Source organism: Triticum aestivum, chromosome 2D (genome assembly GCF_018294505.1).
Source record: "Triticum aestivum cultivar Chinese Spring chromosome 2D, IWGSC CS RefSeq v2.1, whole genome shotgun sequence".
NCBI classification, from domain to species: domain Eukaryota; kingdom Viridiplantae; phylum Streptophyta; class Magnoliopsida; order Poales; family Poaceae; genus Triticum; species Triticum aestivum.
Window position 1 is genome coordinate 297,750,701 of NC_057799.1, and position 72,089 is coordinate 297,822,789.

Here is a 72,089-nt window from a genome sequence, read left to right on the forward strand (position 1 = left end):
CTCCCCAAGTTCTCTCTCTCTCTCAGGCGACCTGAAACTGCTCCCGAGGCCGCCTCCGGCTCTCCGAATCCGTGTCGTCTTCTCCATTTCCGACCGGTGGGATCGATCCCCGCCTTCTCCTCTTGCCATGGATACCGCCGGTATTGCCCTTGTTTTCTTCTTCTTTGGTTCTATTTTTTGGATCTTGGCTTTAGGGAAATGCATGTGGTATTCATAGATTTTTGGCTAAATCTAGGCATGAGTAGGATACGGGATGACTGCTAGATAGGACTATAGTAGTCTTTGCCAAGTTTTTGCAAATCTACGTCACCAGTTCTACCGGATCCACTCCGCGGAAGCTTTCCCGTCAGATGGGCAGTACTACAGCTTGGACGCGACGGTACTACCGCAGCTGGGCATGGTACTACCGCTATGACCTAGAATTTAAAAAAAATGCACTTACTTCTATCCTCATTATATCCTTTGGCTTATGCAATGACTTCACATCTGCTTTTCCCTCGCTCTATGTTTTTGGGTTCTAGGTGATGGTAGCTCTCGTCCTCATCAGGCTCGTCACAAGAACCCCGATCGTCCCGGTTCAAAGCGCTATCGTACTGCTAAAGACACTCCTGCTAGTTCTAGTGGTCCTCCTAGGCGAAATGTGAAGACAACAGCCAACAAGCCAAAGGAAAAGGAGAAGTACACTCCTCATGATGAGATGTCAGCAAAGGAGTTTCAGGAGTTCCACATTCGCAACCCATATCGTCATCCTTAGGATGCGACTCTTGTGGGTCGTCCCATCTGGACCAAGGAGCAGTCATTGATATATCTGGACATTATGAAGGCTAAGAAGAACTTGTTTGTCAACATCAAGTCCATTGATGTTGCTCGCATGGAGAGGGATCCGGCATACTTTGGAGAGGCTCTTGCTTTGTGTCAACAGTGGGGGCTCATTCCCTTCATCCAGTACAACAAGGACTATGATCCAGAGATTGTGGCTCAATTTTATGCCACGGTTCACTTTCATGCCGATGAGGAGAGATCTATGTCATGGATGACCAATGGGAGAAGATTTAGGGTTGATTGGAAAGATTTCATGAATTTCTTGGGCGTCGCTGATGAGGGGGAAGACAACCCAGTGGGTCTCCGGCCTCACAAGGAACCTCCTCCCACTCACAAGTCCAAGCTTATCCGGTACTCCAAGATTGTGAAGACACTCAAGGGGGCCAATCGTACGGAGCTCATTCCCTTCTGAGCATCATGCACGGTATCTTCCGCAACACTCCCTTCCCTTGTATTGGGAACTTGGATATGGTGCACTCTTACCTGGTGGATCTCCTGTTGATGTGCATCAAGGAGAAGGGTAGGACTTCTACGTTGGATATTTCTCACATCATGTGGCACGAGCTTCGCTCTGCTGTATTGACCGCAAGGTTCCCATCTATGGTCCCTATTTGTTCAAGATGATTGAGGAGAAGTGGGCTGCTGACTGTCCAGGAGAGGCTCTTCCTACTGAGCACATTGTTTCTCATCCAGTTATGAATCTACGCCAGAAGGAGAATTGGGGGACTGTGCTTGCTGGCACCGGAGAGGAGATCTCCTCCCACTGACTTAGATGAGGAGGAGGATCCTAACTACGAGTTTGTTCCCTCCCCGGAGAAGGTGCCATCTTGGGAATCTAAGCTCAAGTCTAAGATGAAGAAGATTTTCTACATGGAAGCTCAAGGTCAGTACAGGGCTCATGTGGCTGAGAAGGCCACTCGCACTCGCCATAAGAACATGATGCGGGCTCTTGGTCAGGAGATCTGGAGTGGATCTGAGGAGCGGGTTACTGATAAGGAGGACTGGATCTCACAACATTGCAAGTGGTCAGATTTCGAGACGAGAGCATCAGTATATAACTGCAGAGTCTGCGGGGCATGAGGAGTCTGAGGGGCATGAGGACTTAGATGAGCACGAGGAGTATTGATGATCTGGAGCGTTACTATCACTTGGGTCGTGTCTAGCACTCTTTGCCCTCTTGGTGTCTCGATGCCAAAGGGGGGAGCTTAGGGATTTGCCAAGTCACGAGTGTGTCTTCCTTGTTGCTGTTTTCGTTCTCTCTTGAACACTTTATCGTTGTTTGGTTTGCTTTTCGTTCGTGTGTGGAACCTATCATATGGTGTAAGACATATGCTACCTTATATTTATATTTATGTCAAGTACCTTATTAGCACCATATTAGCTTGTGAGATGTTACTTATCGTATGCTCTATCTTTATGCTCACATGTTATTTACTTGCATCCTTGAATTACTTTCTCATATTACTGTTCCAAGTATTGCATGTCTATAAAATAAAGGGGGATGTTTATCCTAATGTGTGGGCTTTGCATTCCAAAGTCATATCCATATAGTGCACCATCTAGGGGGAGCCCATCTATATTTTGTAGATGTTGGGTTCACATGTTATCTTATCACATATTTGTGCAAATCCCGTATTGTCATCAATCCACCAAAAGGGGGGAGATTGTTAGGGCATATTTCTCCCTTAGTGGTTTTGGTGATTGATGACAATGCATTTGCGGACTAATCGTGTGCTTTCAGCACAAGACGTTTTGAACTCCTCTGGATATTGATAAAGACGGTGTTTTCTTGCATTTCTTTTTCGGTGAACTTGAGTCGTAGGAACACCATACTATTAAGAGGGGGTCCGCTTCGGAAAGGTTTGGGTGGAATCAACATGTACACTATCTCTGCACCCTTGTTTGTTCTCGACAATCGAGCTTTTCCTTACTTGTGTTTGAACCTTGCCAAAACAGACTAAGCGGTAGTACCGCTCCAGCGGTACTGCCGCTGTGCAGTACGGCTCCTACTGCCGCCTAATTTGTTGGTTCTGTAAACGGGAGGTAGTGGAGCGGCAGTTCGCCATGGTAGTACCGCTCCTGCGGTACTACAGGGCTAACTGGCTCTCAACTACCGCGGGTTTATGAGGCACCTACAAGTTAAGCGGAAGTACCGCCGCTAGCCACGATAGTACCGCTCCAGCGAAACTACCGCTGGCTAGTACCGCGGCGTGTACCGCTTATTTTTTTGTTCTGGAAAGGTTCTGTTCCACGAGCGGTAGTAGGGCGTCAGTTCCCAACGGTAGTACCGCCTGGGGTGGCACTACCGCCTTGCCCTCCTCTACTACCGCGGGTATCGGTTGTTGTTCATCTCCACGCGGTAGTACCGTTGGAGCGCGCGGTAGTACCGCTCAGGCGGCACTACCGTTCCCCTGATCTGCTCAGGTTGAACTAGGTCAACGGCACTTCCGTGCCAGCGGTACGGTTGGATCTTTCCTCCCTCTATAAAAAAGAGTCATCTTTCTTCTAGTTGACTACCTCTTCCTCCCCAAGCTCCATTGTTGATCCAAAGCTCATTCTTGCCCGATCTCTCTCCCTAGCCAATCAAACTTGTTGATTCCTTGGGGATTGCTTGAGAAGGCCTAGTTCTACACTTCCACCAAGAGAAATTTGATCCCCCCCACTAATCCCTCGCGGATCTTATTACTCTTGGGAGTTTGAGCACCCTAGACGGCTGAGGTCACCTCGGAGCCACATTCCATTGTGGTGAAGCTTCGTGGTGTTGTTGGGAGCCTCCAATTCGGTTGTGGAGAGTGCCCCAACCTTGTTTGTAAAGGTCCGGTTGCCGCCTTCACGGGCACCACTAGTGGAATCATGACATCTCGCATTGTGTGAGGCCGTCAGGAGAATACGGTGGCCCTAGTGGCTTCTTGGGGAGTATTGTGTGTCCACACCGCTCCAACGGAGACGTACTTCCTTTCAAAGGGAAGGAACTTCGGTAACACATCCTCGTCTCCACCGTCTCCACTTGTGGTTATCTCTCACCTTTACTTTGTGCTTGTCTTACTTGTGTTGTCTCCTTAGCTTACTTGTGTTGCTAGCATCATATAGGTTGCTCACCTAGTTGGATATCTAGACAACCTATTTGTTGCTAAGCATAATTTGTTAAGAAAGGTTAAAAATTGGTAGTTGCCTATTCAGCCTCCCCCCTCTAGTCAACTATATCGATCCTTTCAAAGAGTGTGAGGAAGAAAGCCCCTTTATGTTGGCAAGTACATGATACAGGATACATGCGGGCCAACTCCACCCTTACAATCTCAAAGCTACTCTCTCGCGCTCGCCCACATAGCTAACGCCCCAAAGACGGCTTCTACATCTCCCTTGAATAGTCCCGCTGTCCTCCACGTCCGCCCTTTCTGCTCAATGGTTTGCATCCAAAACTCTCACGGAAGTAGAGGCACCCTCAAACACGATGGCATTGTGGCGCTTCCACATCTCCCGCATGACTAACAGTAAAACTGCTCGGACGTCCTTCATATGCATGTGGGAGGTGGACTTGCTAACACACCAATCCACTAGCGTTTCATCCCCTCCTAGTGCACAATCCTGTCTGTCCATTGCTCCATAAATGATAGACCAAACTTCCCTAGCAAACACACAACTCAGGAGGATGTGGTCAATCGTCTCCTATTCCTGAGCACAAAATGGGCAGGTATCCTAATGATCCAGACCCCGTCGTTCAAGCCTGTCGGAGGTCCAACACCGCTTCTAAAGGGCTAGCCATGCGAAAACCTACACCGTAGCGGTGTCGTGGATGACCATGTAAACTTGGTTGTGGGTGAAATTTGTCGGCCCCAGAACTTGGCCTCATAGGCAGATTTGCATGAGAATTTCCCACTTGTCTCCCAATTCCGAGTGATGGAGTCCATACCCTCCTGGTTGAGTTCCACCCGAGCCACCTGCTCCCACGGGTCCATGTAATCATTGAGAATTTGGGCCGAAATCTCTAGTCCAACATCCAGAGCCCAAGGTCCCAATGATAGCGCCTGAAATACTGTCCTTTCTGCCCGGACACTCTGGCGAACTGATGCATACACACTGGGTGCTAGCTCCTGCACCCTGAAACCGTGGAGCCACCTGTCTTCCCAGAAAAGGGTGTTGATGCCATTCCTAAGTGTGGTGTGGGATGCCGCTGCACATAGAAGCCTCGGTTCAGCAGGCACCTCAATCTGAAACTCCGCCCATGGTCTAGAATTGTCAGTCTGTTGTAGCCATGGCCATCTTGTGTGCATAGCAATATTCAACCACTTAAGGTTGGGGAGCCCCAAGCCTCTTGCCCACTTTGGTGCACACACGGCCTCCCAAGCCACTGCACATTGGCCACCGTTTGCTCTATCACTCGCACTCCAGAGGAAACCTCTACATATCCGCGTCATTGTTGTGATTACCTTCTATGGTATGTATCGGAATTGCGCAAAGGACCGACTTCACCAGCAGTAGCCGGACACTCTTTGGCATCGTACCACCTCTCCACTTTGGCAGGCATCTTGCCAGGTAACCCACGAGTCCCATAAGTTGTGTCGCGGTCTGTCTCCTGATTGTTAGGGGGGTCCAAGGTACTTGCAGGGGTAAGTGCCTACTGAGCACCCCAACACCTCCTCCACCCGCTGCATAGTTTGCTCATCGCATCTGATTAGCAGTGCTTCACTCTTGGCAAAATTGACTTTCAATCCCGAGGCTTCTCCAAACATGTGCAGGATCAATGCACAAGCTTGAAAATCCAAAATCTGTGGCTTAATGAAAAGCGTGACATCATCCGCAAACATTGATAGTCTTTGTTTCATGCCCGTGTTTGCTAGTGGTGCAAAGATTCCACGTGCCGTGGCTAGGTCCACTAGTGCAGCGACTCCATGGCTAAGATGAAAAGCACGGGGGATAGCAGAGCCCCTTGCCGCAAACCACAACAGTTGTAGATGGGCCGGCCTGACATCCCATTGACCATAATCCGAGTTGAAGAGTTACCTAATAGCCCACATATCCAAGCAATCCACCTTGGCCCAAAGCCCGATGCTTGCAAGACCTCAAGAAGAAAGGCCCACTGGACCGTGTCAAAAGCCTTGGTGATGTCGAGCTTGAGCATCGCAGTTGCCTCCCAGAGAGCATGGAGTCTACGGGTCGTGCATTGCACCAATATGAAGTTATCATGTATGGATCTCCCTTTTACAAAGGCGCTTTGATGATTGCCCACGAGTTTTGGAAGTTCTACAACCACTCTATTGGCCAACACTTTGTCAAAAATCTTGATTGCTTCGTGGACAAGGCTCACAGGCCTATAGTCCTTAATATTCATCGCTCCATCAATCTTAGGAAGAAGCGTGACGATCGCTTTGTTGATCGCGGGCAAGCCTCACATATCACCTCCATAGAATAACTCAAAAGCTTGCATGTCTTCCTTTATACTATGTCGGCATACCGCATAGTTTGATGCTCATGTAGTTAATGTTGAGTATATGTGTTATGTGCATATTGTGTATTGGGCTCGTTTTCTGGTTCCTTGTATAGTTAAGGTTCGTGGCCCATCTTTGTACATCATATATACGTGCCTATGCATGAAGAGCAATACGTCGTGCAATCATACATGGTATCAGATTTTTAGGTTTTTCCGCTTCCGCCGTCGCCGTCCGCGCGCCTCCCTGCGCCGGCCGCTGCCGCCGCCACCTTCCACCGCTACTCGCGCGACCTCCGCGCCGGCCGCCGCCCCCTGCCGCCGCCGCTCGCGCGACCTCCACCGCCGCCGCCGCCACCTGCCGCCGCCGCTCCCGCGACCTCCGCGCCGGCCACCGCCCCCTGCCGTCGCCGCTCGCGCGACCTTCGTGCCGGCCGCCGCCCGCTCGATCTCGCCCGATCCCATGTCGCCTTCCCGCCCGCATCGCCACCCGCCAGCGTCGCCCGCTCGCCACGCGGTTGCCCGACCCGCTAAGCCAACCCGCCCGACCCGCACCACATCGCCTACGGCCCGCCGCGTCGCCAGCCGCCGCCGTCGAACCAGCGATGGCGTCAACGGCCCATCCGCTGCCGTCCCGCCGCCGGCGCCCTCTGGCGCGGCTCCGCCGCCGGCGTCCTACGGTGTGGCCCCATCGCCGTACGGGGTGGCCGCCACCTACGGTGCGTCCGGCGTCGCCCCGACTTGCCGCACGGCTCGGCCCTGCTGCCCCCGCTGGCGTATGTTGACGCCCCACCGCCGGCGCCCTCTGGCCAGTCCGTCGTCGCCCCGCCGCTGGCGCGGCCTCCCACGCGCCCGTTCCCACGTACGGGGCTCCGCCCGCGTACGGGTCTCCCGGGTACTGGTGGGGGTCGTCAGCGGGCCAGCACTCGCTCGCTGGGCAGCAGCCAGACGGCGCCCAACACCTGCAGCATTTGTCAGTGGGACAACAGGTTTTTCCGGCGGACCATCCGGCCTACCCGGCACCGCAGTTGCAGCCGGGGCTGCTATCCATACTGTACGGGCCTCCCGCCCCTCCCGCGCATCATGCGTACTACGCGGCTCCACAGCCGTATGGAGAGTACCCACCACCGCAGCTGAGCGGCGGTTACGGCTTCCCCATGGCGTCTCCGTCCCCCCCCCTCGCCGGCCCTGCCGCCGGCGCCCTGGGACCCGGTGCTCCTCACCGGGGTGCATGCCGCTCCTACGCCGAACAACTACACTGGAGGTGGTGATTGGTACATGGACACCGGTGCCACGGCTCACATGTTTGCTCATCTTGGTAACCTTGCCTCCTTCACTCCTGTCTCCACCGACCGCCGCATCATTATCGGCGACGGTTCCACACTTCCTATCACACATATTGGGCACACTTCTTTTCCTTCTACTTCTACACCTTTATCTTTGTCTAACATACTTGTGTCTCCTCATTTTATTAAGAATCTTATCTCCGTTCGTTGTTTCACTCATGAAAATCCTGTCACTGTTGAATTTGATGAGCTTGGTTTTTGTGTCAAGGACGCTCGAACCAGGATGGTACTTCACCGATGTGACAGCCCCGAGCTCTATCTGGTGCATTCACCCTCATCCACCACCACCGCACCGGTCGCTCTCTCCGCTGGAGTTGATCTCTGGCACGCTCGCTTGGGTCACCCCAACCCCGTCACACTTCGTCATATTCTTAGGAGTTTCAGTTTCAGTTGTCATAAGATTGAGGATCACACCTGTCATGCCTGTCATGTTGGCAAACATGTTCGCCTCCCATTCAATAACTCCACCACCATAGCTTCTTTTCCTTTTCAGTTAATTCATAGCAATGTGTGGACCTCTCCGGTTCCTAGTAATTCGGGCTATTTATATTATCTGGTTATCCTTGATGATTATTCTCATTATGTGTGGACTTTTCCTTTGTGCAAAAAGTCGGATGCACTCTCCACTTTGACGGCTTTTTACTCCTATGTCAGCACGCAGTTTGGGCATCCCATCCTTGCTCTTCAGACTGACAATGGAAAAGAGTTCGACAACCTTGCTTTCCGCACTTTTCTGTCGAACCACGGCACAGTCTTTCGTCTCACATGCCCGTATACTTCACAGCAGAACAGTCGAGCCGAACGCGTCCTTCGCACTCTGAACAACTGCGTTCGCACGCTCTTGTTCTATGCTAATGTGCCGCCTCGTTTCTGGCCGGACGCACTCGCTACTGCTTCTCTTCTCCTTAACCTTCGCCCTTGCCGCCCACGATGGAACTATGCACCTCACCATCTTCTCTACAGTACACCCCCATCTTATGATGGCTTGCGTACTTTCAGGTGCCTTTGCTATCCTAGCACTGCCGAATCCGCTCCTCACAAACTCGCACCTCGTTCTGTCGCTTGCATCTTCATTGGCTACCCTCCAACTCCAAGGGATATCGGTGCTACGATCCCGTCTCCCACCGTGTGTTCACTTCCCGACACGTTTACTTTGATGAGCATGTGTTTCCATTTCACCAGGTACCCCCGGCTGTTCCTCCCGCCACCGGTGACGCGGGCTCCTCAACGCCTCTCCCAGGGCGCTCGCGCGCCTCTCTTGGCCCGCCCCCTAGCTTTGAGGCGCGCCCCTGCATGCGGCGCCTCCTATAGGCGCGGCGCTGGCGCCCCCGGCACCGCCGACGTTGGCGTCCGTGGCCCCCGCGGACCCCTCGGCGCCCGCGGCCCCCCGGCACCCGCCCCCCCCCCTCGGCGCCCCCGGCGCCTGTGGCCGATCCGGTCACCCGCGCCCGTATGGGCATTTTTCGCCCGAGCTCGCGCTACGCCTCGGATGACTACGTCCATGCAGCGTCCACCTCTGAGTCGTCGCCATTGCCGTCCTCCGTTCGAGCCGCTCTTCGTGACCCGCTCTGGATGGCTGTGATGCAAGAGGAGTTTGACGCCTGTTGCGCAACCGGACGTGGCAGCTTGTTCCCCGTCCCCGGCACGCCAACGTGATTATCGGAAAGTGGGTCTTTAAATACAAGCTCCGTCCTGATGGTACCCTTGATCGCTACAAAGCGCGCTAGGTCGTTCGTGGCTTCCGACGGTGTGCTGGCATCGACTTCATCAACACCTTCGCTCCGGTCGTCAAGCCCGGCACGATACGCACGGTTCTCCACCTTGTGGTCTCCCGTGCTTGGCCAGTGCACCAGATGGACGTCTCCAACGCCTTCCTCCCTAGTCACCTCGAGGAGCAGGTCTTCTGCCAGCGGCCCACCGGGTTTGTTGACCCGACGCTTCCCGACCACGTGTGCCTGCTTTCGCGGTCCTTGTACGGACTCAAGCAGGCTCCGCGCGCTTGGTACCAGCGCATCGCAGCGTTTCTCCACCAGCTTGGGTTCCGCTCTACCTGCTCGGACGCCTCGCTTTTCGTCTATCATCAGGGCTCTGACACGGCCTACTTGCTGCTCTATGTCGACGACATCATCCTGACGGCATGTACGGCTGGTCTCCTCAGTCAGCTCACGGCTCATCTTCGCGCTGAGTTTGCCATCAAGGACTTGGGTCCTTTGCACTACTTCCTCGGTGTCGAGGTGGTGCGGCGTCCGGATGGCTTCTTCCTTCATCAGCGGAAGTACGCTCACGAGCTCCTCGAGCGTGCCGGCATGCTTAACTGCAAGCCCGCCGCTACGCTTGTTGATACAAAGGCCAAGCTTTCTGCCACGAATGGTTCTCCTGCTTCGGATGCTGCTTTCTATCGGTCTATCGTTGGTGCTCTCTAGTACCTCACTCTGACTCGACCGGTGATCTAGTATGCCGTGCAGCAGGTGTGTCTTCATATGCATGCTCCTCGAGACGTTCAATGGGTTGTCGTCAAGCGGATTCTCCGCTATATCTGTGGCGCTAGGAATCTTGGCGTCACGCTTCACGCCTCCGATGACACCACCCTCACCGCCTACTCCGATGTAGACTGGGCGGGCTTCCCTGACACTCGTCGCTCCACTTCGGGCTATTGTGTCTACCTTGGACCCTCACTTATCTCGTGGTCGTCCAAGCGGCAACCTACGGTCTCTCGTTCCAGTGCTGAGGCTGAGTATCGTGCGGTGGCCAACACCGTCGCCGAGTGTTCGTGGCTTCGCCAGCTGCTTCAGGAGCTCTCTTGCCCTGTTGACCGTGCCACGGTGGTCTACTGCGACAACGTCTCGGCGGTCTACCTCTCCGCTAACCCGGTGCATCATCGACGAACCAAGCATATTGAGTTGGATATTCATTTTGTTCGGGAACAGGTGGCCCTTGGCCATATTCGTGTTTTACACGTCCCTACTTCCCAACAATTTGCCGATATCATGACCAAGGGCTTGCCTACGACGTCATTTGAGGAGTTCCGGTCCAGTCTTTGCGTCAGCCGCGGTGCCGCTTCGACTGCCGGGGGGGGGGGGGGGGGGGTGTTGAGTATATGTGTTATGTGCATATTGTGTATTAGGCCCGTCTCGTAGTTCCTTGTATAGTTGAGGTCCATGGCCCACCTTTGTACATCATATATACGTGCCTATGCACGAAGAGCAATCATCGTGCAATCATACAGTTAACATTCATTCACATGTTAATGTAGTAAAATTTTGCGTGTTTTCAGACAAATAGATGAGTCTCGAGCATAAAAGCACAGATCAAGTTGGTACGTACCATGAACTAAGTGCAATACATGTTTTGAATCTGCTTATATTGAGATGTTACTCCCTCTCATATTGTTTAAATATAGGCATGTGAAGGTATCCGCAGACTTGTGCAACTACCAGCAAATTGAGCGACCGGGAAAAAGAAACCAAACGAGCGGTAGAGAGATGCTTACACAACGAACTTGCAACAGAGACATGCTTGGTGCATGGCAAGAATGCATCTCCCAATCCCCAATGTTGAATAGGAGGCATTGTGTAAATATAGGTCAAAGAAGTGGCAAATGAGAATGCTGTGATCATTGAACTTGTTTGACGTGGTTTGGTTGAAATGTTGTGAAGCTTGCTGCAAATCAGACTTGGTGTGAGTTTGTATTTGGAAACTGAATTTTGAGATGATTGGTCGGAAGGAAATGTTATGTCCTGAAGGCTCAGTAGGAATTATACAGTTTTTTTTAATTGAATATTATGCAGTTTTGCTAGGAAAGAGATAGCGACATCCTGCATCGGACGGTTACAGAGCGATCTGCGACAAAGGGCATCGGCACCGTTTCACTGCACGTATAAGATGTTTTAAATATTTTATTAATCTGGACTAAATACAAACTGAAATGAGTGAACAAACATTCGATCTAGAGAAAAGATAGAACACCTTATATTTGTGAACAGAGATTAGTACTTTGCAGCGGGCAGATCACCGGTGTCACTATCAGGTTTTGCAAGAGTTTCCAACAAAGCACCATAATATCGAGCTTTGCACACGTAAATACAGATTTGAAGAAAAAAGATCTGAAATGATAGGTACTCACGCCAGAGAAGATGGAGTATTATGCGACGTGATGGTTGCAAAATCGCAACCCATGCCAGAGAAGCTGGTGGTTTTTCAGACATGCACTTTTTTTTAAACCAAAATGACAATTTTCTTTTGACGTTAGTTTCAAAGTACATGCAGTGAGATAGTCCAGATCATAGGTCGTTGCCGTGTCCATAATGTGTCGTTGCGGTTGCCCTCCAAAGTCCCTAGATATATCAGCTAGGCCCTCGCAAACCAAAAAAAAAGGAGATAGCAGCTAGACACATAGGAATTGAGATGTTTGAGCAGAAATTAATGTATTTGTTATAAAATGTGCCTTGGATGGAGGCCTGCTGAATAATTACGTGCATGTGTGATTATACAAATTGAGAAATCTTCTCCAGTATCAATCATTAGCGTTAACACTCAAACAAAAATGTAGAGCATGCAAAAGAAAAAAAGAACCTTTAAAGCCAAAATGTGTTGTACATCAAGGTGTCAAATGGATTTCTTAAGCCAAAATGTAATGTGCCTCTTTTCAATGTAGTCCATTTATGTTCTGATCTGCTGTGCTACTCTGAGGTGACCATTTCTCTCGAGATTTGCTTTACTGACAATCAAAATTGGCATTCTGAGGGCCACGCTGACTACTATGTTTATGTGGAAACTGTTGACTGCAGAAAAGTAAGCCGGTTCTTAGTAAGGGAGATCTTCTCCTCTGCCTCGGATGCCTTCTCACGAACTCCACGAACAATGTTTTCCGGGGCCTTCTCTACAAACTGCACCACAAATGAAACGCGTGACCAACAGGATGCAGGAACCCTCTTCCGAAAACTTGCCCACATAAAGGAGAAGAAATATTCCACGTACGCTCGGGGAACTGAGGCGGGCCAACAAAGTGTCATACTCTGTCTGTAACTTAGAGAGGCGCTTAGAGAGCCGCTCAACTTCCGCTGACACATCAACCATGTCCGCCAAAGGTAGGTATGCCTCCAGACCCTCATCAGCAACAATGTGGACACACTGATTTGCATCACCTGGCGAGCATCAAAGAGATTTGCTTATTGGCAAACTGCATCAACCAAGATAACGAGTTTACAAGGCACTCACCCGGTAGTGATTCAGTCAAATTTATGTTCTGCGCGTCAAGCTTTGACAGCAAAGCAAGCACCTGCTTCTCTTTCTGCGGCATAGAAATACAAGTCAGATGAGGGGGGAAAAACACCATAGTATACAGGAAAGTTGTAGCAATCATAGATACCATCGCACCAATCACATATAGGTAACTCTACTTCTAATCTTTCTAGGAGCCGTGCCTCTCAAGTTCTAACAGTGAAGCTTTCCCAGTTAAATACACTATTCCTTGGCAACTTTGATTTCAATAATTTGAGTACAAAACATGATAGGCTTCTCAAATTGCTGGATCAAAAGACTCATAATATACGTACGATGAAATGTCACAAACAGAATGGACTTGCTGTGAGAAGACACCTACCGATATGTACTCCAGGACATCCACAGTGGCAACAACAGAAGCTGATATCCGTTTAGCTGGCTCGACAGAATACTCTGCTCGGACATTTCTGATTCCTCTTATCTGTTATTATACTGGTGATCAAACAAAATGGTCGCCGGCAGGCCACATATAAAATGAGCACATACAGCTCAAGTGGAAATTTACCAACGATTGCAAATTTTGAAATCTTTTGATGGACAACAAGTTCTTTGGGAGGTCGGTGCTAGGCCAGGGAGCAACTATAAGTGCATCCTTTCTGTACGGCAATGCCTGAAAATAATTATATATGTACTGATGAGGCTGATGAAAGTGGGAGGTTAAACAATGCTGTATAATAGTAATGGGCGTCAAGGTTTTTGTACCTGCCATAATTCTTCAGTGACGAAGGGCATGAATGGATGCAGTAGCTTCAGTATGTTTTCAAACACATACAAGAGAACACTTTGTGCCGTAATAGTAGCTGAACCATCACCAGAGTGGTAGAGACGAGTCTTACTAGATTCAATATACCTGAATTACAATAAATTTGAGAAAATATGTAAGTCTACTACTCCCTCCGATCCAAAATAAGTGTCTCAGTTTTGAACTAAGGTTAGTTCAACCTTAGCTCACAACTGCGACACTTATTTTGGGTCTGAGGGAGTAGAAAGCATGCACCATAACGGTGCAACGGTAGAGTGCATATTGGAATATAGAATCAGGCGACAGCTTGGGGTGGGTGTGTGTGTGTGTGTGTGTGTGTGTGTGTGTGTGTGTGTGTGTGTGTGTGTGTGTGCTCCCATAAACAAGTTGTACTTTCCGTTATTTGGTTCTTCGCAAACTTACCAATCAGCAAAATGGCTCCAAAAGAAATCGTAGATTTCTCTAGCTGCATCTCCAAAGTAAAACTTTTCATAGCTTATGCTGACTTTATCGATAAGTTCATGTAGTCCTGTAACCTGAATTTTTGTTTGCTCTCTTAATTAGCATACTTCACAAAAGGCCAACAATTCAAAAGAAAAAATAATGGACTCACCACCCAGCCTTCTGGCAATGGTAGTTGCTGAAGCGCTGCTTCTGTGTCAAACTAAAAAGGAGATGCAGATGTATTAGCAACAATTATATAAAGGAGAATGAAATTTAATCAATGCATCATCTGCAATTTGGAATTCAGTGAGATACCTTGTTTGCTAATAAGAGATCCCATGCAGTAGCATCACTTCTTTCAGGCAAATTCTGCAACAAAAATTTGCCTGCATTCCAGAGTTTGTTGGTGAAAGCCTTATTTGATGTCAACCTTTCTGTAGAAAGATTAATGTCCTGAAGTAAAAAGGTGTATTAACAACGGAGAAGTGAACAAGCTTGATCAACAAAATGCAGAAGACCATGGAAAAGCAAACCTGGCCGGCAGTGCCCATGCAAAGTGTAAATCTCAATGCATCTGTCCCGTACTCGTTCATGGTATCTAGCGGGTCAATAACATTCCCCAGTGACTTTGACATTTTCCGCCCCTGAAGATCTTGCTGATTAGTCTGTGGAACTGAGAGCTAATCTAGCAACATAAACAACTCAGACGGACGAAGGAATGACACATGTCTAATAGACTTCATAGTGGACTAGTGGCCCACCCACCCATCCATCGGTTTAACTGCAGTATGTGGACTTACAAGTTTATCAGGGTAAGGGAGGCACTGTCAGGTGCAGTTCGAGAGAGGACCTACCAGGCAGCTACTCGATCTGGTCTGAAGCGGCGCTCTCACACAGACATCGTCATGCACCCCCCTCAGCTAGGACCACCACTAGAACGGTATGGGCCACATACACAACACTCCCCCCACCCCCAAGAGGGGTGATGGATATCTTAGATATCTATCATTCCCATCTTGTCACAAGCCAAGCTGTATTTGGTTCCTAGTCCTTTAGTCAAGCAATATGCAATTTGTTGCCCTGAGCTCACATACTCTATCTTGATAATCCAGCATCCAACTTTTTCTTTGATAAAGGATCTGTCGGTCTCCACATGTTTGGTTCTCATGTTGAACCGGGTTGTTTGCTACTCCCTCTGTTCATTTTTATAAGACCTTGAAAACATTTCAGACAATGTACAAAACAGCCCATTTTGAGCTGTGAATGACTTACAAAAGTGAACGGAGGGAGCATATTAATTGCTGACTTCTTGTCACACAACACATTCATGCAAATGGTCTTAAATATCTTCTGCTCTTCTAATAGACTCCTTGTCCATAACAAATCACTCAGTCCCTGACATGGCTCTGTATTTGTTTTGGATTGTTTCTTGCTTCTCCAAGACACTAGATTTCCTCCTACAAAAACACAATGGCCTGAAATTGATCTTTTGTCATCACAATAACCATCTATGGCAGGATGTCCATGACTCTTGTACAACAGTCCTTTCCCACGAGAACCTTTCGAGTATCTCAAGATTCTACGTACTGCCTCAAGATGTTCACTTCTAGGCTCATGCATATATCTATTCACAACACTTACTGCAAATGCAATGTTTGGTCGTGCATGACACAAGTACGACAACCTTGCCACCAATCAATGATATGCTTCTTTATCCACCAGGTCACCTTATTGGCAGTCACTTTATTAGTTTTGATCAATTGGGGTTGAAGCAGATCGACAACCCAACATGCCAACATCATAGAGAAGGTCCAGGGTATATTTTCTTTGAGAAAGAGTTATTCCTTTTTCAGACCTGGCTACTTCTATACCAAGGAAGTACTTGGGTCGACCAAGATCTTTAACTTCGAAGACCTTACTCAGACATCCCTTGAACCTTGCTATCTCTACGTCATCATCACCAGCGATAACGATATCATCAACATAAACTGCAAGAATGATTACTTCCCCTTGAGAGTGTCTATAAAATAACGTATGGTCACCATTGCATTGTCCATACCCTATGTCACACACCGCCCGTCTAAACTTGTCAAACCAAGCTCTTGGAGCTTAGTCCATAAAGGGCTTTCTTTAGCCTGCATACCTTCAGCAGTCTCAGAGCATCTCCAGCCGTTGGCCCCCCCAGGACGCATAAAAATCGCCCCCCGGGGGCGAGCCGGCGATTCGTTCGGCGCTGGGGGCGGTTTTGCGCCCAGTCGTCGCCCCCAGTCGCCGATTTTGGCCCACTTTTGAAGCCCCATTTCGGCGAAAAAGGCCCATATGGGCGAGAATAGGCCCATATTCGGCGTGGTTCGCCGTGGCTCGGCGTTCAATTATCAACATAAATATATTTTTATCACATATTTCATCACAGAAAATTCAAATACTTCAACAAAATAGTTCAACAACAAATAGTTCAATACAAATTATATAGTTCAACAAATAAAAACTCATATTTCATCACACGTCGCGCCCGGTGTCGCCCTTGAGCCTCCATAGGTGCTCTATCAGATCTTGCTGCAGTTGATGATGCACCTGTGGGTCTCGGATCTCCTGACGCATACTGAGGTAGGCAGTCCAGGTTGCCGGTAGCTGGTGATCAACTTGGGCAAGAGGACCCTGCCTGTGGTATGGTTCAGTGTCAAACACTGGCTCTTCCTGCTCGTTCTCAATGATCATGTTGTGCAAGATGACACAGCAGGTCAGGATCTCCCACATTTGATCTTTCGACCAGGTCTGAGCGGGGTACCGGACAACAGCAAATCGAGATTGGAGCACACCAAATGCCCGCTCGACATCCTTCCTGCAAGCCTCCTGAATCTTCGCAAACCAGGCGTTCTTGCCTCCAGGCACAGGGTTTTTGATGGTCTTCACAAATGTCGACCATCTCGGATAGATGCCATCAGCTAGATAGTACCCCTTGTTGTAGTGCCGCCCATTGATCTCGAAGTTCACCGGAGGAGAATGACCTTCAACAAGCTTGGCAAAGACAGGAGAGCACTGCAGCACGTTGATGTCATTGTGAGTTCCTGGCATACCAAAGAAGGAGTGCCAAATCCAGAGGTCCTGTGTGGCCACCGCCTCAAGTACCACACTGCAACCGCCTTTGGCGCCTTTGTACATCCCCTGCCAAGCAAATGGGCAATTCTTCCATTTCCAATGCATGCAGTCGATGCTTCCAAGCATCCCAGGAAATCCTCTTGCTGCATTCTGTGCTAGGATCCAAGCAGTGTCTTCCGCATTGGGTGTTCTCAAGTATTGCAGTCCAAACACTACCACCACTGCCCGACAGAACTTGTAGAAACAATCTATGCTGGTAGTCGGAGTAGAGCATGCAGTAGCCTTCGAGACGATGCCGGTTCTTTGCTTTCACCCGCCCCGGCGCCGAGCCACCTCGCCGCGGCTTTTCATTGCTCGCCAGCAGCTGGGCGAGGGCGGCGAGCACCATGAGATGCTCTTCTTCCTGGACGTCGGCCTCGGCTTCCTCCTCCAGCAGCGCGGCGAGCACTTCCTCGTCATCCGAGTCCATCGCCGAGGCAGGCAAATCGCCGAACACCTTGCGCACGGTGGGCGTGCACCCGCCGCTAAACTGCCCCTCCGCGGCTGGAAACGGCGGCCGGAAACGCCCAGCTGGTGTCGGAGGGGCTGCCACGGCGAACCTCTGCTATTTTTCCGGCAGGGAATGGCTATCTACCGGTGAAGGGTGGCGGGGCGGCGCCGGGATATACCTAGTGGCGGCCGAGAGCGCGGGGGGTGGGAGGCGAGTCGGGGAAGAAAATCTTGACTTTTCACCTGACGGCGTGGGCCAGCCGCGCTTTTCCCTTGCGCCGGAGCCCCCAAGCGCCCCCCAGCGCGCCGGGTTCGGCCTGCGGCCGCCGGGCGGAAAAAAGGGCCGAACCGGCGCTTTTCGTCGTCCTGGGGGCGCGACTAGGCCGTTTTTTTGGCGCCGGCGCCGAAAAAGTCGCCTGGGGGGGCCTGTTGGGGGCGCGGCTGGAGATGCTCTCAGAAGTCGAGAACCCAGGTGGAATCTCCATGTATAAATCCTCATGCAAGAAAGCATTCTTCACATCAGGTTGATCGAAAGGCCACCCGAAATTTGCTACACAAGAGATCAGAATCCTCACAATATTCATCTTTGCTACTGGAGCAAAAGTCCATCTGTGCCAACCTGCACATCACCAGTGGAAATCGATGTCTATCAAAGGATCCACATGAGTACTATGGAGCCGCCTGTTGCTAAAGGTGACGGATGCATCTGCACTTTATGCTACTATTCTCCCCCTCCTGACCAATCTCCGGTTGGAAACATTGGTCAAGTACTTCAAACAAGACAGTTAGATCAGTTTTCTCACCATAAAAGGGTTCCGATTCACAGAACGTAGCATCCATGCTCACAAATGTCCGCCTCTCTTTGTCCTAAAGAATATCCAATAAAGATACATTTGTTCCTAAAAAAAAAGATACATTTGACTGCCTGAGGATCCAATTTGTTGACCGATGGCCTATGATCACGAACAAAACAAGTGCAACCAAACACCTTGGGAGGAACTGGGAATTTATTTTCTGTGAAAAATCAAGTCACACGGAGATTTCATACATGTCACCCTAGATGGCACGTGGTTAATCAAGAAGGGGTCATCTTGACAGCTTTACTCCACAGGAACTTGGGCACATTCATGGTGAATATCAATGCCCGAGCCACCTCCAATAGGTAACGATTTTTCCTCTCTGACGCCCCATTCTGAGGAGGTTTGTCTGGACAAGATGTTTGATGCAGGATGCCCTTGTCCGACAAAAGGGGCACCAGTGGCCTTGTTAACATACTCGGTGCCATTGTCTCATCTGAGTGCTTGAATTTTCACATTAAATTGAGTCTGAACAAGTCCATAAAAAGTTTTGAAACACTCCATCCTTATGTCAAAGATAGACCCAAGACATTCGAGAATGGCAATCGATGAACGTAACGAAGTACTTCATACCACTGACAGATAGCACTGGACATGTCCATACATCAGAATGGATTAACACAAAAAGGAGATATGCTCCTGATCCCTTACCCACATGAGTTTCTGGTATGTTTAACAAACTCACATGCATCACAGTTCAGCTTGCTCTTGTTCACACCACTCATTACATCTGGGAAATATTTGATACATTTTGTCAAAAGATACATGTCGAACCTTTATACATCTCCGTCAGACCCTGACGATTGCTTGCTCTACAGTGATGGATTAGTGCTCTAGTCTCCTTATCCTCGGCAACTGCAGCTAGCATGTGCATTCACTGCCGGTCCGTCATGTTGCAGTCCATGTACCACAACCCCCTATGCCTGACTTCAGTCCCAAGACTCCTGCTCGTCGATCTCTCTTGGATCAAGCACACAACTTTGCCATGAATTATTCAGCAATCAATTTGGTCAATCAAAGCACTCAAGGACACTTAAGTTCACGACGAAAGCCGGTACTCCCACCGTCCAGGTGCATAGGTCGTCTAAGGAGTTGCATCGCGACCAAGATGCACCGTGATAGGCAAGCGTTAGGCTGGTCATAGTGGGGAAGTAACTTAGACTAGTAACATGCATATGTTACTGGTATATGTTACTACCTCCATAATGGGTAGTAACATATGTGTGGTATCATGCAAGGCTTTATTTATTTAGATGTAGACTCATTTTGCCTCGGGGTGTGTTATGTTACAGTAACATATTATGTGCAGAAGGAGACATGGGCAACCGGCAGGGGTAGGCGATGCTTCTACGAGTTTATTCAGTGGCTGACGGCTTGCCGTGATCCATCCTCCAGGCTCCAGCCATCCTGCGGGGGCACTATTCTGATGAGGTATAGGTGCGATTCGACCCCAGGTTGAAAGGGGTTTGCCCCATTTGGACCCTCAAGGTCGTCCGGTTACCCTACGTTGGTAACAAAAGGGAGGTGCGGTCCACCGGTCCAACGGGGCGAACCGGACCCCCCCTGAATCTTGAACATATACCATCATTCTATCACCTTAACAAACAGCTTGGATCTTGTCTTCAATTTGAGACATGAGCATCAGGTTTCCCTTACCGGAATACCTCATGGACAGCATGCTCCACACAACAGACACTGCAATGGCCGAAATCAGGGAGTTCAACATCCAGGCCAATATCAGGGAGTCAGTAACACTCCACTTCTTCCATTATGGGCTCTCCTTGTCAGAAGGTTCTTCAACCGTTTCATGAACATACCCCGTCAGGCCCTCCGTCTTCAAGATCAACAAGGCCCACCTCGACCAGCTCAGGTAGCTGCTCACACCATTCAGCTTGACATCTTTTTGCATGAGTTCAAGCTTGAACCCTGATCTGCTTAAGGCACAACAATCCTGCAGGAGATGACCCCTCGGCAGCTTTCACAGTCATGAGCTGCACAAGTTTCTCCAGCACAGAGGTAACATCACTCGCCATGACAGCCTCCACCTCTTCTCCTAGCTGTGCGAGTGTGACCGCCAGTACTGCTTCTGTCACCCTCTCCAATCGCGGCAGCAGCAGCAGCAACAGCACAGCACCTCAGCCACACTTCAGTAGCACCACCCTCTCTGTTTCTCAGACGTTGCAAGTACCACCAACATCAAGCAACAGAACAGCACTTTTGTCTTGCTCCAGATCGAGGGCGAGCAGCCGCACCCCACCTTTGCCGCAGCAGGCACAGCCAGTACCACCAACAGCAGCTGCACAAGCAGCCGCCGCACCTTGCCTTCTTCCGCTGTCGTGCACCTCCTCTTTGTCCGTTGCGGCTCTGCCGCACAGCCGCAGCTCCTCCGTCAGCGTCGCGCACAGCCGCCTCTCTTCGCTGGCGATTTCGTCTCACTGTGCATCTACTGCGGCTCCTCCGGCAGCCGCCATCGCCTTCCTCCCTCGCCCTCGGCCTCCGATACCATGTAGTTCGAGAGAGGGATGTACCAGGCAGCTACTCAATCTGGTGTGAAGCGGCGCTCTCACACTGACATCGTCGTGCACCCCTCTCAACTTGGTCAACCACTGGAACGGTATGGCCTGGGCCTCATGGGCTGGTATGGGCCACATATACAATATCAGGCCATCTGCAAGGAGTCTGTGGATCTCTGCCAGAGTATCACACAGCCCATTAGCACACAAAGCAGGAAGTTCATATACAACAGTTTCTCTCCTGGGGTCGAGTTGAGGCTAAAGGTCAATCCTTCTAATTTTGTTTTTCCAGTTTTCCTCTTATTTGTCCTGACCACAAAGTTCTCTTTGCGGTGGTCCTCAAAAGTGACTTAGGTAGGAACATGTGGCAAACAGCAAAACAGGCGACGGACACATCAATTAACAGCTCTCAGTAAATAATACGTAGCAGCGTGTACAGCATGTTTCCTGAGATACAACCGTTTTCTCAAAAGAGGAAATAGAAATTTGATCATATTGATTATAAATTACAAGAAAATGATAAGCCTTTGTCCCTCAAAAGTACAAAACATAAATTAAGGTGCTCATATCTCTCACCTCAGAATCCCGGATAAGACCATGTAGATAGACATAAGAAAATGGTACTGTTCCTGTAAACTCAATTCCCATCATAACCATCCGTGCAACCCAGAAAAATAAAATGTCATGGCTGTCAAAAATAAATTAGCTATAGTATCAGACATAGTAAATGGGAAAGCAGAGTATCAGCGGGATAACAAGCACACCACCTTGTTCAAAAGAAAGGGGGGAAAAGGTGTTACTGGAGCTAACATACCCGGTCTCAAGGACTGTTGCAGGATAAAAATGCTTAAAATCTTCCCTGGACACATCTGGCCAACCAAGTGTGCTGAAAGGCCATAAAGCACTGCACGATAATTTCCAACAAGTCAAAACAGAAAACTACGAGCAATTTTTTTATATTACTTGTAACAGTTGTATGTACAAATTGATTATACTTGTGCAGTTCTCTACTACTCCCAATACTTGGAAATACGGCTCATACAGACATTGAAGTAAGAAAGAGAATGTAATATAGGAAGTAAAGGAAGAAAGCAAATGTAATATAGGAGTTTGGAAAGAATTCAAAGCATGGTGAATAGCAAGTCCAGTCAAATATATTGCCTGAATTCATAGTTTTATTGGAGCCTAGAACCCGGAGCTGTGAGAACGGCCACACAAGGACATTAACTATTAACCTGCTTATTGCAATTGCACATGGCAGGCACCACAAGCAGAGGGCTAAGAAACCATTTAGAAGCAGAGGTGAGGAACAAAGCCAAGAATTTGAGGACGAACTTGATGATTAATTCTTTAGAGGCAATCACAATGAAAGTGATACGAAATGTTTTAGTGTCGCAATATCTTGATGTTGCAACAAGAAAAACCAGAACATCAAGAAATTGCCAAGAAATGTGAATATATTTTCCTATTAATACAAAATGTGTGCTGTCAGGGCCTCCCCTACAGTCTTTCATTAACAAAATTGTATTGCGGAACTTGTGCTCAATTGCAAAATAAGAAAAGGAGCATGTATTTCCATTAGGTGAATGCTAAGTAATGTTCTGAATTAAATAAGAAGTGCTCACAAAAATTCAAGCGATCGACAAATCCATATTGCAGAAAACCAATTGGTACCACACAATTTTGAAGAGGAAGACAAACCTTGAGAACCAAGTATCGAGAACATCAGGATCCTGATATATTTCAACTGATTTTCCATATTTTTCCTGAGCTTTCGCAAGTGCCTCCTCTGCATTTCTGGCAACAACATAGTCTTCTTCACATTTCTTTCCAACGATGTACCAGACTGGTATCCGATGGCCCCACCACAATTGTCTACTTATACACCAATCTTTTATATTTGTTAACCAATTATTATATATCTGCAGCAGCAGAGCACACAAAAGAATGAGCAGGGATAAAATAGTGGGCAGGACAGGACAATTACAAAATTCATTTCTGCAGGAATAATAATTAACACAAATATGTGTAGATATGCGAGCACTTTCTTTGGCATATATATTGTTTCGCTGAGCCCCGATAGAACTTCCAGTCACAATAGCATTGTTCTTAAGGCGGCAAAGCGACCTAACGCAAGTACTCGCCGCCCTGACGACTAAGTGCCTAAGGGGGCTAAATTGTTAGGCTCTGCCCACCTCTGTTACTGCTCTTTAGGTGTGCTTACTGCTGAGCAGTAGATGACTACCATTATTTTCTTTCTTTTTTGAGAAGATGCCTAAGTATGCATAGACAGATAGGGAAAAGGTTTGGTACAATCCCAGGGCCGGACCAACACTCCAAGGTACAATGCTACGGGCCTACGAAGTAACCGCCAGGAGAAGTGCGGCAACACCCACCACCCCTTCCTTTGGCCACTACCTTTCTAGAGAATAGAATGAAAGATCCATGCATTTACCTTCTCAAATCTCTCCGGAAGAATAGTGAGTTGCCCTTTTTCAACAGCATGGAGGGCCCTTTCAGCCAATGGCTCCATTGTGACAAACCACTGCTTACTAATCAAGGGCTCTATGACCTAGGATCACACAGAAGTGGGGTCATCAAGCCGAAAAACATCACCAGCCCTTAAATACGACAAAGAATAGGAAAAAGGTTCACACTTCACCACCACGTTGAGATCTGGGAACTCTAAGTGTATAGGGTTCCTTCTTCACTGCCAAGTTAGTCTCAACAAGGTCAGACCACAGCTTCTCTCGTGCCTCAAAACGATCCATACCACTGGCGAAAAAAAGGAGGAAACGGAGTTAAGATCAACATGTTGCATACAGAAGGCCAGGCAAACTGCAACTCTGTTAGTACTGCCTTTTCATATGCAGTAGTTGAATCAACTGATTATACTAATTGTACTAACTCAATGCCGCAAATTGTGTTTCCAACCTTTTTATCTTAAAAAAAAAGTTAGAACAGTAAGCTGTGTTAAACAGCTAAAGTCCTATTATATTATACCTCGAAAGCAACTTCAAGTCACCTTACAAAGAGGAACATATAATAACATAAATGTGTTTGTAAGCAGCTGAAATTGCAAGTCATGAATAAATTAACCACAGAATAAATAACAATGTTACTTCACATGCATTGTCTTGCAAATATTATACCTGTATAATCCAGCAACATCATTTAATGTGCCATCTTTGTTCATAACATTAAGAATTGGCAGCCCAAGCTTTCGAGCAATATGATAATCATTCTGATCATGTCCAGGGCTAATCTTCAGCACCCCTGTTCCGAATTCTGGATCAACGTACTGTAAATCATAGAAACGATAGTGACTATTAACAAAAGTTTATGCAAGGAAAACTATCCTGCTGCCCTTTTAGCAGTCCCTTCAATTGCATCTGGAGAAAAGTAGACCCAATTACTACAACGAAATAAGTTTTTTAGCCAGGGAGAAACTATATGTGGTCACAGGAAAAATATTTTGAATTTGGGCATGCAAGTGTGAAAAACTTGCACAAAAGAATGCATGTACGTACATCAAGCAAAGGGAAAAGCCAGCTTGGGATGCAAAATTTTGCCTTAGCCACAAAAATAGTCATACCGGTGAAGTAGGTAACTACATGAATTGATGAATAAATGTTTTCCTTGCTTCAACTGAAACACTATAGTGTAAAGTTTGCATGTGCAAGCAACAAGATAAATTATAACTCAATAAATATGACGAGAGAACGCCCTGACTAGTGAATATGGTGCTTTTGCATTGCTTCATTTTATTAATCTCACAATATCCTATCTGAACTCCGCCTATGTCTTCTAGGCATAGCCGGTCCCAAGCCCGGGTAAAGGAGGAGGGTTGTGATAGGCTTGGCGAGCCAACGTAAAAACTAGCCAGTCCCATGGGTATGAAACCCATTTGAGCGAGAGTAGTACTAGGATGGGTGACCTCCTGGGAAGTCCTCGTGAAAGGGTTTCATATCTAAGGGTTGTGATAGGCTTGGCGAGCCAACGTAAAAACTAGCCAGTCTTTTGGGTATGAAACCCATTTGGGCGAGAATAGTACTAGGATGGGTGACCTCCTGGGAAGTCCTCGTGAAAGGGTTTCATATCTAGCCTACCCCAACTTGTTTGGGATAAAAGGCTTCGTAAGTAAGTGTAAGTGTATCCTATCTGAAATTGCTAGAAATATAGAAAATACTCCCTCCCTTCCAAAATATAGTGCTTCCTCTATTCCCGTGCTTCAACTTTGACCATAAATTTAACCAACGAGACCGACTGCGGCGGGAGCAAAAGTTATACCAGTGAATTCGTATTCAAAAGAAGTTTTCAATTATATAATTTTTTCTCCCGCCGCAGTCGGCCTCGTTGGTTAAATTTATGGTCAAAGTTGGACCTTGGGAAGCACGGGCGCACTATATTTTAGAATGGAGGGAGTACTAAAGAAAACAATAGTTTCATTCTTACCCGATCAGCAATGATAGGAACATGTCTCCCAAATGTCAAGGGTACAATAGCCAATTTTCCAGCATATTTTGCATAGCGCTCATCCTGCATTGTCAATTAAAACATTAAAATAAAGATGGTTTACCAAATCCAATTTCTTTGAGAAATAAAATAGCTCAATGTAGTTATAGCATAGGTTGCAACAGAAGACAACGAAATGTCTTACAACGTACCACTTATGTTTAGTGCAGAGCACTAAAAAGATCATACCTCTGGGTTAACAGCAATCGCAACATCACCAAATAGAGTCTCAGGTCGTGTTGTTGCAATAGTCATAAAATCATCCCTGCCCCACAAATTTCAATGTGTAAGCAATGCTAAGCATTAAACTGTGTCAATCATATTTGCTGGATTCCTCATGTTAGAATGCAAAATATAATGTATATCAGGATACTCATTCTCATGAAAATGTTCACTTACATCACAACAGAGAGCCAAAATAAAAAAGAACTGGTGGTAACACAAGCACACACTTGGCTGTAAATACAGTCAGCAATATGTGTGACGACATCATTGATTATTTAATGATAATTCACATCGAATAATTATTAGATGTTAGACAAGCACGATTAAGAATGTAAAAATATGTACCTCGATCCACCAGCAACACGATACTTCATATAGTACAAATAGCCAGGTTCTTCGGAGTATTCAACTTCCTAGTAACACAAAACATTATAGAATCAAATATTTGATTGGCTCACGTATGATCACCCATGAAGTATTGAAGTTTCAGATCTCCCATGCAGAATCACCCAATTTTCCTTTTGGTTTAAATTATATAGTTGTGCAGATATATGTACGTATGTACTAGTTAAAAAAAGAAGTAGTCTCTTCACATACTAAGTCAGATACTGCAGTCTGCAGGTTAGGAGACCAGTTGACCAAATAAGATCCTGAAAAGGAAATACAATGAATCAACCAATACATACCAAAGTTACATAAGGTAAGTCCCTAAATTTAAAATGTAAACAAGAAAAATAGAACAAATCAAAAGATTAAGAATTCCTAAATCCCTGTCCAACAAGAAAAATTACATAAGAATGGGATCACAAGCATGAGGCCATCCTCAACATGAATTCATCCAGGCATATACCCAAAAAAACCATATTTCGCATGTGCTAAAGCAAAACACATGAACTACCAGTATCAAACAGATATCATGATTTACTATGTTGGATGGTGCTTGCACCATAAGTTGCCATTTGGCAGGTATGCTGTTTTGATCAGTAAATATGATCCTCATCTGAGGATGGTTACAGCAAATATGTTGTGTAACATAAAACTGGATGCTATAAGCTGCAAAATGCAAACATATTTGTATTGTCTCACCAAAGAACATATAAATTACTTTTTGCAAAAAGTACCACGATAATTGGTGATGGAAGTAAAATAATGGTGGCTTGCTTCCCACTAAATTATGCACACGGCCCTCCTATTAGTGGTCAAGTAAAATAACTAGGACAGGTCAGTGAGCAGGCCCAGCCCACTCAATTTGCATTCCTATCCACAACTACAGCCACTCACTTGTGGCCTGATGGATTTTTTTAAATCAACCAACTGAATTTCTGACTCATAAAGTTGATGAGGAACACTAGATGAGAAGAAAGAAAACACATGCCAGATCTGTTTGGCTACTTCTAGATGCTTCCACTCTAGTGTAGTATTTCTTTCCTTTTCTTTTCTATCCTACCTACTGTTTTCTAGAGTCTTCTAGTTGTGAGTAGCTATGAGTAGAATGGTGAAACTTACATAATGTTTTCTAGAGTATTCCAGCTATAAGTAGAAGTATGTGAAGGCTTCCCAAAGCCCTATAAATAGAGGTCCTCGCCTCTACTTTGGAGGCAGACTATGTACCCCTACCTATAATAGAACTTGTTCTTATCTAAGATCTTGGAGTAGATCTTGTGCCCTAGGAGTTCTGGATTGAACTCTTGCTGCCCTATCAACCTACATTCGCCTCTAGAGCGATATCTAGCGCAGCACGTTGAAGCTGTTCCTTCAACACTTGTGCTGTACACATTGTAGCAGCAAGGTGGAGTTGCTCCTCCACAAACTTTGTGCTGCTTCAGGTGGTATCAGAGCCTCGTTGACCCATACTAGTTCTTGCTGTCCTCTTCGAGAGTAAGTTGCAGCAAGCAATGGAGCAATTGGAGAAGAGGATGGATGCTGCAGAACAACAAATCAAAGAGCTGCGTGAAGATCTTAATCGGAGATTTGGTCAGCTGGTTGAGATGATAAGAAAGGGTGTCCCCCCTGCTGCCAATGAAGGAGATTCATCTAAAGAAGAAGATGCTCAACAAGGAAGGAGAGGTAATCTTGGAGCAAGACCGCCACAACAACGTGCTGTTCAACGTGCTTCAAGAAGGCCAATTTATGTTGAAGCTTCTGAAGGTGAAGAATATGATGATGCCCTTGAAGAAGCAGATCTCTACGCATATCGGAGAGTACCCAACCCTACATATGCAAGAGATACATACAAGGTGAAAGCTGAGATCCCAACTTTTAATGGAAATGTTGACATTGAAGGGTGCCTGGATTGGTTATATGAAGTGGAGACTTTCTTTGAGGTCATGGAGGTTCCGGAAGATCGTAGAGTTCCTTTGGTCGCATACAAACTGAAAGGAGGAGCCGGTGCATGGTGGCATCGCGTTCAAGAGGAGCGCAGGCTGAGAGGAGAACCTCGTGTTAGAACTTGGCGACAAATGAAAGGCCTCTTGAAAGGGAGATTTTTGCCCGCTGATTATGACCAGATCCTATTTATCCAATTTCAAAATTGTGCTCAAGGAAATAGGACTGTTTCAGATTACGCGGAGGAGTTTCTAAGGCTACAAGTGAGGTGCAACCTTGCTGAAACTGAAGAGCAACAAGTTGCAAGGTACATCAATGGTCTCAATGATGCTATTCAAGATCGATTGATGATGCAACAAATCTGGTCCGTTGATCAAGCACAAGCTCTAGCCTTAAAGGCCGAGAGGTTTGTGAGGATGAGAAAGACAACTAAGGCTCCATATCCTCCATATCCACATACCGAAGGCTCATCTAGGAGCCAACCTAATAGAGTGGAAGAAAAGACCACTCCACCAGAGACAAAACAGCCCATCTCGAAGCAAACTAGAGGCAAGGGTAAGGCAAATGAAGGCCCAAAGTGCTATAAATGTGGTAAAGAGGGACTCATATCCAGCGGTTGCCCACTAAGGAAATTTGTTAACACGACTATCCATGATGGTGAAGGCGATGAGGAAGAATACGAATCTGAAGATGTAGACGGACAAGAGGTTTGTCAAGAAGAAGGTGAAGAGGTGGTATGTGTGATCCAGCGTCTCCTATGTTCCACACCACAACCCAATGACACACAACGGAAGAAAATATTTGAGAGCAAATGCACGGTGAATGGCAAGGTATGCAAACTAGTGATCGATAGTTGCAGCTGCGAGAATCTTATCTCCCAGAAGTTGGTGGACCATTTAAAGCTTGAAACCCATGATCATCCAAATCCCTACACTATTGCATGGGTCAAATAAAGGAGTTGTATGAGGGTGACGAAGACTTTGGCCGATGTTTGGGTAAAGCACGCAAGGGGCCAACCATTAGGTGATGACTATTTGATGGATATCTCTTCAAAAATGATCGTTTGTGCATTCCAAGAAGTTCTCTACGTGACAAGCTGGTTAGAGAGCTCCATTCAAGTGATCTTAGTGGCCATGTTGGACGGGACAAGACTATCGCTAACCTGGAAGCTCGCTACTTTTGGCCACAACTAAAGAGAGATGCTGGAAAGTTCGTTCAACGGTGCCCCGTATGTCAGACCTGCAAAGGCCAAGTCCAGAACACAGGGTTATACATGCCTTTGCCTGTTCCTGTTGCTCCATGGGAGGACATTTCTATGGACTTCGTCTTGGGCTTGCCAAGAACAAGACAAGGAAGTGATGTTGTATTTGTGGTCGTGGATAGATTCTCTAAGATGGCTCATTTCATCCCATGCCGCAAGACAACGGATGCTCATCATGTGGCAAACCTATTCTTTCGAGAAGTGGTCAGACTTCATGGAGTTCCAAGGTCCATTGTCTCAGACCGTGATAGCAAGTTTCTTGCTGCATTTTGGCTCACTGTGTGGAAGCAATTCAACACTGAATTGAAATTTTCTAGCACTGCTCATCCACAAACAGATGGACAAACGGAAGTGGTGAACAAGTTTTTGGGTAATCTGATCTGTTGCATTTGTGGAGAAAGAAAGGGGCAATGGGATTTGGCTTTATCTCTTGCAGAGTTCTCCTACAATAACTCCAAGCATAGATCCACAGGAAGGAGCCCTTTTTCCATTGTCTACACTAAAGTTCCAACACATGTGGTGGACCTGGTGAAGCTGCCATCAAGGGGAAACTCAAAATCAGCATTGTCCTTTGCTGATAATTACACCGAGTTATTTGAAGAGATTCGCGGCGCTTTGGAAGCACAAAATCAGAAATATAAACAACTTGCTGATTGCAAAAAGAGGCCAAAATCATTCCAAATCGGTGATAAGGTGATGGTCTACCTCCGAAAAGAGAGGCTGCCTTTAGGTGTTAAAGGGAAAGTTAGGCAGCGAAGGTATGGACCCTTCTCTATCATGAGGAAGATAAATGATAATGCTTATGTGATAGATCTTCCAAGTGACATGGGTATCTCCAACACTTTCAATGTTGCGGACTTGACTCTCTACCATCCAGAAGAAGCGCTCTATGAAGATAACTCGAGGGCGAGTTCCAAACAACCAGGGGAGAATGATGAGGAACACTAGATGAGAAGAAAGAAAACACATGCCAGATCTGTTTGGCTACTTCTAGATGCTTCCACTCTAGTGTAGTATTTCTTTCCTTTTCTTTTCTATCCTACCTACTGTTTTCTAGAGTCTTCTAGTTGTGAGTAGCTATGAGTAGAATGGTGAAACTTACATAATGTTTTCTAGAGTATTCCAGCTATAAGTAGAAGTATGTGAAGGCTTCCCAAAGCCCTATAAATAGAGGTCCTCGCCTCTACTTTGGAGGCAGACTATGTACCCCTACCTATAATAGAACTTGTTGTTCTTATCTAAGATCTTGGAGTAGATCTTGTGCCCTAGGAGTTCTGGATTGAACTCTTGCTGCCCTATCAACCTACATTCGCCTCTAGAGCGATATCGAGCGCAGCACGTTGAAGCTGTTCCTTCAACACTTGTGCTGTACATATTGTAGCAGCAAGGTGGAGTTGCTCCTCCACAAACTTTGTGCTGCTTCAAAAGTTATAGAACTTCTGGTTGCTGAAGAAAGCTGACTAGAAAACCAAGAGTTTTCACATCCAGAGCAACATTCTTCCGCCATATAACTAATTAACTATCCAATCAGCTATAATAACTAACAAAAAAAATATTGAGAGTAAAGCTTGTAACGGCCCCGAATAATTTATGAAAGTAGTGAGGTAAGTTTGTTACTGACAATGTAACAAGAATAGAAAAACATATACAGGACAAATTATTGTCACCCCCTACTTCATACAAGTGCATCTGTGTTCACTACCCTAAATCAACTGAAGCAAATGGTATTAAATCAACCAGTAATAAGTATGTTAATATAGTCGACTAGAAACTATTACCAGGCAAAATTTGGGGACACACCAAGAGATTTGAAAATAGTAAACAGGATATCAAACTCAACAAGAGCACATTACTCAAGATGATGTGCATTCACCTACTTTTTGTAATAGAACATGTAGCCATGTTTAATTATAATACCTTGATATATAAGTCCTTTTTCATGAAGCCTAATGAATGCTTCAACAACTGCATCTGCAAAACAGAAGGGGGAAAACACTGAGTCCAGTTGTAAAGATAACCACATGGTTCTAACATTGAGCTCGAGGGAGCAACCTAACATCACTATCACAACATCATGTCCTGATGGTTCGATTGAAAAAAGGTTAGGTCAAATCACTAGTGTACATAAATTGCATAAAAAAGTTCAGATCTGGCAGGCAAAGGATGGGAGTGCTTTGGTTCGACATCAAATAGCCTCTCATTCGTAATGAAATCACAGTCATAAGCCAAAACAAGACTTAGATACCTTATACCATCACCGTGATCCTGATTAAATGCAAGTCTATCAACAGAACGAAATTTATGGATGCAACCATGTGACCTAACAATTGCAGAAGAAGAAAGCTAAAATATAACCACGTAAGAAATCCTAAAACTCAGAAACAAGCTAGTAATTCCGCAAGGTAATGCCATGAAACACAGGTCCAATCATCATTTGCAATGGAAAACGACAGTTGACACTTACGACTTAGTTGATCATCTAGCGTGAAGCATTCACGAGTCCAATCACAAGATGCACCCAACCGCTTAATCTGATTAGTGATTGTACTCCCATACCTGAAAGGGGAAGTGTTCAGAATAAAAAACAAACTAGCCAAATTGAAGCAATGAAAGTTCAGCATTACAAAGAACTTTAAAAATGCAACCTTCTGGAATGAATAAATCAACCAGAATAATCTTTCATCACATGTTCATCATTGCAGCAGCACAAGGTTGTGGAGGAACAACTCCACCTTGCTGTTATGAACGAACTACTTCAACATGCTGCGCAAGATATCGATCTAGAGGCGAATATAGATCAATATGGCAGCAGGAGTTCAATCCAAAACTCCTAGAGCACAAGATCTAGTCCAAGATCTTAGATAAGACCAATGAGTTCTAGGTAGCGGTGTACATAGTCCGGTTACAAACTAGAGGTGAGGACCTCTATTTATAGGCTTTGGGAAGCCTTCACACCTCAACTTCTACTTATGGCTAGAACACTCTAGAAAACATTACTTAATTAAGATTTAGCATTCTACTCATAGCTAGGAGATTCTAGAAAACTGTAGCTAAAGCTAAGCAAAAAAACAAATACTAAACTGGAGTAGAAGTATCTAGAAGTGGTTTGACTTCTGATTATATTTTTATTTTCCATCTCTCTATTGTTCCTCACCATTCATGGTAGTTTAATTTCCAATTATTATGACAGACAGAACCCAAAATTTGTATTAACAATACCAGAAGACAGCAAAGAACAAAGAAAATAGAGCATAATGCGTGTGAGATGCATGCGCAAACGCACATAGGATGCAGTGAGGGTGTTGACCAACCATATTCAGAAAGAGGAAATCACCTGGGTAGAAAGTTCAGAAATGTATGGTTTATAGTTAATCCAGGTAATTAAGCAAGGATGCTTAACTCTTGTAAAAAAAGAAGAAGAAAGGATTGCTTCAAATCAGCAAGAGGACAAAACCTCTGAGTGCATAAGAAAACATTGTACACAAACTAGACTGGATTCAGAAAAAGGACTGACTTCTCTTTCCACTCCCAAACTCTTTTAGTGAACTCCTCCCGGGTAAGATCTGCTCTTTTGATGCCTTCAGCAGCTAACATCTTTTCCACAACTAACTGAAATGCAATGAAAGTTGAAAATAAAAATCAGCCAATTACTGCACCAAGTCTTTTTTTTCGAGAAAACGCAAAGGACTCTTTGCGTTTCATTTCATTGGAAAGATGAAAAGATACAGTCCTCCTAGGAGGTGGTGGTTACATGGGTTAGCACCCTATCAGTGAACATCCCAGTTAGGGGGGAGGACTACCCTGAGGCCCAATGCACCGGCTTGTGCCCAACATTTGGCTTCGGCCTTAACCCTATCTACTGCACCAAGTCTTGAACGCAATGTTGAATCATATAGTTAAAAAAACTAGGCAATAACAAAAGACCTAGCGCTTAATTGTGCTTAAAAGAGGACAGACCCAGTGCTAGAAGATCCCACACCAGGTGGGGTCTGGGGAAGGATTATATGAGGCAAACCTTACCCCTGCACAGTGCAATGCAGAGAAACCACGTCGAACCCAGGACCTCCATAATGTGCACATAATTGCGCTTAAGCAAGCACTTTGGTTAGAAAAGCGGTGGCAAAACGCACAATGAACGCCTAACACTTTTTTAAAACTTTGTGTGAATACATATCAAATGTGCAGGAATACAAACCTGAGTTGCAATCCCAGCATGGTCGGTACCAGGTATCCAAAGTGCAGGCCTCCCTTTCATACGGAAATACCTTATCATTATATCCTGAGTTACTTAATGAAAAGGGGGATACTGTTAGTCAGAAAAATAATTGATCCCAGAATGATGGGGGGAATCTGAGCTTTACTATTTTGAGCTGTATATGTGGATTAGTGATCTTGGAACCTTAAAAATGCAATGTTAAGCACCCTGCGGAGGGCGATTATCTAAGAATACAGACTACACAGAATTGACTTAAACAGGCTAGTTTAACTGTAACACGCTAGTTCACATCATTCAAGATATTATTCTACACAGACTTCTACCATCACTTCTGCTTAATGCAGCAGCAGCGACCAATGTTTATTTTACTTTGCGTGACACAATTAGTCACTAGTACCTTGGAAACATGGCTTGTCTTATACTCCCTCTGTCTCATATTAGTTGTCACTGAAATGGATGTATCTAGGCGTATTTCAGTGCCAGATTCATCCGTTTGAGCGACAACTAATATGGGACGGAGGGAGTAAGAAATAGATCCACCTCACTAGGTAAATCCATCAAAGCTTATGCTCAAGTCTAACATGCAAGTTATTTCAAGGTACAGTGTGGAGAGAGTATCATGATACAACAAATCAACAAAGCTAACGTACCATAGAAGATCGTAATACGGTGTAAAAACAAATTTATTGCTTGTAAATCAGCATATAGTTAGCCAACATAAGAACACAAGAGTCTTAGGGAATTGAATCACCCTACCTCAAGGGTAACAAACATAGCATGACCCATATGCAATGATCCAGTCACATTTGCAGGTGGCATAGGAATGACAAATGGGTCACCTCCACGGTCGAAGTTAGGCTTAAAGAATCCTTGAGATTCCCACCTATGGAAATTGAAACATCAAATAGATTAGGAGAAGTTATGTGTGGTTCCAAAAATAATTTATACTGAGACAGGAGGGAAAGTAAGCAAAATAAAATAAAATTTATTCAACCAATCATTACATACTGAATCAAATAACTAGATTATTAAGCTAGTTGTCTTCAACCTAGGTTGTAACGATAATCCATTGGGAGTTGAAACATACTTCTCTATCAGTAGTTAGGTTAACTTTAAGTTCCTGATTGAATCATGGCAATTTCCCTCTGTATGATTCAAGATTTATGTGCAGAACAATATATCATGAGATCCAAATTTAACACATATAAAGAGAAGTGGTTCTAAATTCCATAGCGCATCGCACAAGTATGACTCAACTTTGCATCTCCTTTGACTTGCTAACTACAGCTATACATAAGTGAGCAATGTACAGTCAGTAAGAGATCGGCGGTTAGTTCTTCCTTGGTAACAGAACGATTTGGCAATCTTGTCCAAAGCCAGCACCCACGATGCGGCTACTATCAACAGACTGGTAGGCAAGAAATGTCTGAAAATCAATGATCAGCTCAAAGGTGGACAACTAACTACACATTTGTGTCTTGGTCTCTTTAGACATTTCCATACAACCAATACCAACTAAAATGTCATCCCTCAACTTCATTGCATGTAGCAGGGCGTAAATTGCAAGCTTTGCCAAATTGCTGGCTGAATCATGTACTTATCATGCCCACATGAGAACGAGCATAAATGGATCACCAAGCAATCAAGCGAGTTAACTCGTAGCAGAGACGCTGAATTACCACTTATAAATCCGCTCCTCGCTGATGAAGTCGAACGACTTGGCGACTTCAGGGGAGGTGAACACATCCCTCTCAGAGGCAACTGCTGCAACGTGAACCAGACCCAATCAATGCACAACCCAGTCTCACAGGATTTCACGCCAGCTGAACGAAACCGAGAACTGGGGAGCACTGCCGGTACCTGCGCAGAACCTGTGGGCGGCGCGGCGCGGGGTCCACGCCGGGCGGCGGTGGGCGAAGAAGAGCAGCGGGTTGAGACGGCGGAGGCAGGCTGAGGAGGAGGACAGGAGGTGGGAGGGGCCTGCAAGCGCCATTAGAGCCTGCGCGCGCCGCCCGGCTAGCGGTGCTGGTGGGGTGGCAACGGCGAAAAACCCTAGACTAGCAGGTGAGCTCGAGGGGTTTGGGTTTGGATTTGGAAGAGGATAACGCGGGAGCGTGGCGGCGCACGGCGCCGTGGGGAGCGGAGGGCAGTGGCGCAAACGGATGGGACGATGGCAAAGTAGCAACGAATGAATTTATATTACAAAAAATAAAATTAGGAGAATAATGCCACATCATACATAGAAAAGGAATATTTAAAGGATAGAAAAATCATAGGAAATGACATCACATGTATCTCAACTAGAGGACGACGCGTGCTTTGCGGCGGGAAAGTCAGCAAAGATTTACAACATATGAAAAAAGGAAATCGGTAATATGTGATATTTATTAGACTGACACATTACAGCCCAAAAAAGTTAACATTGATCCATCTTCTCAATTTTAAAGGATTTGAAGAATATTCTGTTGTGACTTACAATGAGGAAGGTAGTGGATCAATGCATACCAATGATTTACACTAAGAGAAATGATGAAACCCGTTTGCTTTGCATGACGGTCATAGCAAGATCCTACAATCTAAAGTTTAAGAAATAAACACAAATTAGTGCTGAAATTTTGCTTAATTCTTAGTGGACATGACCATGAGGTTCAACAAATACGTGCAAAACAAATATAATAGGCCTCTCACACCTAGATCGAGTTGTTGAATTGCTACTGCCAGGAGATTTGCAAGTGCTCACCTTTGTAAGAAAAAGGAATTAAGTGTTTTAATATGGAACGTTGTTAAGTAATAAACCAAATCTAGTGTGGTTGTAGGAATTTTCTTCTCTACTATTTCTTCAACCATTTACATCTGCATGAGATTGCGTTGGTTCGCCAGAAAGCACCCTGTGATTGTAAAGAAGATATGTCCATGTGTTGATGTCATTAGTATTAAGCATGAGTAGATATAGTATTTAGGCCCAAACCACATTGTAAAAAGTATAATAACAAAGATGGAAAATAAGCATGGATAGTAGGAAGACAAACAAAAACTTTCCATATATGTAAAAAATATTTCGCATTTTACAATCATATGTACGCAAATTCGAAGTGATTTGGGGAAAGCCTGGGGATGGGATTCAAGGAGGAGATAAAAACCATGAATTCCGATTAATAGGTGGGGTGACCCTCTGTACAGAAGGTGGACGATGATGTCATGGTGGGCCCTGCCCCTATGAAAACTTCATACTCCATAGGAAAGGGCAAGGAGGTGGAGGGTCTGGGATCAGAGGTCGAGGGAGCGGCTTGGTGCATTAGCGCTCGGTGCCACCCACCCACGCTTAGGCCTACCCAACGCCGACATTGTGGAGGCCACAACGCGCTCTACAGTAGCCCTTGACGACCACGGCCTGGTTCGTGAGTGTCGGTGTCAAAACCGGCAGATCTCGGGTAGGGGGTACCAAGTTGTGGATGTTGGATCAATGGGGAACAGGAAACACAGGGACAGTATTTACCCAGGTTCGGGCCCTCTCCAAGAGGTAAAACCCTACGTCCTGCTTGATTATATTGATGCGTGTACGATGGTTATAGAGTTGATCTACCACGAATCGAATGAACTAAACCCTAGATGAGTAGGATGATGGTTCTAGCCTCTAGGGACTAAACCCTCTCGTTTATATAGACACCAGGGGTTCCTAGGGTTACATATGTCGGGTATTGCCACGAGATAAATACGCCAATCTCCCCACCTTGTCTTGGAGGGTACGCCACGTCTTCGGAGGTCTCCTTCCACAGCACGAGATTATCTGGTGTCCAGTCTTTCTCCAACGAACCAAAGGTAGCCCATCTGTCCGGCCCACAAGAAAGAGGCCGATAGCCCGAGGACCCCTTGTCTCAGACACCCTCAGTAGCCCCCAAACTTGCCTCCAACGTCGTAGTCTATAATTTCTATTAGCTCCGTTCATCTGGAAGTCTTCGGCTTGAGGGGCGAGTTCCTCCCATCTCCTGTGTTTGGCTGATGATAGCTTCGACAACCCTTGGTAGCTCGGTCAGGGGAATACCATGGAATTTGACGCATCATCTTCTTCATTCAGAATTAATTATGCCCCTCGTTTTTCATTAGGGGAAACCAAATAACCTTGAAAAATCTTTTGCAGGAATGCCCCTTACGGGCCCACGAGAGACGTCTATTTAACAGGCCTTAGGGATGCGAAAGTTGTCGCACTCGATCCCGAATCACCACCAATCCGGAGCCAAGCCCTGAACAATGGCAAGCGTCCCAATCTCTTCCTCGTGCCCCCACGGCCCCCTCCCAGGCGACTGGGCAAGCTGTTCAGTCTCCCATCTCTAGCTGAGCAGCCTCGAGACGCAAGGGTATCTACTCGCTTCAGATCTAGCCTCCACTCGCCCCGGATTGACTTCAGCGAATGGTGAAGCTTTTGCACAGAACTTCCCTGCCCCATGCAAGGAAGAGAGGGTATGTTTCGTGCCCTTCCTCTTACAAGGCTTGGGCCTCCCCATTCACCCCTTCCTGAGGGGTTTACTGGAGTTTTACGGGATCCAACTCCATCGTCTCACCCCAGGATCCATTATGCATATATCGGGCTACGTCGCCCTTTGTGAGATGTTTCTGGGATGCGAGGCCCATTTCAAATTATGGAGAAAATACTTCTGCCTCGTCCCTCGCACCCGGGGAGGGACGATCTTCGAGGTCGGCGGAGCCGAGGTATGGCGTATTGCCTGGACGGGGTGATACGTCTCCCACGTATCTATAATTTATGAAGTATTCATGCCATGTTTACAACAATTTTATATGGTTTCGGTGCAATTTTATATGATTTAAAGGGAACTAACCTGGATTGATGTTGTTTTTAGCAGAACTACCATGGTGTTGTTTTTTGTGCAGAAATAAAAGTTCTCCAAATGCAACGACTTGGAAGAAAAGAGGCACTATAAGCTTCGTGGAAAGGCTAGAAGAGTCACGAGGTGGCCACCACCCACCAGTGAGCGCCTGGGGGGGTAATGGTGCGCTGGTGGGTGATTGGCTCCCTGAGGCCCATCTTAGCGTGAGACTAACGCCAAAAAATCCTATAAATACAGAAACCCCTAGAAATAACCCTAGATGAGAAGTTTCGCCGCCACAAGCCTCTGTATCCATGAAAACTCAATTGGGGGCTTGTTCCGGCACCCTGTCGGAGGGGGAAATCATCACCGAAGGCCATCTTCATCATCCCGGCGGCCACCATGATGAGGAGGGAGTAGTCCACCATCGGGGCTGAGGGTTTGTACTAGTAGCTATGTGTTTGATCTCTCTCTCGTGTTCTTGATTTGGCATGATCTTGATGTACTGCGATCTTTGTTGATATAGTTGGATCATATGGTGTTTCCCCCTCTCTATCTTTGTAACGCCCGGATAATTAGGCTACAGTGATCCCACGCTAATGATGCCACATCACCCCGGTTACTGTTACTAATCTCTCGTTAGTTCGAAACCGGTTCGAATTCAAATTCAAAATCAAGCAAACAATAAAAGTTTTCAAATATTAAAACTAAAATGTTCGGGGGGATTCAAATAAATCATGGATAATTATGATGGAGAAAACCACACTTATATAAAATCTTTAAATACTCTAAAATGAATAAAACAGTAGTCAAAACAATTATTGAAATGCCTTTTATAATTAATAAAATGTTAAACAATTATAGTTAGGTGTTAAACTTTTTATCGCAGTGGGTTTAGTGGTAGTACTAATTTAGGGATCATTTTGTACTTTACAAAACTAAAATAAAATGAGGAACAAAATAAAACAGAAAAGAAATAAGATACAAAAAAACAAAAGGAAACTAAAATCCAAAAAAATACAAAAGGCCCCCTGGCCAACTGGGCCAACGGCCCAGCCGGCCAGCCCACTGGCCCAACCGGCCCCTCACCCCTGCTTAACCCCCGACCCCAAACCCTAACCTATCCCCATCTCCCCCAGATCCCCCACGACCCCCCACTCTCTCCCTCCCCACTCGCTTGGATCGGGGAGGAGCCCGATCCCGTGCCTCCGCCGCAGGCGCCCCTCCCCGGCCCGGCCCCAGCCGTGCCGCCCGAAGCCACCGCGCGCCTCTCCGACTCCTCCCGCACGCCCCCCCCCCCCCCCCCGCGACTTGACGCCGTCGCCCATCGCCCCTGACGCCGCCCTGAGGACCACATCGCCGGGGCCCCACCCGCTCGTCGTCGCCGTGCACCACCACCGCCGCCGTCCTCTCCGTCACCGAACCGCCGCCGTACTCGTCGCTCTCGACGCCTCGTCCGCCGTCGCCCGAAGGCCTCCCCATCGACGGACGACCCCGCCGCCGCTGCTCGTCAACACTGCCTCGACGCCGCCGCCCGGTGCTGCCTCGGGTCGCCTGCCCCTACGCCGACGCGACCTCGCCACGACGTCGCCGACCGCCTCCCCGGCCCCACCCGAGCCCACTGCCGCTCCCCTACGCTCCGCTGTGAGCGCCGCCCGTTTCCCCCTTCTCCCTTCTCCCCGTCGTCGTCCGGCGCGCCCTGGCCGCGCCCGGCTCGCCCCTCTATCGTCCGCGTCTCGCGTCGCCGTTGCTCGCACCGCGAGCACGCCTCGCCGCCGGCGTCAGCCTCCGCATGGCCTTGCCCCCCTCCTACGGCTGCCCCCACGACGCTTGGCCCTACAGCCGTTCCTGCCGGCTGCCGGCGCCCCGACGCGCCTCGCCTCGCCTCGCACCGGGGCGGGTTCGGCCTCCGCCCGGGGCAGCGCCCGTTAGCCGTGCCCGCTCCAGTGGCCTTTGTGCCACTGGCAGCTGGGGCCCCTCCCCTAAAAAAAGGAAATGTAAAAATATATATTAATAAGAATAATTAATTAATTAGTTAAACACTTAATTAACTTAAGTAATCTTGTTTAATTAAATTAATTAATTAGATAGCCTAGCTAATTAGCTAATTAACCTAATGTGACAATGACATGTGGGTCCACTTTAACCCTATTGACCAGTCAACAGTTGACTGGTCAACTGCTGACTGGACCTCCCCTGGCCCACTTGTCATCCTCTGTGTACACTTCTGTGTACACAGAACTGGGTGCCCATAGCAATTTAATATTTATTTTTGAATTATAATAAATCCAGAAGATTGTTTAAATCTTTGAAAAATCATAGTAAATTAACCGTAACTCGGATCGAAAAACCTTGTACATGAAAGTTGCTCAGAACGACGAGACGAATCCGGATACGCAGTCCGTTCGTCCACCACACCTCCCTAACCTATTGAACTCGCAACTTTCCCCCTCCGGTCCATCTGTCCGAAAACACAAAACATCGGGAATACTTTCCCGGATGTTCCCCCCCTTCGCCGGTACCACCTACTGTCGCGTTAGGACACACCTCGCACTGCTCATTGTCATGTCACGCATCGTCATGTTTATGTTTGCATTGTATTTACTGTTTCTTCCCCCTCTTCTCTCCGGTAGACTACGAGACCGACACTGCTGCTGCCCAGTTCGACTACGGAGTTGACGACCCCTCCTACTTGCCAGAGCAACCAGGCAAGTCCCCCCCCTTGATCACCAGATATCGCCTATTCTTCTCTATACTGCTTGCATTAGAGTAGTGTAGCATGTTACTGCTTTCCGATATCCTATCCTGATGCATAGCCTATCCTTGCTACTACTGTTGTTACCTTTACCTGCAATCCTACATGCTTAGTATAGGATGCTAGTTTTCCATCAGTGGCCCTACATTCTTGTCCGTCTGCTGTGCTATACTATCGGGCCGTGATCACTTCGGGAGGTGATCACGGGTATATACTTATATACTATATACATGACACATGTGGTGACTAAAGTCGGGTCGGCTCGAGGAGTACCCGCAAGTGATTCTGATGAGGGGGCTGAAAGGACAGGTGGCTCCATCCCGGTAGAGGTGGGCCTGGGTTCCTGACGGCCCCCGACTGTTACTTTATGTCGGAGCGACAGGGCAGGTTGAGACCACCTAGGAGAGAGGTGGGCCTGGCCCTGGTCGGCGTTCGCGGATACTTAACACGCTTAACGAGATCTTGGTATTTGATCTGAGTCTGGCCATTTGGTCTATACGCACTAACCATCTACGTGGGAGTAGTTATGGGTATCCCGACGTCGTGGTATCAGCCGAAGCTCTTTTGACGTCAGCGACTGAGTGGCGCGCGCCGCATTGGACCGTAAGCTCGCGCTTGTATTAAGGGGGCTAGGTCTGCTTCCGGCCGCGTACGCAACGTGCAGGTGTGCATAGGGCGATGGGCCCAGACCCCCTGCGCGCATAGGTTTAGACCGGCGTGCTGACCTCTCTGTTGAGCTTAGGTGGGGCTGCGACGTGTTGATCTTACGAGGCCGGGCATGACCCAGAAAAGTGTGTCCGGCCAAATGGGATCGAGCGTGTTGGGTTATGTGGTGCACCCCTGCAGGGAAGTTTATCTATTCGAATAGCCGTGTCCCTCGGTAAAAGGACGACCCGGAGTTGTACCTTGACCTTATGACAACTAGAACCGGATACTGAATAAAATACACCCTTCCAAGTGCCAGATACAACCCGGTGATCGCTCTCTAACAGGGCGACGAGGAGGGGATCGCCGGGTAGGATTATGCTATGCGATGCTACTTGGAGGACTTCAATCTACTCTCTTCTACATGCTGCAAGATGGAGATGTCCAGAAGCGTAGTCTTCGACAGGACTATCTATCCCCCTTTTATTCTGGCATTCTGCAGTTCAGTCCACTGATATGGCCCTTTACACATATACCCATGCATATGTAGTGTAGCTCCTTGCTTGCGAGTACTTTGGATGAGTACTCTTGGTTGCTTTTCTCCCTCTTTTCCCTTTTTCTATACCGGATTGTCGCAACCAGATGCTGGAGTCCAGGAGCTAGAGATCCCGAGGATGATTCTACATGGAGTTCGGCTTCGAGGAGTAGTTAGGAGGTCCCAGGCAGGAGGCCTTGCCTTTTCGATCGTTGCTACTTTTGTGCTAGCCTTCTTAAGGCAAACTTGTTTAACTTATGTCTGTACTCAGATATTGTTGCTTCCGCTGACTCGTCTATGATCGAGCAGTTGTATTCGAGCCCTCGAGGCCCCTGGCTTGTATTATGATGCTTGTATGACTTATTTATGTTGTAGAGTTGTGTTGTGATATCTTCCCGTGAATCCCTGATCTTGATCGTACACATTTGCGTGCATGATTAGTGTACGGTCAAATCGGGGGCGTCACAATCTTGTTGTGATGAATTGAGTTTTTACCTTTGAGGTTTCACTATTATCGGATTGAATACTTTTATGGATTTGAGAACACTTGATATATGTCTTGCGTATGAATACCCGTGGTCATAATGGGGTATCATATTGATTCACTTGATGTATGTTTTGGCACTCAACTCGCGGATTCCCGAGGTGACATTGGGGTAATCTATGCATAGGGGTTGATGCATGTTTTTGTCTTTGTTTCTCCCGTAGAAATCTTGGGGAACTCTTTGAAGTTCTTTGTGATGGATTGAATATTATGAATCTGAAGTTGTTTGATGCATATCGGATAATCAACTCACGGATACTTATGGTGACATTGGAGTATTTAGGTGACGTTAGAGTTGGTTGATGTGTATCATATGGTGTTATTTTAGTATGAACTCTTGGGCTGTTTGTGACAGGTATAGGAATAGCTCGATAGATCGATCGAAAAGGACAACTTTGAGGTGGTTTCATACCCTACAAACAATTTTATCTTATGTTCTCCGCTAGATAAGAACTTTGGAGTGATTCTTTATCGCACGTTGAGGGATTGTCATATGATCTAATTATGTTAGCACTGTTGAGAGAATGCACTAGTGAAAGTATGAACCCTAGGCTTTATTTCCAAGCATTGCAATACCGTTGTGCTCACTTTTGTTACTTGCTACCTTGCTGTTTTCTATTGTCCATATTACAAAAATCAATATCTTCTATCATTACTATACTTGTATCACCATATCTTCGCCGAACTACTGCACCTATACAATTTACCATTGTATTTGATGTCTTGGGGACACAAGAGACTCTTTGTTATTTGGTTGCAGGGTTTTTTGAGAGAGACCATCTTCATCCTACGCCTCCCACGGATTGATAAACCTTAGGTCATCCACTTGAGGAAAATTTGCCACTGTCCTACAAAACTCTGTGCTTGGAGGCCCAACACGAGTCCACAAGAATAAAGTTGCATAGTAGACATCACGGGGTACCCTGTTGGGACCCCGAAGAAGGATTCCGAGGAGTGGACCTCAGAGTGGTTTTACATCGAAGACGTCCCCCTATTCGATCCAGCTCGGAGGGGTCTGCCAGAGCACTCACTCGCCCCTCCAAAGAAGCGGTTCAACAGGCGATCAAAAAGCCCTTCCCAGAAGGAAAGTGCCGAAGTAAAAGCGTCTGGCCACTCAAGTGAGGTGGCTAGCTCGCAACGGGTTAACCATTATTGACGTAATGGATGCTGTCATTACTCGGTGCGTCCAACCTCTCCAACAAAGGATGCAGCCCTTATGGTGTTACAATGAGATGAATGACGCGACCCATTACAAACGAAAGGGCCTGCGAACCAGAAAGTTGTGGCGGCTATACTAGCCGATGATAGAGGCAAAGTTGTCCCGTCTTTCGATGAGATGGTGGCTATCATTTATGGTGGAGTAGACTTTGATGATCCGACTACGAACGTACGAGGATGTCGCGCCTTAACAATCGCTAAACCAACTCCGAGAGGTTATTGACCACATGGAGCACGATCAACCTGACCACGAGGGTCGATTTCCTGCAAGCAAACGAAGAACAAGCAAGAAACTGAAATTGCAATCTGGATATTGCGAATAAAAGAGGAAAGCTTTATTTTTTTTTGAACAGTCAAAGATAGTAGGAGAGGATCCTACTGACATGTATTAATCAGATGTGTTATGTTACACAAGTTTCATAAGCATAGTGCTCATGCTTTCCTAGAACTAAAACCACTCTCACCACATGGGGGGTAGTTTTGGTACTAGCAAAGAGAAAGAAAAAGAAATTACAGTGTTGTCACCAAGAACAAAGAAATGAACTCAGCCAACGAGGGTTTAACCCTATGGCATAATAAAGCTAGGTCAGTCCTAAAATGCTCTTTCCAAGATGCGAGGGTGTGCGGGACCCTCCGAAAAATTAGGCCATTGCGTTCCTTCCAAATGCTCCACGCAGCCAACATAAAATTTTCCATGAACATGTGAGTTTGCCAGCTCCGACGCCCCTCATGAATGAGAGCAAGTCTGTTACCATCACTCGTCCAATTAATGCCTAGAACATTCCAGCAGCTCTGACTGAAAGGACACCTGAAGAATAAGTGTTCGACCGTTTCTTCCTCTTGTCGATTGCACAGCGAGCAGATGACGTCATCCCCCACGTTATAATGTCTCCTTTTCAGCATATTTCTTGTGTTGACTCTGTCTGCTAGGAGTAACCAGGTAAAGACTTTTATTTTCATTGTGCATTTGGATTTCGAGATCCAAGAAAAGGCGTCATCAGCGGTGATGTTTCTATAAAAAAATTGTAGTATTTGGCCGATGTATAGTGTGGTCCCCAGGGGTAGCTCCAAACATCCCGCGTAAAAAGAGGAAAGCTTTATTGATCAAGTGGGGTTCTGTGACGCCTTGGTCTGGTCATTGAACACAAGCGAAGTACGCGAAGTTGCAGCTATGGCGAACTTTTAATCTAAACAAAACCCAAAATCTAAACTGTGCCCTAAGGGTTGTATATATGGAGGAAGAGGGGGGAATTTCGTGGCCCTTGGAGGATGGGTCCGGAACTAACCCTATCTCTTGTTTCCCCACACATACGGACTCTAAAAATAGCCTATACTCAAGTATTTCGAAATTACATGGGCCTGGCCCAATAATAAGGCAACGCAGCACCTATAATAGCCTCTGCACGAAATTTAGGAAGTGGCATCTTGTATATTTCGTCCAAGCCTTCATGCACTCATTATGGTGGCTTCAAAGTCCCGAAATCATCACTTGAAAGTTCATTCTTGTTCCCCTTGTGCATGTCATCATCTCCATGCTTGAACTTGCTCCAAGGTTCATCTTTCTTGTCCAAGTTAGGCCCTTCATTTGTGAGCAAAACAAATGTATCCAATTTAGGCAGCATCATATTCTCATGAACATTAGAATCTTTACCAAGAAACGAAAGTACCTGGTAATTCGATTGGCGTGCGCGAGCTCTAGTAATTGGTCCAGTATGTATAGCAACAGGGGTTGTGGGTGTAACAATGGTATTGATGTCCTCATCATCCTCCCTTTCTTGAAATGAAGTTGTCCTCGATGGAAGATCATCTTCCTCACCCAAATAAGGCTTCAAATCTGCAATGTTAAAAGTGGGACTAACCCCAAAATCTACAGGCAGCTCAAGTTTATATGCATTATCATGTATTTTCTCTAACACCTTAAAAAGGCCATCAGCACGTGGCATTAGCTTTGATTTGTGCAAATTAGGAAACCTATCTTTACGCAAATGTAACCAAACAAGATCTCCAGGTGGAAACACAACATGTTTTCTACCTTTATCTCCAGCAAGTTTATATTTAGCATTCATACGCTCAATGTTTTCCTTAGTTAACTCATGCATTTTTGAAGATCAATTCAGCATGTTGTTTAGCATCAAAATTAACCTTCTCCGAAGATGGAAGAGGCAACAAATCAATAGGTGCACGAGGTAGGATACCATACACAATTTCAAAAGGGCACATCTTAGTTGTAGAATGCAATGAACGATTATAAGAAAATTCAATATGAGGCAAGCATTCTTCCCATATTTTCTTATTATTCTTCAAAATAGCTCTAAGCATAGTAGACAATGTTCTATTGACTACTTCAGTTTGTCCATCAGTTTGGGGGTGACAAGTAGTACTAAAAAGTAGTTTAGTCCCCAACTTAGCCCATAAACATCTCCAAAAAATGGCTAAGAAATCTAGTATCACGATCTGAAACAATAGTATTTGGCACACCATGCAAGCGAATAATTTCACGAAAGAACAAATCAGCAACATTAACAGCATCATCGCTTTTATGACATGGTATAAAGTGTGCCATTTTCGAGAATCTATCCATGACAACAAATATGCTATCCCGTCCCTTCTTTATTCGAGGTAAACCTAAAACAAAGTCCATAGATATATCCTCCCAAGGAATACTAGGTACAGGCAAAGGCATATATAAACCATGAGGATTGAGTCGTGACTTAGCTTTTTGACATGTAGTGCAGCGAGCAACAAAACGTTCAACATCCCGTCTCATCTTTGGCCAAAAGAAATCTGTAGCAAGTACATCCTCCGTCTTCTTCACGCCAAAGTGTCCCATTAATCCTCCTCCATGCGCCTCCTGTAACAACAAAAGATGAATGAGCTAGCTGGAATGCATAGCTTGTTAGCACAGAACACAAATCCATCATTAACGATGAACTTGTTCCATGTTCTTCCTTCTTTACAATTCTGCATTACATCTTTAAAATCAGCATCATGCACATATTGATCTTTGATGGTCTCCAAACCAAAAAATTTCAAGTCAAGTTGTGAAAGCATAGTATAGCGACGAGACAATGCATCAGCAATAACATTTTCTTTACCCTTCTTGTGTTTAATGACATAAGGGAAAGTCTCAATGAATTCAACCCATTTAGCATGTCTAAGATTCAGTTTGGCTTGACTTTTAATATGTTTCAAAGATTCATGATCAGAATGTATAACAAATTCTTTAGGCCATAAATAATGTTGCCATGTTTCTAAAGTCCGAACAAGAGCATATAATTCTTTATCATAAGTAGAATAGTTTAGACTAGGCCCACTCAATTTTTCATAAAAGTATGCAACATGTTTGCCATCTTGCAATAACACACCTCCTAATCCAATTCCACTAGCATCACATTCAAGCTCAAAAGTCTTATTAAAATCAGGAAGTTGGAGTAAAGGAGCATGTGTCAACTTATCTTTCAATACCGTGAAGGCTTCTTCCTGTGCGGTACCCCAAACAAAAAGGCACATCCTTCTTTGTAAGATCATTGAGAGGTGCAGCAATGGTGCTGAAATCTCTCATAAAGCGCCTATAGAATCCAGCGAGGCCAAGAAAACTCCTCACTTGTGTGATTGTTTTGGGTTGTGGCCAACTCTCAATAGCTTCAATCTTGGCTTTATCAACTTCAATTCCCTATGGAGTAACAACATAGCCAAGAAAAGATACTCGGTCGGTGCAAAAGGTGCACTTCCCAAGGTTACCAAACAAACGTGCATCACGTAGAGCAATAAAAACAGCACGTAAATGGTCCAAATGTTCCTCCAAAGATCTGCTACAAATCAATATATCATAAAAATAGACTACCACAAATCGTCCAATGAAAGCACGTAAAACTCCGTTCATTAATCTCATGAAAGTACTAGGTGCATTAGTTAACCCAAAAGGCATGACTAACCACTCATATAATCCAAACCTAGTTTTAAATGTTGTTTTCCATTCATCTCCCAATTTCATACGAATTTGATGGTATCCACTACACAAATCAACTTTGGAGAATATTGTAGAGCCACTCAATTCATCAAGCATATCATCTAGCCTAGGAATAGGATGACGATATTGAATAGTAATATTATTAATGCCTCTACCATCAACACACATACGTGACGTACCATCCTTTTTGGCACTAGTATAATAGGAACAGCACAAGGACTAAGAGATTCGCGTATATAACCTTTGTCGAGCAGCTCCTGTACTTGACGCACAATCTCCTTCGTCTCCTCTGGATTGGTATGGTATGGTGCACGGTTGGGTAGTGATGCACTAGGAATTAAGTCAATCTGATGCTCAATCCCTCGAATAGGTGGTAATCCCGGTGGCACGTCTTATGGAAAGACGTCAATAAACTCCTGCAAAATGTCAGTGACAGCAGGAGGCAAAGAGGAAGGCATGTCCTCGAATGAAAATAATGCCTCTTTGCACAAAAAAGCATAGCAAACAAATTTGCTGCAATCTAGATCATCAATATCAGATTTGGTGGCAAGTAAACATCCACTTTTCAATTTAATTTCACAAGCAACACTAGATGGTTTATTATTAGGTTTCATTTGTTGCTCAAATTCTTTTGCCACTATCTGATTTTCACTCTTATTTTGCTCCTGTTTTGCTTTACTAGCTTGATTAATATCATCTTTCAAAATGGAATCAGGAGTCATAGGAAGCAAAGTAATATGCTTATCCTTATGAACAAAAGTATAATGATTGTTTCTACCATGGTGTACAGAATTTTTATCGAATTGCCATGGTCTACCAATCAATAAGGAACATGATTGCATGGGTACCACATCACAATCAACAAAATCAGCATATGTAGCGATACTAAAATGCACACGAACAGTACATGTTACCTTAACCTTGCCGCTTTTGTTGAACCATTGGATGTAGTAAGGATGCAGATGTGGTCTTGTGGTGAGAGAGAGCTTTTCCACCATCTCCATGCTAGCCAAGTTGTTGCAGCTCCCTCCATCTATGATGACGCAGACAGAATGTTCCTTCACAACTCCCTTTGTATGGAACAAATTATGCCTCTGATTTTGCTCAGCTTGTGTGACCTGCACACTCAAAACACGTTGAGCAACTAAACTTTCATACCTGTCAACATCTTCAGCAGCCATGTATTGCGTCTCATGATCAGAATCATCTCCACCGTGTTCTTCACTTGTAATAAGAGCCAAAGTCTCCTCATCATAGTCACTAGCGAACTCATACCCACCATCCTCAGTCGCAATCATCACACGCTTAGATGGGAATTCTCTCGCATAATGATCTCCACCCTTGCAATGACGACAAATAATATCATGTGTTTGCCTTGTTGATGCCATGGATGAAGAAGAGCTCTGTGCGGGACCGGAAGGTGTACTCCTGACAGATGGTGGTGGTGGTGCCTATTTTCTTGTATCTCGGTTGGAATTGGCAGCTGAAGTCAGTGGTGCTGCAGTAGGACGTGTGGGAGTAGAGGATGTATGTGGCGTCCATGATGAAGATCGACCTGCAGAAAAATTAGTTCGTGCCAATGCATGTCGATCCTGCACTTCATGTTCAGCTTTGTAAGCAAGATGGAATAAACGAGTGATGTTATTATACTCCTTATACTCTAGAATGGTTTGAATCTCTTTATTTAAATCCACCCATAAAACGTGCAAGCATAGCTTCATTATCCTCTACAATACCTCATCTAATCATGCCAGTTTGTAATTCCTGATAATACTCCTCTACAGAATTTTTTCCTTGTCTCAAACGCTGCAGTTTTTGAAGTAATTCACGTTGATAATATGGTAAAACCCAACGAGTACACATAGTAGTTTTCAAAGCACCCCAAGTAGTAGGAATATTATCATGATATAATCTACAATGTTCAGACCACCAAACAGAAGCAAAACTAGTGAATTCACAAACAGCAGCAGCAACACGTCTATCCTCAGGATATTGTAAGCATGTGAAACATTGTTTAGTTTCTAACTCCCAAGTAAGATATACGTCAGGAATGTATCTACCCTCAAACAGTGGGATATTCAATTTTAGTTTAGGAATATGGTCGTAATCTCGTACCTGAGGTGGTGCTGGAGCCCTACCGTTGCATTATATGCATGAGGTCGACCTGCTGGTGGTGGTGCTGGTGGTTGAACGTAGTTCTGATTTTGATCAACCTCATCCTCATAATAGTCCTCCACCTCTGCAGTAGCAGCAGGAGCTACAGAAGCATCAACAGCAGTAGCAACGGCACCAGAAATTTGTCCTGGCTTAAGAGGAACACGGCCCGCTCGGCGGAGGGCTGTTTCGCGACGTGGGGGTGGTGGTTGTTGTTGTTGTTGTAATGGTGTAGCAGATGCAGGTGGTGGTTGTGGAAGACGTGCGAGTACTTCATCGAACTTGGCGTCCAACTTGGTGTCAATTGTCTTCTCAACGTCATCAGTCCTCTCTAGTTCCTTTCCAAAGCTGGCCATGACGTGTTCCACCTGTTGACTCAACATTTGCTGAAATTCATCATGAAGCTCCTTCTTCGTCATGTTCTCCCAGTCAATCTCGTCGGCTTGTGGTCTTGCCATGGTTAGTACAATAGAAACACACAAGAATATGATCCTACAGACTACTAGAAAGTGGCAGTGTGTCACAAATCCATCAAGCAAATCTCAATTTCTTACTAGTTCTTACCCAGCAGTAGGTGGTGATCGGCAACCGTTGTAGTCAATACTCTCAAAGCTTGGATAGAGCGATTACCAGGGAGAGTTAAACGCACGACGTAGATGTATGTGGAGCTGGGAAGGCTTATAATATGCCAGCCAAAAGGGTCAGCAATAATCAATTCAGAGATGCAAAGTTGAATAAACGCTCAATGACGGTACTGTGCTGGTCCTAGGCTAGACCGTACTAGAGACGTGAGCCTAGAACACTAATAAAATCACGACGCGGCACATAAACAAGGGAAAAGCACACTCTGAAAAAAATTGCTCTCTTTTCTTCTTTTTTTGTGAAAAATCACTATAATGGCGAGTGTCTCAAAACTCTTCCCAAGTCAAAATAACAGGATAGGCACAAAAAAATTGATTTTTTTTAAAAATCAGGGCAGCAACGATGAAAAAGTGCGACAAAAAATCACTATGATGGCGAGTGTCTCAAAACGCTCCTTGGGACCTAAAAATAGGATAGGGAAAAATATTTTCGATCGCTGAAATTTTGGCCTAAAAACTGCCTGGGGGTATCCAGACTCTTTTTTTTTGAAACCTACTCAGGCAAGGAAACACGAATCGGAAAATAGATGGGTATCAAAAGCAAACCTAATATGAAAAGAACTCGGATTGGTGGTGGATATATGGTGGTAGAATTGGGAGCGGTGGTGGTATATGACAGCGGTGGTAGGATATGGCAGCGGTGGTCGTATATGACAGCGGTGGTAGGATATGGCAGCGGTGATGGTATATGGCAGCGGTGGTGGTATATGGCAGCGATGGTAGGATATGGCAGCGGTGGTGGTATATGCCAGCGGTGGTAGGATATGGCAGCGGTAGTAGGATATGGCAGCGGTGGTGGTATATGGTAGCGGTGGTGGTATATGGCAGCAGCGATGAAGATGGTGCAGCGGCGGTGTGACAAACTGTGACAGAACTCAAAACTCTAAAGGACTAGACACTAAGACCAGCAACTAGACACGATGATGCAACCGCAAATTCAACGAAGCAAAAACCTTGAAAAGATTATGCAAAGGCTCAGATTGGTTCGGATATGATGAACTAACCCTATTTTTTTTTGCTTTTTCGTGGACTGTAGGTATGAAGAACAAACTCGATCTAAACTACAAAAACTATAAAATCTCACCGAGCAACCTGGAAATCTGATACCACTTGATAGCGGCAAAGGTGTCCCATCTTTTGATGAGATGGCAGCTATCGTTTATGGTGGAGTAGACTTTGATGATCCGACTACGAACATACGAGGACGTCGCGCCTTAGCAATCGCTAAACCAACTCTGAGAGGTTATTGACCATGCCGGAGCACGATCAACCTGACCACAAGGGTCTATTTCCTCCAAGCAAACGAAGAACAAGCAAGAAACTGAAATTACAATCTGGATATTGTGAATAAAAGAGGAAATCTTTATTGATAAAGTGGGGTTCTGTGATGCCTTGGTCTGGTCGTTGAACACAAATGAAGTACGTGAAGTTGCAAGTATGTCAAACTTTTAATCTAAACAAAACCAAAAATCTAAACGGTGCCCTAGGGGCTGTATATATGGAGGAAGAGGGGGGGTTTCGCGGCCCTTGGAGGAGGGGTCCGAAACCAACCCTATCTCTTGTTTCCCCACACATACAGACTCTAAAAATAGCCTATACTCAAGTATTTCAAAATTACACGGGCCTGGACAATAATAAGGCGATGCAGCACCTATAATAGCCTTTGGATGAAATTTTGGAAGTGGCATCTTGTATATTTCGTCCAAGCCTTCATGCACTCATTATGGTGGCTTCAAAGTCCTGAAATCATCACTTGAAACTTCATTCTTGTTCCCCTTGCACATGCCATCATCTCCATGCTTGAACTTGCTCCAAGGTTCATCTTTCTTGTCCAAGCTAGGCCCTTCATTTGTAAGCAAAACAAATGTATCCAATTTAGGCAGCATCATATTCTCATGAACATTAGAATCTTTACCAAGAAATGAAAGTACCTGGTAATTCAATTGGCGTGCGCGAGCTCTAGTAATTGGTCCAGTATGTATAGCAGCAGGGGCTATGGGTGTAAAAATGGTATTGATGTCCTCATCAGCCGATCTCTTTAGAGCAAGAGTTTGACCGCCTAAAGTCCAAGGATGGTTACTCGAGCTATAATCCCATTGAATGGGTGAGTTCGGCTACATTTTGTAGTTCATATATTATGTCCACTTTTTGTCTAATCGGATCTTCTAACTTTCCGAACAGAAATGGAGGCGCTGGATCGAGACAGTCAGTTGTCCTTCTCCTCAACCGGAGAGTTATTCCTGTGATGACGACCCAGGATTTCATGACGATCCAGAAATGTCGATCGATTTTGAAGATGGTATTTTACCAGGAGAGTCTTGATGGCTCTAAAGTGGCACTTTTGCTAGATCACCCTGGGACACCCCCTCCTCCGTTGTAAGTGACAAAAGACCTCTACCCGAAAAGGGCGTTCGCCTCCCGTAGTTCCGAGTATGCTGACTTCTACTCCCAAGGTTCATCGCACCACGCGCTGAACACTGGCGAGAGCTGCGCCGGCTGCCTCAGTACCGAATGAATGTAAAGCCTCCAAACGTGTGACAACCGCGGGAGTTACATCAACCACGCCCATGCCCAAGAGGTAATATATCCAACTCGCAGTCTGGCATTGTTATAGCCGCTACAAGCACTCATAACCCTTTCTTAAGACTTGCAGGAGACTTGTAGATCATCATTGCCCAAGGATGTTAAAGAGGTGCCAGGGGGTAATCCCGGGCCAAAGTCTTCGGTTAGGGCGGGCTCCAACATGGACGTCCCTGCCACATGCCAACTGAAAGTACATGTAGTCCCCACGTGTGGTTTTGGTAATTAACTAATGACAGTCCTTATGGACTAATGTTTGCATTGAGATATGCATTTGAAGGTTAGTCCCATTGGAAAATGATTGAAGAATAATGGAAGACAACTCCTTTGAACCAACAATTAGATCGAGATGATCAAAATGAAGTTCATTGGAGTATCTTAACGGTTGCTATGCTTAGGGCTATGGTTTGAGCCATAATGGATCAAGAACTTAAAAGGATGATTTGAATGATGAATTCTAGGAGTGTCTCAAAGATATGATCATAGTGGACTCATGTGTTGAGTCATGATTGATCAAGTATTCAAGCAAGCTATTCAAGTAAAGAATTCAATATACCCTTCAAGACATCAAGATTGAACATGGAGTAGAGATATCGGTTGACCAAGATGAAGCTCGAAGATCAAACTCTAAATGGTCAACACACGAGCGCAAATGATGCACCACATAAGATCTTGTGGGCTAGGTGATTCTCATGGGCTCGCATCGAGAGAGAGATTTCAAGTGTCTATGAGAGGATGACATCAAGTGTTGGTGATCATGGTTGATAAGGGCAAGTTCAAGATAACCATCCCGAGGGATTACATGCTTGAAGCTTGTGGATGATCACATGATGGACAAGTGAAGATGAATATAAAGCAAAGCTTCCCATATTGTGTATGGGGGAGCTACTTGAAGACTTCACCAATGTCTTGCCTTCAACTTGAGCCAAGAAGGAAAATCAACATCAAGCTCAAGTGAAAGGCTTGAGTCAAAGCTATTAGTTCCTTTGGTGTTAGTGTTGTGGAGAGATGACCACCGAAGAAACGTATACACTCAAGAATGGATTCTCGATAGCTATGTAGTATAGCTCTTTTATGTTTCTTGAGTTATAGGGATCCCGCACTATTAAGAAGGGATCAAAGGGGTTAGTGATAGATTTGCTCAAGTCAACATCTTCTATTTCTACTTCCTCACATCATATTCCAACATAGGCATATTTCACTCCTATCCAATACAAATACAATATGCCTATACATCTACCAAAGTAAACCCATAGACAAATAGATTCCCCAAAGTATATGATATTAACTTTCAATACTTTGCACCCTCCATTTTGGTTTATCTTGGGTGTTTCTCTATCTGAGGACCTGGAGCTTTTCCATAGCTTCAAAACGAGCCCAGGATCATCAAAATCGGAGTCCGGATGTGAAAGTTATGCATGTTTTACTTTTGGGGCGGCTGCAGTTTTTGTGTTGGCCGGATGTCCGGCCACTGCTATCCAGAGGGCGTCTGATTTGTGTGAAATTGCCGGATGTCCGGCCCCTGGCCCAGATGTCCGGCCCCTGGCCCAGATGTCCGGCCGTAGATGTCCAGAAACCTTACCGAAATGTTGTTTGTATACGCCGGATGTCCGGCACTTGGCTGGATGTCCGGAGCCCCAAGTTTGGCCAGATGTCCGGGCTTCGGCCAGATGTCCAGGCCCTGTAACCTATTTTTCTACATTCGTGTGTGCACACTTCACAGCAGCCGGATGTCCGACCCCAGGCCCAGATGTCCGGCCCGACACAGCCACTTACACTCCAACGGCCATACTTGCACTACCACTATATATATCCCTCTACCCATCCGGTAGAGGGTTGACCACTTCATCCCAAATCGCCCCAAGAACACAAGTGGCTCCCTCTCACTCTTCCACACCAAATCCTAGATCCTGGAGGCATTTGTGAGAGTTCTTGGGAGTTGTTCCAATCAAAATATAGATCCACTCCCTCTCCCTCTTGTGACTAAAGGAATTCATGATTTCAGCAAGTCTTGAGCATTTCCCCCTTTGTTCTTGTTACTCTTGGAGGTTGGAGACTCCTAGGCGGTAGGAGTGCTCCGGTGAGGAATCAACTTGTGATTTATCCCCCAGAAAGTTTGTGAAGGTTTGGAGGCCGCCTCGAGGTCTACCACTAGTGGTTCGGAATCGCCTTCGTGGTGATATCTCAAGGGGAGAATAGGATGAGCCTTCGTGGCGTTGGTGTGCCTTTGTGGTAACATCCATCCCTCCAACGGTGACTAGCTTCCCTCCAAGGAAGTGAACATCGGGATACATCCTCGTCTCCGTGTCTTCGGTTATTTCTAACCCTAGCCACTACTTGTGGTTTACTTTGGTCTCTTGACCTTGCATTCACTATATCTTGTTGTCCTCATTATATTGTGTTGGTTACCATATCGTAGAGATCATTTAGGCAAACACTTTATAGTCCGCAATTCATACTTGCTACTATTGTTCTATCTTGTGCTTAGTGTGAATTGCTAGCTTGTAACATTCATTTCCATATCTTGTGACATAATTTGTGTAAGCTTGTATTGCTTACTTGTGGTTGTGTGTATTATTCATTTACATATCTTGTTATATACATTGAGTAAGTTTGGGTAACTTGAAGGAAATATGCCCTAGAAGCAATAATAAAGTTATTATTTATTTCCTTATATCATGATAAATGTTTATTATTCATGCTAGAATTGTATTAACCAGAAACGTAATACTTGTGTGAATACATAGACAAACAGAGTGTCACTAGTATGCCTCTACTTGACTAGCTCGTTAATCAAAGATGGTTATGTTTCCTAGCCATTGACATGGGTTGTCATTTGATTAACGGGATCACATCATTAGGAGAATGATGTGATTGACTTGACCCATTCCGTTAGCTTAGCACTCGATCGTTTAGTATGTTGCTATTGCTTTCTTCATGACTTATACATGTTCCTATGACTATGAGATTATGCAACTCCCGTTTACCGGAGGAACACTTTATGTGCTACCAAACGTCACAACGTAACTGGGTGATTATAAAGGTGCTCTACAGGTGTCTCCGAAGGTACTTGTTGGGTTGGCGTATTTCGAGATTAGGATTTGTCACTCCGATTGTCGGAGAGGTATCTCTGGGCCCACTCGGTAATGCACATCACTTAAGCCTTGCAAGCATTGCAACAAATGAGTTAGTTGCGGGGTGATGTATTACGGAACGAGTAAAGAGACTTGCCGGTAACGAGATTGAACTAGGTATTGAGATACCGATGATCGAATCTCGGGCAAGTAACATACCGATGACAAAGGGAACAACGTATGTTGTTATGCGGTCTGACCGATAAAGATCTTCATAGATTATGTGGGAGCCAATATGAGCATCCAGGTTCCGCTATTGGTTATTGACCGGAGACGTGTCTCGGTCATGTCTACATAGTTCTTGAACCCGTAGGGTCCGCACGCTTAACGTTTCGATGACAGTTATATTATGTGTTTATATGTTTTGATGTACCGAAGGTTGTTCGGAGTCCCGGATGTGATCACGGACATGACGAGGAGTCTCGAAATGGTCGATACATGAAGATTGATATATTGGAACCTTATATTTGGATATCGGAAGTGTTCCGGGTGAAATCGGGATTTTACCGGAGTACCGGAGGGGTTACCGGAACCCCCCGAGGGTTAATGGGCCATAGTGGGCCTTAGTGGAGAAGAGGAGAGGCGGCCAGGGCAAGGGCCGCGCGCCCCTCCCCCCTAGTCCGAATAGGACAAGGAGAAGGGGGCGGCTCCCCCCTTTCCTTCTTCTCCTCCACCTCTTTCCCCCTCCACTCCTAATCCAACAAGGAAAAGGGAGGGAGTCCTACTCCCGGTGGGAGTAGGACTCCTCCTGGCGCGCCCCCTCCTGGCCGGCCGCACCTCCCCCCTTGCTCCTCGTGGCGGTAACTTGTATTTATGTTGTCTACATTGAAAGTTACTAGCCCCATGCATGTTTAGGTTTTGTACCTAGCATGTGTTTGTATATGTTGTGTCTCCTAATATGCTTGATCTAGCATGTGTAGGTTGCAATGCACGTCATATATTTGTGTGTGTAGTCTCGAGCCTTCATTGCTTTTTAGTTGCATCTTATTGGACTCTTGCGAGATATTAATGGATCACCACATTATGGGGGAGTGATATGCATGGTGCATATCACAATCCTTGTTAAATGTTGACAATTATGGGATGCCACTTAGAATATATTTGAGAGTATCCTATATCTCTGTGGCATGCAATGCCTTGTTTACATATGGCATTCTTGTGCGGTTTTGCCCATGGTTATCTTCAAAATCATATTTGGAAAATCGTTTGATTAAAGTTATTCCAATTGTTGCTTTGCATGATGATCTATCTAATTGGAATGTTAATAATATACTATCCAAGCATTGTGTTTATTTCTAAACTCTCATGTTATGCTTGTGTTAGTATAGATGATCATGTACTTATTTGGTTTCTACACCGAATGATAGCCCAAAATACCATGTTGTTCAAATTCATCTTATTGGTTTGTATGGAGTTATGGGAGTTTGCTATCTCATTATTTATAGTGTTCTACATCTACTTGAGTGAGATATTCCTATGAGTATGTGTGCAATGCATATCTTATATGCTCATTGGTTTTTCCTTGGTTCATATGTTGAACTTTGTGTGCTATCATATGTTGATTTGTCAATTTGTTTCATTTTGGAGAACATGAATGTCTAGTGATGTTATTGGAAGTATTAACAGTTATGCGTTCATTTGTCCAATTTGTATCTCCCTGGATTTTGGTAGGCTTGTTCATGCATATTTACTATGTGTAAATTCGCATGCCTTGTTTGCTTTATTTGATCCCATATATATATATATATATATATATATATATATATATATATATATATATATATATATATATATATATATGGTAAATCCATCAAATTCTTAATAGCTAAGATGTGCATGAAATTCAAATTCATATCGATATGCACATGCTTAAGTGGTTTTACCCTATGTGTTGTAGTTATGCTAACTACTTCGGACCCAATAAGTTTGAGGACCATATTGTACTTAAAACGTTTTAGGTACATTTGAGAAGCATTGGGTGCTAGGCTTATTCATGAAGGTGGTGGCAATATGAGGAAATTAGAACCAAGCTTGGACATTTTATTGATCTACGACTTCATACCAATGCTATCTCGATAACAAGTATTTACTTCATGCATATCTATAGAAATGGGGTCAACCTTGTGTAGGTTGCACCATGGCATGAATTTCTTGACTCGTTCCTGTGATACTTGTTTCCTTTCTCAAAGCATCCCAACAATGATCTCTTGTTGCTAGTTGTGATGCCTTTGATGGTTGTGTGTTTGGAGTTCATTAATATACAATAAGATTATATTGAGCCATGTGCTATGCTTTCAAGCAAAGATCTCATTGGTATATTTTATGACTCCCTTTTGGATATCGTATTATTTCCTTTAGTAACTATTTCATGTGTACATCCTTCTTTGTGGATATCATCTACCTAGAATCTTATACACATGAGAGAAGTTACATCTCTAGTTGATATCCCTATTCTTTCATGTCCACCGTCTTATTCTCTTTTTATATCTTTAGTGGCTCCGAGGAAGCATTTGTTGTATGAGTGCGTGTCTTACCTCTTTGCATCTTAGTCCACTCATGTTTGGTGAATATTATTGTCCTCGTGCTTGTCTTGACAAGCCTATTATTTCCTATCTTCATCATGGGTTGTCACAGGCTTTGATAGCTATTAGTGAGCTTGTGAACCCATTTGCTTGATGTGTGTGTGACTTTCTTAACTTCGTGTGAGTGGGAAGGACATGTCTTGCACCTTGTATCTCATTTACTCAAGACTATGTTGATGCTTAATTCTCATCCTTATAATAGTCTTCTCAAGTGCTTTGACATGACTCACACACATCATTTTGGTTGTGCCTATTATTAGGTTGCCTCATGTACATGTTGCTCAACCATATGTTTGTTGCAAATGCTAGGCTTCTTTTCTTATCGATGTTTGCTTGCAATTGTTGTGTGTTCCTATTGATTTTGGGGGAGTGATGATCCTATTTTGTGCAATTGTATCCAAATAAAAAATTCTAAATAGTGCACAAATCATGGGGAGCTTCTCTATTTTCCTTAGAACACTCCTTTGCCCAAATCATAATATTCTTTTATCTTTCTGGCTCGTCGGATCTTTTGATTGCTTGCATCACTTTGTGTTATGCAAATGAGATCAATTTGTGCCATGTGCTTTGTGCCATGTGCCTTGCTCTTATGCTAGGCTCAAAGTTGTATAATAGTGGATTCACTTGTGGATATCATGTTCTTATCAATTACAACCTTTGTTTTGTGTATACGGGTTTCTTTGTGGACACATATCATGATTATTATTGGCCACTTAGAAATTTCTATACATAAGAAAGTTCATATCTTTCCTTGATATCATTTATTCCTTGCTGGCCACTTTGTGTGTTCCTTTTATTCGTATAGTGGCTTCGGTAAGAGGTTGTGTCGTGAGTGCTTGTATGCATTGCATATATCCTTGCGCACTCATGTGCTTTGGATGTATTTTGGACCCATACTTGACATGATGATCACATTGGATATTCCTATTTTATATTGTCCAAAATATGTTCTTTGGATCTTTTGAATGTTTTCCTCCCATGTTTAATCTTATTTTCATATCATACTATCTTGTTGCATTCTAGATCCTAAATATGGGTTGAGCTCCTCAAATTTTTCATCATTGAATATGTGCATTTGATTTCACTCACATTTTCGCGATACGCACACATTAAGGAGTGCTAACTCTTGAGCACTGCGTTGGTTTCCCCTTGAAGAGGAAAGGGTGATAAGGAATTGCACCTACACAAACAAATAAATCCTCGCAACCAACACGATAAGGGGTTGTCAATCCCTACACGGTCACTTACGAGACTGACATCTGATAGATATGATAGGATAATATTTTTGGTATTTTTATGATAAAGATGCAAAGTAAAGTAAACAAAATAAAAAGGGCAATGGAAATAGCTAAGTGTTGGAAGATTAATATGATGGAAAATAGACCCGGGGGCCATAGGTTTCACTAGTGGCTTCTCTCAAGAGCATACGTATTTATGGTGGGTGAACAAATTACTGTTGAGCAATTGACAGAATTGAGCATAGCTATGAGAATATCTAGGTATGATCATGTATATAGGCATCACGTCCGAGACAAGTAGACCGACTCCTGCCTGCATCTACTACTATTACTCCACACATTGACCGCTATCCAGCATGCATCTAGAGTATTAAGTTCATAAGAACAGAGTAACGCTTTAAGCAAGATGACATGATGTAGAGGGATAAACTCATGCAATATGATATAAACCCCATCTTGTTATCCTCGATGGCAACAATACAATACGTGCCTTGCTGCCCCTACTGTCACTGGGAAAGGACACCGCAAGATTGAACCCAAAGCTAAGCACTTCTCCCATTGCAAGAAAGATCAATCTAGTAGGCCAAACCAAACTGATAATTCGAAGAGACTTGCAAAGATAACGAATCATACATAAAAGAATTCAAAGAAGATTCAAATATTGTTCATAGATAAACTTGATCATAAACCCACAATTCATCGGTCTCAACAAACACACCACAAAAGAAGATTACATCGAATAGATCTCCACGAGAGAGGGGGAGAACATTGTATTGAGATCCAAAAAGAGAGAAGAAGCCATCTAGCTAATAACTATGGACCCGAAGGTCTGAGGTTAACTACTCACACTTCATCGGAGAGGCTATGGTGTTGATGTAGAAGCCCTCCGTGATCGATGCCCCCTCCGGCGGAGCTCCGGAACAGGCCCCAAGATGGGACCTCACGGGTACAGAAGGTTGCGGCGGTGGAATTAGGTTTTTGGCTCCGTATCTGGTAGTTTGGGGGTACGTAGGTATATATAGGAGGAAAAAGTACGTCGGTGGAGCAACGTGGGGCCCACGAGGGTGGAGGGCGCGCCCAGGGGGGTAGGCGCGCCCCCTACCTCGTAGCCTCTTGGTTGATGTCTTGACGTAGGGTCCAAGTCCTCTGGATCACGTTCGTTCCGAAAATCACGTCCCCGAAGGTTTCATTCCATTTGGACTCCGTTTGATATTCTTTTTCTGCGAAACTCTGAAATAGGCAAAAAACAACAATTCTGGGCTGGGCCTCCGGTTAATAGGTTAGTCCCAAAAATAATATAAAAGTGTATAATAAAGCCCAATAATGTCCAAAACAGAATATAATATAACATGGAACAATAAAAAATTATAGATACGTTGGAGACGTATCAAGGAGGAACTCATACTATATTAGTCTTCTAGATTTTTCCATCCATTTTGGCATTTGTTGCCAATGGGGGAGAAGTTTAGAGGTTTTAAGATAAGTATTTTTGTAGTGTTTGTAGTCACTCATGCATATCTACCCTTGTTATATATTCTTGTTGCATGGATGAGTATTGTATATAGAGAAATCTTCTCCTAGTTTACGTCAACCAATTAATGCAATGACATTCAAAAAGTTCATTCACACATGCATGTATTGTGGGGGAGTTTGCTCTATATACTATGGGTGTACTATCATCAAATGCTTGTGTAGTGTCTTGATGATAGTACAACCGTCCCAAGTATACAGTTTATCCTCAGATAAATTGCATGCTTGTTTAAAAATTCATTATATAAACCCTCTTGTTGAGATTGTCATCAATTACCAAATGGGGGAGATTGAAAGTACATGTAGTCCCCATGTGTGGTTTTGGTAATTAACTAATGACAATCCTTATGGACTAATGTTTGCATTGAGATATGCATTTGAAGTTTGTCCCATTGTAAAATGATTGAAGAATAATGGAAGACAACTCCTTTGAACCAACAGTTACATCGAGATGATCAAAATGAAGTTCATTGGAGTATCTTAACAGTTGCCATGCTTAGGGCTATGGTTTGAGCCATAATGGATCAAGAACTTAAAAGGAGGATTTGAATGATGAATTCTAGGAGTGTCTCAAAGATATGATCATAGTGGACTCATGTGTTCAGTCATGATTGATCAAGTATTCAAGCAAGCTATTCAAGTGAAGAATTCAATATACCCTTCAAGACGTCAAGATTGAACATGGAGTAGAGATATCGGTTGACCAAGATGAAGCTCGAAGATCGAACTCTAAATGGTTAACACACGAGCGCAAATGATGCACCACATAAGATCTCGTGGGTTAGGTGATTCTCATGGGCTCGCATCGAGAGAGAGATTTCAAGTGTCTATGAGAGGATGACATCAAGTGTTGGTGATCATGGTTGATAAGGGCAAGTTCAAGATAACCATCCCGAGGGATTACATGCTTGAAGCTTGTGGATGATCACATGATGGACAAGTGAAGATGAATATAAAGCAAAGCTTCCCATATTGTGTATGGGGGAGCTACTTGAAGACTTCACCAATGTCTTGCCTTCAACTTGCGCCAAGAAGGAACATCAACATCAAGCTCAAGCGAAAGGCTTGAGTCAAAGGTATTAGTTCCTTTGGTGTTAGTGTTGTGGAGAGATGACCACCGAAGAAACATATACACTCAAGAATGGATTCTCGATAGCTATGTAGTATAGCTCTTTTATGTTTCTTGAGTTATAGGGATCCCGCACTATTAAGAGGGGATCAAAGGGGTTAGTGATAGATTTGCTCAAGTCAACATCTTCTACTTCTACTTCCTCACATCATATTCCAACATAGGCATATTTCACTCCTATCCAATACAAATACAATATGCCTATACATCTACCGAAGTAAATCCATAGCCAAATAGGTTCCCCAAAGTATATGATCTTACCTTTCCATACTTTGCACCCTCTATTTTGGTTTATCTTGGGAGGTTCTCTATGTGAGGACCTGGAGCTTTTCCATAGCTTCAAAACGAGCCCAAGATCATCAAAATCGGAGTCCGGATGTGAAAGTTATGCATGTTTTACTTTTGGGGCGGCTGCAGTTTTTGTGTTGGCCGGATGTCCGGGCTTTTCCCGGGATGTCCCCGGCCACTGCTATCCAGAGGGCGTCTGATTTGTGTGAAATCGCCGGATGTACGGCCCCTGGTCCGGATGTCCGCTGTAGATGTCCAGAAACCTTACCGAAATGTTGTTTGTATACGCCGCATGTCCGGCACTTGGCCGGATGTCCGGGGCCCCAAGTTTGGCCAGATGTCCGGGCCCTGTAACCTGTTTTTCTGCATTCGTGTGTGCACACTTCACAGCGGCCGGATGTCCGGCCCCAGGCCCGGATGTCCGGCCCGGCACATCCACTTACACTCCATCGGCCATACTTGCACTAACACTATATATATCCCTCTACCCATCCGGTAGAGGGTTGACCACTTCATCCCAAATCGCCCCAAGAACACAAGTGGCTCCCTCTCACTCTTCCACACCAAATCCTAGATCCCGGAGGCATTTGTGAGAGTTCTTGAGAGTTGTTCCAATCAAAAGATATATCCACTCCCTCTCCCTCTTGTGACCAAAGGAATTCGTGATTTGAGAAAGTCTTGAGCATTTCCCCCTTTGTTCTTGTTACTCTTGGAGGTTGGAGACTCCTAGGCTGTAGGAGTGCTCTGGTGAGGAATCAACTTGTGATTTGTCCCCCGGAAAGTTTGTGAAGGTTTGGAGGCCGCCTCAAGGTCTACCACTAGTGGTTAGGAATCGCCTTCGTGGTGATATCTCAAGGGGAGAATAGGGTGAGCCTTCGTGGCGTTGGTGTGCCTTTGTGGTAACATCCATCCCTCCAACGGTGACTAGCTTCCCTCCAAGGAAGTGAACATCGGGATACATCCTCGTCTCCGTGTCTTCGGTTATTTCTAACCCTAGCCACTACTTGTGGTTTACTTTGGTCTCTTGACCTTGCATTCACTATATCTTGTTGTCCTCATTATATTGTGTTGGTTACCATATCATAGAGATCATTTAGGCAAACACTTTATAGTCCGCAATTCATACTTGCTACTATTGTTCTATCTTGTGCCTAGTGTGAATTGCTAGCTTGTAACATTCATTTCCATATCTTGTGACATAATTTGTGTAAGCTTGTATTGCTTACTTGTGGTTGTGTGTATTATTCATTTACATATCTTGTTATATACATTGAGTAAGTTTGGGTAACTTGAAGGAAATATGCCCTAGAAGCAATAATAAAGTTATTATTTATTTCCTTATATCATGATAAATGTTTATTATTCATGCTAGAATTGTATTAACCAGAAACGTAATACTTGTGTGAATACATAGACAAACAGAGTGTCACTAGTATGCCTCTACTTGACTAGCTCGTTAATCAAAGATGGTTATGTTTCCTAGCCATTGACATGGGTTGTCATTTGATTAACGGGATCACATCATTAGGAGAATGATGTGATTGACTTGACCCATTCCGTTAGCTTAGCACTCGATCGTTTAGTATGTTGCTATTGCTTTCTTCATGACTTATACATGTTCCTATGACTATGAGATTATGCAACTCCCGTTTACCGGAGGAACACTTTATGTGCTACCAAACGTCACAACGTAACTGGGTGATTATAAAGGTGCTCTACAGGTGTCTCCGAAGGTACTTGTTGGGTTGGCGTATTTCGAGATTAGGATTTGTCACTCCGATTGTCGGAGAGGTATCTCTGGGCCCACTCGGTAATGCACATCACTTAAGCCTTGCAAGCATTGCAACAAATGAGTTAGTTGCGGGGTGATGTATTACGGAACGAGTAAAGAGACTTGCCGGTAACGAGATTGAACTAGGTATTGAGATACCGATGATCGAATCTCGGGCAAGTAACATACCGATGACAAAGGGAACAACGTATGTTGTTATGCGGTCTGACCGATAAAGATCTTCATAGATTATGTGGGAGCCAATATGAGCATCCAGGTTCCGCTATTGGTTATTGACCGGAGACGTGTCTCGGTCATGTCTACATAGTTCTTGAACCCGTAGGGTCCGCACGCTTAACGTTTCGATGACAGTTATATTATGTGTTTATATGTTTTGATGTACCGAAGGTTGTTCAGAGTCCCGGATGTGATCACGGACATGACGAGGAGTCTCGAAATGGTCGATACATGAAGATTGATATATTGGAACCTTATATTTGGATATCGGAAGTGTTCCGGGTGAAATCGGGATTTTACCGGAGTACCGGAGGGGTTACCGGAACCCCCCGAGGGTTAATGGGCCATAGTGGGCCTTAGTGGAGAAGAGGAGAGGCGGCCAGGGCAAGGGCCGCGCGCCCCTCCCCCTAGTCCGAATAGGACAAGGAGAAGGGGGCGGCTCCCCCCTTTCCTTCTTCTCCTCCACCTCTTTCCCCTTCCACTCCTAATCCAACAAGGAAAAGGGAGGGAGTCCTACTCCCGGTGGGAGTAGGACTCCTCCTGGCGCGCCCCCTCCTGGCCGGCCGCACCTCCCCCCTTGCTCCTTTATATACGGGGGCAGGGGGCACCCTAGACACACAACAATTGATCATTTGATATTTTAGCCGTGTGCGGTGCCCCCCTCCACCATAGACCACCTCGATAATACTGTAGCGGTGCTTAGGCGAGGGCCTGCATCGGTAGAACATCATCATCGTCAACACGCCGTCGTGCTGACGAAACTCTCCCTCAACACTCGGCTAGATCGGAGTTCGAGGGACGTCATCGGGCTGAACGTGTGCTGAACTCGGAGGTGCCGTGCGTTCGGTACTTGATCGGTCGGATCGTGATGACGTACGACTACATCAACCGCGTTGTGCTAACGCTTCCGCTTTCGGTCTACGAGGGTACGTGGACAACACTCTCCCCTCTCGTTGCTATGCATCACCATGATCTTGCGTGTGCGTAGGAATTTTTTTGAAATTACTACGTTCCCCAACAGTGGCATCCGAGCCAGGTTTTATGCGTAGATGTCATATGCACGAGTAGAACACAAGTGAATTGTGGGCGATATAAGTCATACTGCTTACCAGCATGTCATACTTTGGTTCGGCGGTATTGTTGGATGAAGCGGCCCAGACCGACATTACGCGTACGCTTATGCGAGACTGGTTCTACCGATGTGCTTTGCACACAGGTGGCTGGCGGGTGTCAGTTTCTCCAACTTTAGTTGAACCGAGTGTGGCTACGCCCGGTCCTTGCGAAGGTTAAAACAGCACCAACTTGACAACTATCGTTGTGGTTTTGATGCGTAGGTAAGAACGGTTCTTGCTAAGCCCGGTAGTAGCCACGTAAAACTTGCAACAACAAAGTAGAGGACGTCTAACTTGTTTTTGCAGGGCATGTTGTGATGTGATATGGTCAAGACATGATACTAAAATTTATTGTATGAGCTGATCATGTTTTGTAACCGAGTTATCGGCAACTGGCAGGAGCCATATGGTTATCGCTTTATTGTATGCAATGCAATCGCCCTGTAATGCTTTACTTTATCACTAAGCGGTAGCGATTGTCGTAGAAGCATAAGATTGGCGAGATGACAACGATGCTACGATGAGATCAAGGTGTCGCGCCGGTGACGATGATGATCATGACGGTGCTTCGGAGATGGAGATCACAAGCACAAGATGATGATGGCCATATCATATCACTTATATTGATTGCATGTGATGTTTATCTTTTATGCATCTTATCTTTGATTGACGGTACCATTATAAGATGATCTCTCACTAAATTTCAAGATAAAAGTGTTCTCCCTGAGTATGCACTGTTGCCAAAGTTCGTCGTGCCCAGACACCACGTGATGATCGGGTGTGATAAGCTCTACGTCCATCTACAACGGGTGCAAGCCAGTTTTGCACACGCGGAATACTCAGGTTAAACATGACGAGCCTAGCATATGCAGATATGGCCTCGGAACACTGAGACCGAAAGGTCGAGCGTGAATCATATAGTAGATATGATCAACATAGTGATGTTCACCATTGAAAGCTACTCCATTTCACGTGATGATTGGTTATGGTTTAGTTGATTTGGATCACGTGATCACTTAGAGGATTAGAGAGATGTCTATCTAAGTGGTAGTTCTTAAGTAATATGATTAATTGAACTTAAATTTATCATGAACTTAGTACCTGATAGTATCTTGCTTGTCTATGTTGATTGTAGATAGATGGCCCGTGCTGTTGTTCCGTTGAATTTTAATGCGTTCCTTGAGAAAGCAAAGTTGAAAGATGATGGTAGCAATTACACGGACTGGGTCCGTAACTTGAGGATTATCCTCATTGCTGCACAGAAGAATTACGTCCTGGAAGCACCGCTAGGTGCCAAACCTGCTGCAGGAGCAACACTAGATGTTATGAATGTCTGGCAGAGCAAAGCTGATGACTACTCGATAGTTCAGTGTGCCATGCTTTACGGCCTAGAACCGGGACTTCAACGACATTTTGAACATCATGGAGCATATGAGATGTTCCAGGAGTTGAAGTTAATATTTCAAGCAAATGCCCGGATTGAGAGATATGAAGTCTCCAATAAGTTCTACAGCTGTAAGATGGAGGAGAATAGTTCTGTCAGTGAGCATATACTCAAAATGTCTGGGTATAACAATCACTTGATTCAACTGGGAGTTAATCTTTTGGATGAAAGCGTCATTGACAGAATTCTTCAATCACTGCCACCAAGCTACAAGAGCTTCGTGATGAACTATAACATGCAAGGGATGGACAAGACGATTCCCGAGCTCTTCGCAATGCTAAAGGCTGCGGAGGTAGAAATCAAGAAGGAGCATCAAGTGTTGATGGTCAATAAGAACACCAGTTTCAAGAAAAAGGGCAAAGGGAAGAAGAAGGGGAACATCAAAAAGAACAGCAAGCAAGTTGCTGCTCAAGAGAAGAAACCCAAGTCTGGACCTAAGCCTGAGACTGAGTGCTTCTACTGCAAGCAAACTGGTCACTGGAAGCGGAACTGCCCCAAGTATTTGGCGGATAAGAAGGATGGCAAGGTGAACAAAGGTATATGTGATATACATGTTATTGATGTGTACATTACCAGAGCTCGCAGTAGCACCTGGGTATTTGATACTGGTTCTGTTGCTAATATTTGCAACTCGAAACAGGGACTACGGATTAAGAGAACACTGGCCAAGGACGAGGTGACGATGCGCGTGCGAAACGGTTCCAAAGTCAATGTGATCGCCGTCGGCACGCTACCTCTACATCTACCTTCGGGATTAGTATTAGACCTAAATAATTGTTATTTGGTGCCAGCGTTGAGCATGAACATTATATCTGGATCTTGTTTGATGCAAGACGGTTATTCATTTAAATCAGAGAATAATGTTTGTTCTATTTATATGAGTAATATCTTTTATGGTCATGCACCCTTGAAGAGTGGTCTATTTTTGATGAATCTCGATAGTAGTGATACACATATTCATAATGTTGAAGCCAAAAGATGCAGAGTTGATAATGATAGTGCAACTTATTTGTGGCACTGCCGTTTAGGTCATATCGGTGTAAAGCGCATGAAGAAACTCCATACTGATGGACTTTTGGAACCACTTGATTATGAATCACTTGGTACTTGCGAACCGTGCCTCATGGGCAAGATGACTAAAACGCCGTTCTCCGGTACTATGGAGAGAGCAACAGATTTGTTGGAAATCATACATACAGATGTATGTGGTCCGATGAATGTTGAGGCTCGTGGCGGATATCGTTATTTTCTCACCTTCACAGATGATTTGAGCAGATATGGGTATATCTACTTAATGAAACATAAGTCTGAAACATTTGAAAAGTTCAAAGAATTTCAGAGTGAAGTTGAAAATCATCGTAACAAGAAAATAAAGTTTCTACGATCTGATCGTGGAGGAGAATATTTGAGTTACGAGTTTGGTCTACATTTGAAACAATGCGGAATAGTTTCGCAACTCACGCCACCCGGAACACCACAGCGTAATGGTGTGTCCGAACGTCGTAATCGTACTTTACTAGATATGGTGCGATCTATGATGTCTCTTACTGATTTACCGCTATCGTTTTGGGGTTATGCTTTAAAGACGACTGCATTCACGTTAAATAGGGCACCATCAAAATCCGTTGAGACGACGCCTTATGAACTGTGGTTTGGCAAGAACCAAAGTTGTCGTTTCTTAAAGTTCGGGGCTGCGATGCTTATGTGAAAAAACTTCAACCTGATAAGCTCGAACCCAAATCGGAGAAATGTGTCTTCATAGGATACCCAAAGGAGACTGTTGGGTACACCTTCTATCACAGATCCGAAGGCAAGACATTCGTTGCTAAGAATGGATCCTTTCTAGAGAAGGAGTTTCTCTCGAAAGAAGTGAGTGGGAGGAAAGTAGAACTTGATGAGGTAACTGTACCTGCTCCCTTATTGGAAAGTAGTTCATCACAGAAACCGGTTCCTGTGATGCCTACACCAATTAGTGAGGAAGTTAATGATGATGATCATGGAACTTCAGATCAAGTTATTACTGAACCTCGTAGGTCAACCAGAGTAAGATCCGCACCAGAGTGGTACGGTAATCCTGTTCTGGAGGTTATGTTACTAGACCATGACGAACCTACGAACTATGAAGAAGCGATGGTGAGCCCAGATTCCGCAAAATGGCTTGAGGCCATGAAATCTGAGATGGGATCCATGTATGAGAACAAAGTGTGGACTTTGGTTGACTTGCCCGATGATCGGCAAGCCATTGAAAATAAATGGATCTTCAAGAAGAAGACTGGCGCTGACGGTAATGTTACTGTCTATAAAGCTTGACTTGTTGCAAAAGGTTTTCGACAAGTTCAAGGGATTGACTACGATGAGACCTTCTCACCCGTAGCGATGCTTAAGTCTGTCCGAATCATGTTAGCAATTGCCGCATTTTATGATTATGAAATTTGGCAAATGGATGTCAAAACTGCATTCCTGAATGGATTTCTGGAAGAAGAGTTGTATATGATGCAACCGGAAGGTTTTGTCGATCCAAAGGGAGCTAACAAAGTGTGCAAGCTCCAGCGATCCATTTATGGACTGGTGCAAGCCTCTCGGAGTTGGAATAAACGCTTTGATAGTGTGATCAAAGCATTTGGTTTTGTACAGACTTTTGGAGAAGCCTGTATTTACAAGAAAGTGAGTGGGAGCTCTGTAGCATTTCTGATATTATATGTGGATGACATATTGTTGATTGGAAATGATATAGAATTTCTGGATAGCATAAAGGGATACTTGAATAAGAGTTTTTCAATGAAAGACCTCGGTGAAGCTGCTTATATATTGGGCATCAAGATCTATAGAGATAGATCAAGACGCTTAATTGGACTTTCACAAAGCACATACCTTGACAAAGTTTTGAAGAAGTTCAAAATGGATCAAGCAAAGAAAGGGTTCTTGCCTGTGTTACAAGGTGTGAAGTTGAGTAAGACTAAATGCCCGACCACTGCAGAAGATAGAGAGAAGATGAAAGATGTTCCGTATGCTTCAGCCATAGGATCTATCATGTATGCAATGCTGTGTACCAGACCTGATGTGTGCCTTGCTATAAGTCTAGCAGGGAGGTACCAAAGTAATCCAGGAGTGGATCACTGGACAGCGGTCAAGAACATCCTGAAATACCTGAAAAGGACTAAGGATATGTTTCTCGTTTATGGAGGTGACAAAGAGCTAGTCGTAAATGGTTACGTCGATGCAAGCTTTGACACTGATCCGGACGATTCTAAATCGCAAACCGGATACGTGTTTACATTGAACGGTGGAGCTGTCAATTGGTGCAGTTCTAAACAAAGCGTCGTGGCGGGATCTACGTGTGAAGCGGAGTACATAGCTGCTTCGGAAGCAGCAAATGAAGGAGTCTGGATGAAGGAGTTCATATCCGATCTAGGTGTCATACCTAGTGCATCGGGTCCAATGAAAATCTTTTGTGACAATACTGGTGCAATTGCCTTGGCAAAGGAATCCAGATTTCACAAGAGAACCAAGCACATCAAGAGACGCTTCAATTCCATCCGGGATTAGTCCAGGTGGGAGACATAGAAATTTGCAAGATACATACGGATCTGAATGTTGCAGACCCATTGACTAAGCCTCTTCCACGAGCAAAACATGATCAGCACCAAGGCTCCATGGGTGTTAGAATCATTACTGTGTAATCTAGATTATTGACTCTAGTGCAAGTGGGAGACTGAAGGAAATATGCCCTAGAGGCAATAATAAAGTTATTATTTATTTCCTTATATCATGATAAATGTTTATTATTCATGCTAGAATTGTATTAACCGGAAACGTAATACTTGTGTGAATACATAGACAAACAGAGTGTCACTAGTATGCCTCTACTTGACTAGCTCGTTAATCAAAGATGGTTATGTTTCCTAGCCATTGACATGGGTTGTCATTTGATTAACGGGATCACATCATTAGGAGAATGATGTGATTGACTTGACCCATTCCGTTAGCTTAGCACTCGATCGTTTAGTATGTTGCTATTGCTTTCTTCATGACTTATACATGTTCCTATGACTATGAGATTATGCAACTCCCGTTTACCGGAGGAACACTTTGTGTGCTACCAAACGTCACAACGTAACTGGGTGATTATAAAGGTGCTCTACAGGTGTCTCCGAAGGTACTTGTTGGGTTGGCGTATTTCGAGATTAGGATTTGTCA

The 72,089-nt window shown here is 45.0% G+C and overlaps 1 protein-coding gene across 3 annotated transcripts; it reads right to left on the reverse strand.

The window, feature by feature from the left end:
• Positions 1–12,000: 12,000 nt before the first annotated feature.
• Positions 12,001–35,728, reverse strand: LOC123052821 (valine--tRNA ligase, chloroplastic/mitochondrial 2). Of its 3 annotated transcripts, none has more exons than XM_044476164.1 (27): positions 35,423–35,728; positions 35,242–35,323; positions 34,319–34,445; positions 33,542–33,625; positions 32,861–32,955; positions 31,811–31,902; positions 31,264–31,317; positions 26,358–26,410; positions 26,106–26,173; positions 25,725–25,800; positions 25,476–25,559; positions 24,173–24,321; positions 23,678–23,795; positions 23,476–23,592; positions 22,722–22,942; positions 21,835–21,924; positions 21,597–21,708; positions 14,596–14,706; positions 14,378–14,515; positions 14,232–14,282; positions 14,042–14,154; positions 13,579–13,726; positions 13,382–13,486; positions 13,196–13,297; positions 12,811–12,883; positions 12,571–12,737; positions 12,001–12,479 (listed from the first exon to the last, which is right to left on the reverse strand). In XM_044476164.1, the coding sequence occupies exons 1-27, from the start codon at positions 35,553–35,555 to the stop codon at positions 12,357–12,359; spliced, it is 2,886 nt and encodes a 961-aa protein (XP_044332099.1). In that variant the 5' UTR covers positions 35,556–35,728; the 3' UTR covers positions 12,001–12,356. The 3 variants fall into 3 exon arrangements, with proteins under 3 accessions (XP_044332099.1, XP_044332098.1, XP_044332100.1); XM_044476163.1 differs by having other exon boundaries at positions 35,242–35,326; XM_044476165.1 differs by lacking the exon at positions 35,423–35,728 and having other exon boundaries at positions 33,542–33,633; positions 35,242–35,329.
• Positions 35,729–72,089: the final 36,361 nt, after the last annotated feature.

Coding starts and splice junctions, on each gene's coding strand:
- LOC123052821 (XM_044476163.1), bottom strand. CDS start 35,555: ATGGCGCTTGCAGGCCCCTCCCACCTCCTGTCCTCCTCCTCAGCCTGC. Junction 35,327..35,422: donor CGCCCACAGGTTCTGCGCAG/GTACCGGCAGTG, acceptor TTCACGTTGCAG/CAGTTGCCTCTGAGAGGGAT. Junction 24,322..25,475: donor TTCCTATCATTGCTGATCGG/GTAAGAATGAAA, acceptor TATGATTTACAG/TACGTTGATCCAGAATTCGG.